Source organism: Temnothorax nylanderi, unplaced genomic scaffold (genome assembly GCF_030848795.1).
Source record: "Temnothorax nylanderi isolate EJ_2023f unplaced genomic scaffold, tnyl_v1.0 TNYL_tig0085_pilon, whole genome shotgun sequence".
NCBI classification, from domain to species: Eukaryota; Metazoa; Arthropoda; class Insecta; order Hymenoptera; family Formicidae; genus Temnothorax; species Temnothorax nylanderi.
In genome coordinates this window covers 664286-724791 of record NW_027249147.1, presented here as the reverse complement: position 1 = coordinate 724791, position 60506 = coordinate 664286, and the positions used below count along the sequence as shown (strand labels likewise).

The 60506-nt window shown below is 39.1% G+C and overlaps 3 protein-coding genes, 2 long non-coding RNA genes and 3 pseudogenes across 6 annotated transcripts; 4 read left to right on the top strand and 4 right to left on the bottom strand.

Moving 5' to 3' along the window:
* Nucleotides 1-6026: 6026 nt before the first annotated feature.
* Nucleotides 6027-6780, bottom strand: LOC139774708 (uncharacterized). The gene is made up of 3 exons (XR_011718653.1): nt 6567-6780; nt 6235-6397; nt 6027-6148 (listed from the first exon to the last, which is right to left on the bottom strand). It is a non-coding gene; the product is annotated as an uncharacterized lncRNA (long non-coding RNA).
* A 5978-nt stretch (nt 6781-12758) lies between these two features.
* Nucleotides 12759-15994, top strand: LOC139774714 (uncharacterized). The gene is made up of 2 exons (XM_071710144.1): nt 12759-15330; nt 15494-15994. The coding sequence occupies exons 1-2, from the start codon at nt 15134-15136 to the stop codon at nt 15777-15779; spliced, it is 483 nt and encodes a 160-aa protein (XP_071566245.1). The 5' UTR covers nt 12759-15133; the 3' UTR covers nt 15780-15994.
* On the bottom strand, nt 12893-14524 carry LOC139774723 (stromelysin-1-like). Its single transcript, XM_071710151.1, has one exon. It carries the CDS (start codon nt 14522-14524, stop codon nt 12893-12895), a length of 1632 nt encoding a protein of 543 aa, XP_071566252.1.
* Nucleotides 15995-17309: 1315 nt separating the features above from the next.
* LOC139774722 (uncharacterized) lies at nt 17310-18575 on the bottom strand. The gene has a single exon (XM_071710150.1). The coding sequence runs from the start codon at nt 18573-18575 to the stop codon at nt 17310-17312; it is 1266 nt and encodes a 421-aa protein (XP_071566251.1).
* A 9243-nt stretch (nt 18576-27818) lies between these two features.
* Nucleotides 27819-31653, top strand: LOC139774720 (uncharacterized; annotated as a pseudogene).
* A 354-nt stretch (nt 31654-32007) lies between these two features.
* Nucleotides 32008-33091, top strand: LOC139774711 (uncharacterized). 2 transcript variants are annotated; one of them, XR_011718656.1, is made up of 4 exons: nt 32008-32194; nt 32390-32490; nt 32577-32887; nt 32952-33091. It is a non-coding gene; the product is annotated as an uncharacterized lncRNA (long non-coding RNA). The 2 variants fall into 2 exon arrangements; XR_011718655.1 differs by having other exon boundaries at nt 32577-33091.
* Nucleotides 33092-33564: 473 nt separating this feature from the next.
* LOC139774706 (putative nuclease HARBI1) lies at nt 33565-34667 on the bottom strand (annotated as a pseudogene).
* Nucleotides 34668-35182: 515 nt separating this feature from the next.
* Nucleotides 35183-54780, top strand: LOC139774719 (uncharacterized; annotated as a pseudogene).
* Nucleotides 54781-60506: the final 5726 nt, after the last annotated feature.

Sequence of the window (60506 nt, the reverse complement as noted above, 5' to 3'; positions counted from 1 at the left end):
ATATTGAAGGAAAGTCTGATGCTACAGTTGAAAATGATGATATCGCAGGCGAAAATGTAAATGTTTCTCTCTCTGGTATGTAACATTAATTATATTATAATTCACATGTCGCCGAGTAGAATACTGTCAACTCAAATTTCGATTTTGAGTTAAGCTTATAAAAAATCTCTACTCATTTCCACCACTAAAAAGAAGTTTGGGACTGTGGCATAATTAAGTATGGCATAATTATTAATTTGGTGCTCATTTATTGCTCTAGTTTCGAATTTTGTGCTCCTACCAATTCGCAGAAAATAAGTAGCAAAAGTGGAGGTGTTGGTTTTACATTAAGCTAGCACTTCCACTCCTGGAAAACAAGTTTAGAGTACTGTAAACAAAGAAATTGATATGCCAGAATTTTATGTTAATTTTGTGCTTTTAAAATATCCAAACCCGGAGAATTTGGTTCTCGTTGTTTAACATAAGAAAATCCATAAAGAATATGGTCACGACAGAAGTAAAGTGTATGAAACAAATTAGTTGCCGGGTCGAATTTGGTCTTAAAATAACACTAAAGCTATGTGCTTTTAAAATATGCAATTCCGAAATTTGGTGCTTGTTGTTTAAACTAAATGACGCTAGCACGGTCACAATCTTTATGGATTTGTTTAAATGAAACAATGAGCACCAATTTTCAGATTTATATATTTTAAAAGCACATAATTTTAGTGTTATTTTAAGACCAAATTTGACCCGGCAACTAATTTGTTTAATATGCTTTATTTCTGTCGTGACCATATTCTTTATAGATTTTCTTGTTAAACAACAAGCACCAAATAACGGGTTGGGATATTTTGAAAGTACAAAATTAGCATAAAATTCTAGTATATCAATTTTTTTGTTCACGGTACTCTATACTTATTTTTAAGAAGTAGGGATGTTAGCTTAACGTGAAGCCAGCACTCTCACTTTTGCTATTTATTCCTGCAAATTGGTAGAAGCTCAAAATTCGGGACTAGAGCAACAAATTAGCACAAAATTAGCACTTAATAATGCCATAGATTTAAACTTTTTCTAGTGGTAGGGGTGCTCGGTTTACAGAGGTTTATAAAAAGTATATTTAAAGTATTACCTATAATGCTACAATAACCTTACAAGTCTACATGAAGATTCCGTCGCACAGGAGCAGAAATATCGTTATTCTTTTAAACCGATTATGTTGCGATTGCTAGATGAATAGTGTCATAAGTTAATTGACAAGTGACTAGATCTCTTCAAAAAACAGTATAAGTTTTATCATAACAAAATATCGTAATTATAATTGTGTTAGTTATTTCACACTTCAAAAATTGATTTAAATTTGTTTTTCTTTGGAAATTGTTGTAATTTTTGAATTGTAACAGTATATGTATTCTACTTGGTGTGCTATATATAGTTTCATATTGTGTATGTACACTATAAGTATGTAGGTAGGTACACTATAAGTGTACTTTATTGTTTGTTTTAATTTTATTTCAATCTTATCCGCAGATTTACTTAGTGGATCTTTTTTTACGGATGTAGAGGATTGTGTTAGGAGATTAAGTTTTAACGGTATGTGAAGATTGAATTATTTTTAATAATATTTTAATAATATTTGAGGGATATTTAAAGTAAGAGTTGCTTATTTGTAAAGATAGAATAAAATGTTGCAAGAGTGATTTATTGTTGTCAGAATATATAATCATAATTTAAATTTTATATTGTGCTTTAAATTACATTTTAATGTAATTATTCAAATGGATACTTGTTATAATATGTATTAACTTTTGTATACTCTTGTAAAATAAGATGCTATTGATAGCTGATTATTTAATCATTTTCATGTTGTTTTCATACTTAAATTGCTGAGATAATAAAGTTCAGGTGTAAAAATATATAAATGCTATTAGGAGCATGATGCAAAATATAAACTGAATAATGAAAACCATTTTAAATAATTTAATTAGTTGCAATGAATGAATATTGGACGTTTTAGAAAATACAAACGTTTATTTGTTATAGCAAATATTTTACTTTTGATGATAATAATTATATTGACAACCTGGAGGTTGATTTGAGTGTATCTCAAAACTTAGTGAAAATCACAAAAGTTAGCGAATGCACTAGGTGTTGATCAATGAAATTATAAATATTCTAGTTAATTTGCACATTTTTATCATTTTCATCAAGTTATGTGATACATAATCGACCCCCTGAAATTGATTGACTTGAATTATATTATAATATTTTGATGATAATAAAATGTTACAGTATAATTTTTTATGATAAAATATTTTTGTAATATTAGATTGGTTGTTTTTGTAACAAAACGGGTTTTCTAAGATATTTCTTACATTTTATAATTAGCTTATACAGTTTTGGTTTTAATGTCATAATTATATCTATGTTTAGAAGAATCAACGATTTCAACAGACGTTTCCTTCCCTAATGAAAGTACCCAAGTGTTCAACAAAGAAGAATTAGATGATCCAGTACCATCTGAAATACCAATACCATCAGTACTTGGTATGTAGATAAAAACAATTTTTTATTTTGTAAATGTTTTTATCATAATTTTGATCCCATGTCACAGATCTTATGTTTTTGACTTGATGACCAAAATAAAAAGATATATTTACAAAATAACAATTGCGATTGAGCAGCTTTGTAAAATATGTCAAAAACTTTTATTTTGCTTGAATAAGTAATCAATAATTATAACATTAAGTTAATATGTTTTTTCATAGAAAGTTTTTTCAAGTTTACATTAAATGTTACGGCTAGTCATTATATTTATTAAAGTAAACAGGAAGTTTTTAAAGCATTTGCTCAATCAATTATAGGTGTTATTTTACAAAGATATCTTTTTATTTTAACATACTTTACAGAAATGCTTAGCATGTTTTCTCAATTAGGATGTCATAAACCTAAGATCTGCAGCGAAAAGTCAGAAGCCTTAATAAAGTTTTATTGTGTAATATGTATAGTAAATACAATAACATACACATACACAGATCCTATGATATTAATTTAATATTAATCTTATTAATGCATATTGTAGAAATAACAATTTTTATTTAATATTTGCTTATATTTTAATTTAAGTAGTTTATTGTTTTGTGACATACTGATATATATATACCGCGCATATCTTAATTTCTTGAACGGCCAATTATCTCAAAAAGTATTAGTTTGTTGAAAAAATGTTTCAGATAAAAGTTAAAGAATTCAAATAGGGTCAATAGATGATCTTATTAGATTTTGGATTAGGAGTCTGTATTAGGCCCAGTAAGGTCCAAGTTAGATTTTTCTAATGAAAACTCCTTTTTTTTATTGTATCATTCTTTTCTCCTAATTAATTTGAACAACTTTGGCTGACATTTTTTTATTTGCCTAATGCTTTTTGAGATATTCAAGGAAAACTTGGTAACTTTTTCAATATTTACCTTATGATGTCTCAATAACTGTTTGTCGGAGAGAAAAGTAATACAGAACTTTTTGAATTGATTTGGTCTCAAGAATATTCTGTTGCAATAGTACTCTAACTTTTTTAAATACTTGTGTAGACAGCTTCTTAAAGCTTTTATGTATACATAAGTATTTAAAAAAGTTAAGGTACGATATTGCAACAAAATATTCTCGAGACCATATTAATTCAAAAAGTCCTGTATCACTTTTCTCTCCGACAAATAGTTATTGAGACATTGTAAGCTAAATATTGAAAAAGTTATCAAGTTTTCCTTGAATATCTCAAAAAGTATTGGCAAATAAAAAAATTTTTCAGACAAAAGTTGTTCAAATTTATTAGGAAAAAAAGATGATACAAAAAAATAGGAGTTTCCATTTCAAAAATTTTACTTGGGCCTTACTGGGGCCCCTGATCCAAAATCTAATAAGATCGTCTATTGGCCTTCTTTGGACCCTCCAACTTTTATCTAAAACATTTTTCCAATAAATCAACACTTTCTGAGATAATTGACCGTTCCAAAACTTTTGATACGTACGGTATATAATACATTCTACAAGTACACGTAAAAGATTATAGACAAAATAATAGGAGTACAGATATGTAATTTTCAATATTACACAATATCTTAAAAATCATACAAGGCAGCTGATGAAACATAAATATATTAGTATTTTTATATTTATAACACGTATCAAGGCAAACCTTTCTGGACTCGTCCTGTTTTCTATATAGACTCATCCATGGTCTGTAAGACTGATTTTTATAAATAAAAATAGAATATTAAAAATTTAATCTTGAACATGAACTTTGGATTTTTATTAAAGTTGGGGATATCTTTTAATGAAAGAACAAAAAATTAAGATTAGAAAACTACCCCAAACGCTTGGGCGCTATAACGTGTATATAAAGAAAACATCAATTTTGTGTTTTGTCAGTCTGAGAGACTATAGGATGAGTCCAAAAAGATTAAGGCCATTGGTGTTGTATTCCTGTAATTTTATATTCTACCGTCTTTTTAGACGTTGACAACGCTAAAGACAGTAGCGATTCAGAATATCTTCCTTCAGAAGATGAACAGAGTATATCAGATAATGAATTGCCACAAGAAGAAAGTGGATCAAAAGATGAACAAAATGTATTGAATAATAAATTGCGAATAAAACACAAATCAGCGTTAAATATAACTGCATCGTCAGCATCAAGTTTAGATGCCTCGCAAATTAACAACAATGTACCAGTATGCAACGACGAAGTTATGTATGTTGAATCATCTAATCTAAAAAGTGTGAAACGAAACTATTGCATTTTCTGTAGCAAATTGCAAACTCAATTAGTACGACATTTTGAAATGGTACATAAAAATGAACCGGAGGTTAAAAAATTTGCTATCTTACCTAAGAAGAATCAAGAAAGAAGGAAAATTATCAATATTTTGCGGAAAAATGGCAATTTTAAATTTAATACAAACTCTGAAATAAATAACGGACAACTTATTGTGTGTAGACGTCCTAATGAAAAATATAACAAGATTGCTACAGATTATACCCCGAGCAGCACATAAACATTGGTCTGATATTGGATCTATGTTGATTGCCCAACTTATATTATGTCGGCCCGACGTTCCAAATTATCAATGGACCGATGTTGGTGGCGTCACGCTGGTTTACCGACGGCCAATGATTGGTGAAATATTGGATGTTACATTTAGCCAACATTGTACCAACGATTTAAAAATGATTCAATTGCACAAAAACATTGGCCCAATATTGAACATATGTCGACTATTTAAATTCTAGATATTGGCCCAACGTTCCTAAATGATAATGGACCAACATTGGGTGCATCCGGTGCATTAAAATAAGTATACGGTGTTTAACTAATATTATTTTTAATAATATTAGTAAATCTAAAAAATAAAATGGACGTCAATACATTTTATACTTATATCTGTTGTATTTACTAATTACATGTTATTTATACAGTTCTAGGTATTCTTGTAGGAATGAGTTAAAATTTATGTAATTATATATATATATATATAATTAATTATATAATTTATAATTTAATAAAATTATAATGTATAAATAACATGTAATTAGTAAATACAACAGATATAAGTATAAAATATATATGTATTGACGTTCATTTTATTTTTTAGATTTACTAATATTATTAAAAATAATATTAGTTAAACATCGTATATTTATTAATTAAAAATTGTCGATATTAATTAAACCTCAAAAATGTAAAGATTATAAGCAGCGAATGTATAAAAGTAAATAAATTTCTATAATAAAATTAACATGTCTAAAATTCGGATATAGAATTATCTTTATTATATAATATATAGTACACGCAATAAAATAAACAGTTACACAATTAAATATTTTAATTCTAAGACTGAATAGTACACAATTTAAAATAAATATGAACAAAATAATATAATTTGTATTGAAAAACAAATAAAAAAAAGTAATTTTTTTATAGAAAGAGAATAAAACATTAAAATATTTAATTCTTAACTCGAATAATTTTGTGCTTCATCAGTCTGGTTATTATTTATAGTTTCCTTATTCCTTCTGTTTCGACCACCATCTCGATCCATTGCATAACGTAACCAAGATTTAATTGTTTCTTCGGATATCTTATAAGATGTTTCTTGATTAGTGCTTGCTGATCCTATAAAGTATAAGAAAACTCAATTTTACAATATGAAAATTGCATTACAATTTATTTTCAAGAATCACTTGCAATTGTAGACTTACTAAGGATGAGTTTGCATATGGCATCAAAAGATTGAAGACTTGTTTTGGCTCCTCTTCCTGCCCAGTTTAATTTTTGTGCTAATTCATTATGGATAATCCGTCTGAGAATCCTCCGCGTGTGATCCGCTTGCGAAGTTCCTCCAAGGCGGCGAAAATGATTAACCTGAGAACAAAAATAAAATAACCTTAATTTTTTGGATAATTTTTTTTGAAGACATATTCCATGAATAACAAGAATTTCTTTATAACAAAATACGAACAGTTTTGGAAAAACAAAACAAAGTTTTTACAATTTTAAAAGAAAACATAAATCAACATATATAATTGCTTACGTAAAGTTCAAAAATAGATTTTTGTTTCAAAAATTCATTGAAAATTGACAGATTCCTCAATGACAAGGCAGGTATAAGAGTCTCTGTTTCCTCAGGTAACTTTTCCTCTGCAATGTTGTCACTGAACAGTTTATTTTTTATACATTTGATGTCCTTTTTTATGCTGCTTATGTCAAATTTAATATCTTCAAATGTAGTAACTAAGTTCTTGAATTGACCTGAAAGCATGTTTAATTATCAGCAATTTAATGTTTGTAATAGTCAGTATTGATTTTTTCATGATAGTATAAAAGCTTATTTTACCTTCAGATGAACTTGTACTTGCTCGCGATTGTACTCTTGCCGGGGTCTTACAATTAGTAAGTACAGAAGAATAATGCGAACTCATTTCTTTATCTATAAACATAAGTCAAAAAAAGCTATCAAAAAATTCTATAATTTACTAAAAACATAAAAATATTTTAACTTACTTTGGATATTTTTATTAGCCGGTAACCGAATAGGTTCCGGTTCTGGTAAAAGTTTGCCTTTCTTTTTGTTCTTTGAAATAGTCATATCAGTTTCACTAGATGAAGATGCTGAAGATGCTTCATTAGATGACCTTTCAGATGCAGATACATCAGCATAACGCTGATTTGGAAAGCGTTTTCTTTTCTTTAATTGGTTCTCGGCGATTACCTCATCAGGCACCTGATCCGTGCCTGTTTGAATTTCATCAGTATCTAAATACTGATATCCATCTCTTTTTGATTTAGCTTTTGTTAACAGATCTGCAAATTATACTAATTAATTTCGTATCAAACAGAATTTTCAGTTTTTGTGAGAAAAGAGATAATAAAATAAAAATCAAATTTTAATTTTGAAAATTATGTTAACAGTCAATATTATAAATCTATTCAAAAATATATTTACCTGTTTGATACAAAACTCGACATGAATGTGTCTTCCAATATGATTTTGGTGTTTCGAAAGTTGTAACTGCTTTCCAAAATCGAGTTCCTTTATATTGAGGATAAAAAGTTTTATGATTTCCATCAGTCAACCAGGAAGTTGGTATCACTTCACAAGTTTCTTCTTCAGGAAAATCCACTACAGAAAACATTCTTATCTATAAATAAAAAGAAAACATAAAATATTACATAATTGTAGATATTATAATAAAAACAATCTCTAATCTTAGTATATACCTTTCTTCTATCACGGTGTATGCAGAAGAGGAAGACATACCGAAAAAAGAGACTGTTTCAAAAGAACATTTTTACAGAAAACAGAACTGATATTCCAAGCTTTATAGTTTTTGGATAGAGATGAAACTTTAAATATTTTCAAAAGTGACGAAGGACACGGATAACTGTACATATCTTCTATTTGCAGATATTTTAATCCAATAATATATATATCCTTATTCAATGTCACAAAATTGTAAATTACTACAATGTTATTGTCTTTCATGGTGACACAGTTATTCCCGGAAAACGTTGATAAAATGAAGGCAGTGCTTTTTACCTTCTTGAATTGTTGTACATGACAAGGAAAATTAATTAGAGGTCCATCGGAATGACTTGAATTTAATACAACATGATAGCGAAATTTTTTATCTGTTGTATAATCATTTAATAGTTTTTTGTTTTCTGTAGCTAATACATGTGAACTTTCTGACAGCCTTTTCACTATTTGCTGTAATGGTTGAGTAGAAGTTCTCAAAAGTCTTTTTAACTTAAAAAGAAAAGACTCAAAAGGGAAAGCACTAAATGTGTCAAGAATGCCATATTTCTTTGCATCAGCTGTTAAATGAGTTAAACAATGAATATTATAAACAACTGTGTCAGCACCATATAATTTAGACCAGTGATTAACAAAGGATCTTATTAAATCAGAAGCAAAATCAAGATAATTTACAATTAGACTTGTACTACATAAAATAGTAGAAGCTACATGTAGTAACAAGAAATGTTTATAAATTGCGGAAGGAACATTGTTATTTAAAACAACTATCCCGGAATACAAGAGGAACTGCCGAAATTCTGAAGCTTTCCAATGTGCAATTTCCTTTAAGCTACGTGGTTTCCTTTGAAACTCAATTGGAAAATGTTTTCTCTGAGCTATTAATTCATTGGAAATGCACTCAATAGAATAAGCTGATAATCTAACACGTAGATCTTCTTTTAATAACATCATTAGAATCTTACGCATGCATCCAAGTGGTAGCAAATGCATGTAATCCAAAGGAATTTGGGAAATTAACCCCATATTTAATTCTGACAGAGGAGATATTGACTTATGGTGATCTGGATCTGACATTGAAGCAAAACTTTCATCAGTACGTAATGGTGCATCTTGTAATGGAAATGTCATTCTATGATTTATATATACACCTTCTTGTTCACATCGGTCACATCCTGAATATGCATTAAATAACTTGCAACATTTGATCATACAACGTGCTGGAGTGTCACAGATAAAAGCTCTGATTACAACTTTAAATTGCATTTGACTTCTGTCATGGAAAAATCCATTTTCGCATAGTTCTTTGAGTTCTGGTACAAAATCTTCAAAATAACCAGTAATTGGTTCTGGTTTACTTTCACCAAGAAACAAAGAAACTAAAAATGGCTCATACTGATATCGTTTATCAATAACATAGCAAAGTATTGGCCAAAATTGCTTTGAGGAACTTTTATATATAGGTATTCCATCAACATTGAAAGTCAATTGAATAGTGTCGCCATAATATTTATGCTTCATTTGTAAATTGGGAGTGATGCCGATATAATGCAAAAGACCACTACTACCTAATTTTTTTACAAGTGCTTGTCTACTTGTTTTTAATAGAGTACGTGCATCTCTGGGAAGGTTTTCAATATTTGTGTACCCTTTCAGAATTTTTAATAACTTATTTATCGATGAATGCTTAATATTTTCTTCTATACACCATTTTTGTATTTTACTATTTACAGGTGTATCACTGCTACTTTGTGACATATTGTCATCTGAAGATGATACAGACTCATTATCAAAATTACTATTACTTTGTGACATATTGTCATCTGAAGATGATACAGACTCATTATTAAAATTACTATTACAATCTTCACAATAGTCATTAATATCATCACAATCACTACTTTTTGAATCATTCAAACTATCTTCATATAAATGACAATTATTGTCATTTATATTTTCATTATTATTATCAGTCAATTCCTTCAAAAATTCTTTCATATGGGCTTTTACCCTTTTCCTAACTTCTCTATACTTCCGGGCTCTCTGTGCCATTTTTATCTACAATAAAAATACGTAATTATTTAAAAATTACGTGATATTAATTATGAATATGCATCATATTCACATAATGATACATAGGATATAATACATAGGACTATAACAATGACACATATATTAGAAATTGTCAAAGAAAAGATTAGAACATAGAAAAGAACATAGAAATAATATTAATAAATATTCACATGATGATACATAGGATAATACATAGGACAATGACACATATATCAGAAATTGCCAAAAAAAAGATTAGAACATAGAAAAAAACATAGAAATAATATTAATAAAAAATGTGAAGCCAATGTATATCAGTCTGGAGAAAAGAGGTACTATATGAAAGTGTTTCCAATTTTATCCTTTTTTATAATTTAATTACCAGAATTTGATTACATTAACCATGCAATGATATAGGCAATATATATTTATCGCGTGAACTGTGCAAATATATCATGTCTTGCCTTACAATTAAGGATTATCATAATTTTGCCGTATAAAGTACTTCAGAAAAGTCAAAGAAATTATTGAACGATTTTATACTGGCTATATGCTTTTGACGCTACGTTTAACTTTTTAATATAATTTATTCTGCCAAGCAAATACGATTATTTTAGGTTAAGAATGACTTATTTCCGTTGTTAACTGTCAGTAAATATCATAAATATCTTTATATAAACAAATAAAAAAGTTACTCACCTGCAATCCAATTAAGCAAGAACACGACTCTTCTTTTTCTTATTTTAATTATTAAACGTCTGTGTCCAATGATCTAAATGATCTAAAACGCTTCTTCTTCTTCTTCAGTTGGCTCTTATATACCTCTTGACACAGTGCAATACGGCACGTTTATCTAAAACGCAATACAACGCACTGACACGATCGAGCACGAGCACCAATAAAACATAAAACACGCGATCTTCGTTTCTTGACTGCGCGCCCGGCGCGCCCGCCCTGCGGTCCGCTCACAGCGCCGCTGTAAGCATATCACTCTGTCTTCGTTACACATCAGTAGACCAATAACAGTACTCAGCGCACTCAGGTACAACCGAGGGGAAGCGGGGGGGGGACGCGCGCCCGCGGGGGGAACGCCATAAGAGATGGGCGAGGGGGGCGAGGGGGGAGCATGGGGTGGGGATGGGCGAGGGGGGGTGAAGGGTGGACAGGTGCAAGGGGTAACAGGGGGGGTGAGGGGGACAGGTGTGCGGGGGGAATTTCCCCTGTAACTGGACAAACATTCCCCTGGAACTGGACAAAGGTGTATCGCCGTCCAATCAGATCCAGGGGGGGGTGAGGGGGACAGGTGTACGGGGGAATTTCCCCTGTAACCGGACAAACATTCCCCTGGAACTGGACAAAGGTGTATCGCCGACCAATCAGATCGCGGTACGAAGACTCGAGGCTGTCCAATCAGAAGCGAGTATTTTGTGGGAACACCTGTCCCTAGGCAGGGTGATGGGGAAGTTCGCGCCGCAGTGTTGCCACCATGCGGAAACCTCAAAGACCGAAATTCCCTAGGCGGGTGACGGGGAAATTCGCGCCGCAGGGATGCCACCGGGGGTGGGGAGGATCGTCGTTCCCGGACGCTCCGAGAGGGCGCTCGGATCGGCGTTATCGACCGCGTTATCGACCGCGAGCGGAAATCCGCCCCGATTCGCGCGTCATCGCGAATAATGTTATCATCGCGCGCGTTCGAACACGTCCAAACTCGTTGCAACTTGTTCAAGGTCGCTCTTCTCGACCTCCCCGCGCGGTGGGATTGGTGAGCGCGCGAAAACACGTTTGAACGTGTTCAAGGCCGTTCTTTTCGCGGGTCCTGATAACCGTTCTTTGTTCTTGTTCGTCTCGGGTCGAAAGTAGTTTCGATCCTTCCCTACGCATCGTAGATGACGCAATCGCGGCGATCGTGGAGTAAGCGGAGTCGGGGGACCTAGGGAGCGCGGGATCGTATCGAGATAGATACGGAAAAGAAAGAGAGAGAACACATATATGAGATATCCGCGTACGAGCGGTAGTTTTTTATTTTGAAAAATAAAATATGTATTTACATACGTCGATACTCGTTTACATTGTTTCTGTGTGTATATATAAATATGTAAACGTGTGTCGTGACGTTCAGGATTTGAAACAAAGCGCGGTAATCTCACAGTCGACGATCTTGTTAGGATCGAAAAACTCGCTTTTCAGTATCGCAGTCTTGGCCGAAGTTCCCGTCTTAATCGCGTTGGCGGCTATCTCCTGATAGCGCGAATACTTCGCGTCGACTTCCTCGATGACCGCGCTCAGCGCCGAGACGATGCGATCGACGCAAAATTGGAAATCGTACAGCGAGAGCAGGGTGGGGAGCGACATTGCCAGACGAGCCGCGTTGGGTAGTTCCATACGCAAGATCGACAGGTTGTTGATCAATCCGAATCGCAGCGTCAGATCTCCGATCGATATCGGCGAGGGGGGGCGGGTTCCATCGACGAGGTTGGATCGCAGACACGCCAATATGTCGTGTTTGCGCTCGAGTAGTCCTTTCCACATATCGAGCGTCAGAGAGATCTCCTTGCCTTGCTTATCTCCCAGGGCGATATCCACGTACGAAGGTGCGGGTATACCGTACCACGGTGACTTAACCGTGACACCGATGGCCAAGTATTTGTAGCCAGTCGTCGTCAGCGGATAACGGGTCGCCAGGATGCGCACCGCAGGCGCGACGACGGGGTTGCGAACGTCGTTGGAGGGGTGAGAGCTGGAACGCGACTCCCGATGATGATGCTGATGATGATCATCCGTCGAGTCGATCCTTCGTCTTTTGCCGTTGTCGTTCACCTCCGAATCCGTCTCGCGAGGGGAAAGATCCCTCAGCGCGGGTCGATCGGCCAACGTCGAGAACATTTCGCACGCGCGTTGCAGTATCGTTCGTTTCTGATTTCTGTTTCGACGCGTCGTATTCAGCTGACGAGGCGATACTGATGCTTTGGCGGGAACACATCGGTATAAGTAGAAAAGTTCTCACTTATATCGCGCGATGTGCGGTGTGGTGCGGGGATTTGCGCAGTCCTCTACTTCCTTCGGCGGACACGGCGATCGTAAAGCTGAACGCCGCCGCCGCCGTCGTCGTCGTCGTCCGAATCGCTCGCCGGTGACGTTAAATCGCCGACGCGTACGATTCGATCGAGAAGATCGCGCAACTGCTGCAACAGTTCGGTCTTAGGGCAGACGATATTCAGCATCCGTAGATCGAATTTACCGGCGGCCGTGACGGTTTTCGTAAATTCGTTGAATCTGTAGAACTGCGTCCGAGTGGTGAAGTACAGATTGCCGTCGACGTATCGGAAGATCGACGTCACGCCGGTCGGTATTCCGGGAAACGTCGCCTCGAGAGGCGTACGTCTGACGACTTTCTTCGTACATTCGTCTATCTCGCCCACCGAGTTACCGTTGTACATCACGAAGGAACGGCCTCTATGGGTGTTTACCGCTCCGTTGAGTTTCGCATCTGCGGGAAATCCGAGTTCTCGCAAGGTCTTCGGCCAATTCGGCCTCAGAGAAAATTCCGGATATTGAACCATGTATACCAAATTATCTACGAACACCATGAGATCACCGGATGGAGACTGATAGGCGGCAGCTATGCGCGTGTAATTGTCGTGAAGAAAGCTCATGTGATTCGACAGGGCTAACGGTCCATTGTACGTCCTGCCGTCCAGATCGATCGACCAAACGTAACGCCCGTACGAAATGTACATTCGATTTTCCAAAATCAATATCGCGTTTACGCGACCAAGGGCGCACAGGTCCGGCGATGGTTGCGGCGGCCGTGACCGCGGTGGCGGCGGTGGCGGCGGCGGCGGCGGCGGCGTCTGTGAGGGCGCGTTCGTCCGTTTTTCACCGTACAAACGTTGAATGTCGAGAATGTCGAATCTGTCGAGCTTAACCGGATACTGCTTGTCGGGCGAGTACGCGAACATCACCGAGGTCTTGCGCTCATTGTGCCCCAATCCGAGAGAGTGACCGATCTCGTGCGTCAGCGTGAAATGCAGGGAAAACGTATTCGGGGAATTTTTACCGACGTGAATATGCCACGGCTCGTCACCGTCGACGTGCACCTCGGAGACGAATCCCGCTTCGTTCGTCGGGAGATACGCGTGGGCCAGCACGTTACCGGGACCGTCGAATTTGGCCGAGCAATTTGGGCCGTTTACGTTGATATTCGTGTTACCGTGACGTCGGGTTCGCCAAGATATTATAATGTCAGGATTCGTTTCGGAGCGTTCGAACGTCAACGCCGAATGTTGCGACCACAGGTCGAACGCGGCCCGCGCGGTATTCAGCTCCTCTTTGGCGGCTACGTAAAAATCCCACGTCAGGTGAGTCCTCGGCCATTTCGATAGACTCGCCGCCGTTCCGTGCTTCAAGATATCTTGGAAACCACATCGCGGTTTACGCATAAATTGCAGCGTTTCGTCGTCGAGCGTTCCATCGCCGGGCAGACCGTAGTATCGTTGAAATTCCTCGATGGCGTTACGAAGAACGTCGTTTCGTCTCTGAGCCGGAAACGCGTCCACATCTTCGGTCAGATATCCGTATTTCCGCAGGTAATCGATCGTATGTGCGTAATTCTCATCCGTGGGATTGACGCACCTCGCGGCGATAAAACACGCGGTTAACGCGATTACGCGCGAGAGCCACATCGTCGAGGGCGAGAGAGAGCGAGAGAAACGGCGGAACTGCGATAACGGCGTTTCGCGATATGAGCGCGATCGCGACGCGCGGCTCACGCGGTGACGCTCGTTGCCGATAGCGCGGACAGGTGGCGGCGGGGTCTCGCGGTGGAAAAAATGCGTCGATTCCGGCGGATGAGTCCGTTTTGATAAAAAAAATTGCATTTTTTCCTCTGTGCAAAGTTTCTAAAAATAGTTTTTTTTATTGCACAATATCCTGCTTTTTTATGGACGATGACGATGCGTCGCGATACGAGCGACTTACATGGGCATGCTCGCTACCGATAGCGCGGACAGGTGGTGGCGGGGGTCTCGGGGTGGAAGAAATGCGTCGACGATTCCGGCGGATGAGTCGGTTTGATTAGAAAAATGCATCTCTTCCTGTGTGCAAAAGGTCAATTTTTTACATAGTTTTAATTACATACGCAATATCCTTTATGATTGCACATCCCTTCTTTGATTCCGCATCCTTCTTCGATAGCGTATCCTCGATGTATATAAGGACTCGAGGCTAGACTCGGGTGTAGTTCGTTCACAGTTTTTCGAGCTAGTGACGTGAAATATTCCTAAGAACACGTAATGGACAAAATATCCAAACTGAAAGGAGTGTGCGAATTGGCGCAAATCCAGGCAACGTCCGTAGCTAGGGCTACGGACGACTTACACGAGGCGGTGCTGCAGCTGCAGCATCGCCTTAGAAATATCGTCGATGGAGCGCCGCCCTGTCTGCAAGTCACGATCCGCGTCGACGAGGACGCACGGATGTTCGATCGAATGTGAGTATGCAAATGTAAAATTATAATGTCATCATATATTCATTTATATATTTATTTGTTTATTTATAAATTCACTTATATATTCAGTTATATATTTATTTATAAATTCACTTATATATATTCATTTATATATAATTATTAATAATATGTATTTTTTGTGAAGAGGACTCATCGGAGCGGTGTTAAAAAAATCCAGGAACCACATGCGTTTGTACGCTGCGAGGATTCGCAGCATGTATCGGGACGCGGCGCGACTCGATTCATCGACGAAGCGTCCCGATACGTGCTGCGACGGCAACGCTGACAACGACAACGAAGACAACAACGACGACGACGACGACGACGAGGAGGATGAGAGCGGTCGCGGCAATATTGATATCAACTTGATTGACGTCGACTTCGAGGACGACGTCGTCGAGGGCTGGCCCTCCGTTTCTAACAAGATATAATATGTAAAAAAATAAAAAATAGTAAATAAGTAGTATATAATATAACATAATATAATATAATATAATATAACATAATATACTATAATATAACATAATATAATATAACATAATATACTATAATATAATAATATAACATAATATAATATAATATAAAGGGGTTAGCTCTCTTCATAATAAATTGGATAAAATTATATTGTTATGTATATAATTATATCAAACAATAAAGATTTTAATGTCATTTATATTATTATAGATAGAAAAAGATTATGTTACAACACCATATGTCAAATATCCTTTCTTTGGTTTCTTCTACTCCTATTTTATATTTCTTTTTAATTCGGTTGAATAAAGCAAACTTTATACGCAATCAAAGATTCATATACGAATTTAGAAATAAGTAGTATATAATATACAAGAATAAATATAATATTGGATGAATATAATATTAAATAAAGATAAATACGTGTGAACAGCAACGAGATTAGACGCTCCCGCCGCCGATATCGCGCTTCCGCTCGACGCTCCCGACTCCGCGCTCATTGACAGTTTCGCGCGCTCGGCGTTATCGTTGCCGTTCTTCTTCTTCGGAGTTCGACGCTCTCGATCGCTTACGCATCACGCTCGTCGCTCGCGCGCTCGACGCTATCGCGCTCGGCGTTATCGAGTACGATTATACGTATGGTGTATGTATGCGAATAATGAATAACTTTCCTCGTTGATTTTACATCAGTTTTTTATTGAATAAAATACAGATAGATAGATTTTTTTATTGAATAAAATATAGATAGATCTTTTTGTTAATGATTACAATATATACATATATAGACGGATGGATACACATTTATATTTGATCCGTGGAGTCGATGCTGGAGAGACACTCGCGTCGCTCGTTCCACCAGTCGCGCAACTTCATCACGTTCTCCATCGCGCAGCACCGTTGATGGCGTCCGCAGCGAAACGTGCGATCGGCGCGAAGAAACTCCAGCCGATCGATGTCTTCGTACTCGGCGTCGATGGTCTCGATCGTCGCGTCGGCGTCGCCGAGAATCTCCTCCAGCCACCTCTTCTTCTCGAGGCCTTTCACGTATATTCGCGCGCCGGGCGTCTCTTCTTCCTCGCCCAGGTCGTCGCACACCGCGCGTCGAATAATCGACCTGGCTAGACGATAGTCCACGTCCCCGTCTTTCCAACGGAGACCGTGATGGTTCGCCATCAGCCAGTTGGCCCTTGCTTTTTCGGCGTTCGTGAGCAGGTCCCACTTCATCGGCGCGCGAAACACGTGATGCGCGAGTTCGCGCGTCTCGCTTCGGAGCACGGCTACCTCCTTCGCGACGAATCTGTCGCTCACCACGAATCCCTGCAGGTCGACGAAGATCGTCGTCGCCGCTGCGGCCATCGAGTCGGTGCGCGTCGAACAATTCACGCTCAAACTGCTCGTTCTTAACGGGATCTGAGGAACGATCGAAGGATCCCCGTCTTTATATATATCTCCCGTTTCCGGGGTGTGGTATCCTACAATCGCCATTTCCGCTAGATGATTTTGCGCACCACATTGGTCAGCGGACCGTACTCGATGACGCGATCGTGAACGATGAGACAAAAGGCGGTGGTCTTCGGCGGAACGTTTTCCTTGCATTCGAATTCGATGCGCACGTCCACGGTGGCGCTCTTCACCGCTTCGTTCTGGCGGGAACAATCGATCACCACGAGCGGCGCTACTCGCGCGAAGTCGCGCGGGGAAAAGAGCGCGTCGTCGCGACTGTCCCCGTAGTACGCTCCTCGAAATTTCGCGTACATCTCGTACAGCACGGCGAACTTGTCGCTTTCGAAATCCGCGTTCACGTCGTCGTAGGGATAGAATTCCGAGTTGAGATACAATTTCACGTTGGCGAGCGCGCAATGATCGAACCTCGAGGAGTCCTCCGTGAATTCGTTTCGCCGTCCGGTCTGCAGCGCGAATATGACGTATCGCGGCTTCTCCAACTGCGGCGCGGCTTTCACGGCCCACGAATGCTTGGTCGTGCTCTGCAGCAGAGGAAATTCGTACAGGTCCCAAGAGCGAAAGCCCACGCTCAGAAATCGTCCGCTCTCCAACGTTCGCAAAAGCGACAATTTAGTGACGTCGTTTAACGCCACGTGCGGCATACGCCATTGCACCTTCAGTAGCGTAATTTTAGGATCCTTGGTGGGATCTCTCGGCACGGTTTTTTTCGGATCTACGACGCAGTTGACGTCGTTCCGAGCGCGTATCAGGATAAGTTCGTGTCGCGCGTTTATCACCACGCGTCTGTAGTCCTCGCAGAAACCCAAAAGAATATTCAAAGGTACGCAAAAGTTGAATTGATGGGACGCGTCGTTCAGATTCGATTCGTTCGTCGGATAACTCCATCCGGCGTTCTGCAGTCTCCTGGCTCGTTCGGCGGTCAGCGACGCGTAGTTCTTTATCGTGCTGGTTATGCCGACGTTTCTACACCGGTCGATCTCCACGCCGTCGAGTTCGTATCGAATCTCGTCGAACATAAACGCCACGCAGTTGTTGACCAATTTCGCGTATTGCCTTTGAGCATCCGTCGCTTCCGACGTCGTCGCGCTCGCGCCGTCGTCATAGAGTCGTCCCTCGACGTACAGAAAACTGTCGCACGGCAGCGTATACAGATCCTGTTGCTGTATGGGTATTCGTATCTCGTCGTTGTGCCCGAAAGTCGTGTTCACGTACGGGTTATACGTGTGAGTCTCGATTCCGACGATGCGCTCGTCGAAGATCGGCTCACCGCCGATACTCAGGATGTCGGCCATGGTCTTTCCTTTCGAAGTAGAAACGACGCGTTTCTCACGGCGAGACCCAGCGATCGTAGGAACCTAACGTTGGCGTTGCTGAGAACGGCTCTCTTTCCTCCTCGACCGCCACCACCGCCACCTCTTCTCTTCCTTACGCTTTCGATTACGTCGTAGAACGGACTAGCTCGCTCGTTCGTACAATCCGCGCTCGATCCGTTCAGAACGAGCATCCCTCTCGCTCTCTCTCTTCACGTCGCGGAGATACGCGCGCACACACACACACTAACTGCGGCGACGACGTACGTGCAGTCTAATCGTTATCTCCTCGCCGCGAAAGTCGATCAATCGATCGTTCTGATCCACGATTCGCACCGTGATATCGGTGACGTTTCGCGCGACGATCGGGAGGTAAATGATCTGCGTCGGAGTCTCCGACAGTTTATATCCCGGTGGAACTTTCGGCGCGAATTCGTGTATCGCGTGCACCGAGCGTCCGTTGCTGTACGCTCCCGTGGTGATGCTGCATTCGATGCGAATTATGTTCACGCTCATGACGTCAACGGGGCCGTCGGAAACGTACCATTTGTTCGGTTTTAGGATACGATCGCGCGAGAAACCCAAAAGAGAACCGATGTTGTTCGGTTTTGTAAAATTCACTCTGTAGACGCACTTTATCTCGCTCCTCATGGTATTCTCGTTGGCGCGAAGAGCGAGTACCGTTCTATCGCCGCCGTCATCGTCGTCGTTCTTGCCGTCGTTGTCCCGTATATGCCATAACCGTCGTCGTCGTCGTCTTCGTCCCCGTATATGCGATAAGCGTCGTCGTTATCGTCGTCGTCGTCCTTCTCCGTTCGTTTATTTTCTTTTACCCGTCCAGCGCCATCGGCCTGCAGTTGTTCTCTCTTCTCTTTCTCTTTCTCTCTCTCGCGGGCGCGACGTTCGCGATGAAGAAGAGCGGCGCGCAAATATCTGCTCACAGCTCGCAGCTCGTACGACCCTTCCGGAACGACGATCTTCCGGTCGTCCTCGCCGAAGTAGAATCGATTGTTCGCCGGCGTAACGTTCGGTATCGAATTGTACGTCTCAAAAGTCGCCAAACCCAGCTCGTACTCGCCGTCGCTCAGATCCAAAGCGGGAAAGTGACTCGCCGTGAGAACGCTGCTGGTTCCGGTTAACGTGAGCGTCAGCGACATCGCGAGAGAACGTCGATCGTTCGCCACCGCTCCCCCAATCGATCTCGCGAAGAAATCGCAGGCACAGCTGTCCGCAGATTCTCTGCTCGAACGTCTGGAACGCGCGACGATTGTACGTCACGATCGCGCTCTCGCCGCCACCGCCGAGATATCGCGCGAGATCCCTCGGCGGACGGAGATTTCCGAACGCGTCGAAGTAGATCGCCGCGTTCCCTTTCTTCGCGTAAGCGACCCAATGCGTGCCCGGACCCGCCGCGTCGTCGAGATTCACGATGCCGCACTCCGCGTGTCGCACCCTCGTCGGCAGAGCGTCGCGCATGAACACCCCACGGAAGAACGGTATGCGTAGGCGACGCGCCGATCGATCGAGCTGCTCGTTCGTCGTGACGCCGTACGGCGGCAGATCCGACGTCGCCGCTAGCGTCGCCTTCTTCCGCGAAATTTTTTTTTTTTCGGCGATTCTCCTCGCGCCACCTCCGCGCTTCTTATACGGCGTGAGGTACAGCCCGCGACCCTCCATCGCGCGATTGTGTCGCTGCAGTTCCTCGAGTTCCCGTCGCGCCGCTTTGCCGGCGCTCACCGCCTTGGCCACGCCGGCCGCGCCACCGATCAAGGAACCGAGCGCACCCAACATCGGTAGAAAAGGCAAGAAGCCGCCGCGTTTCGCCGTCGGAAGTATCCTCCGCCTCTTCCTCCTCGTCTTCGCGTTTCTCCCCGTTCCTTTCCTCTTTCTTCCTTTTTTCCTTTCCATACCCATGTCCAGTTTCGTCTTCGCTTTCATAGCCGCCCATACGGCCGCCGCGGCGAGTCTCTCACTGACCGCCGAGTCCTTCGCGGTGACGCGCTCGCGCGCCCTCTCGGCGAGCAGTCGATCGGCGACGTGTCGTTCGGCGAGCTCGCCGCTTCGCGAGTACGCTATGTCGTGCTCGCGACACGCCGCGTCCAATGGATTGATGCCTTTGTCGCCGCGCGCTAGTCTCTTCGCTAGACGCGTACCGGGTCAGCAAAACTGATAGCCGGGTATATGCAGCTCGAAGGGAAGAGCGTTTATCGCGCGATCGAGTAGACCGGCGCCGCGCATTCGGTCGCGGTTGCGGGAGGGTTTTTTCTTCTTCTCAATTCGAACGGAACGGTTTCGACGACTCACCGTTCAGAGCGAGCGCGCGGTTGCACTCGTAGCAGTCCTTGACGAGCGGCGGTGGACCGTCTATGTGCGTTCGCTGCCACGGACGATTGTAATGTTCCATACACGAGCGATATCTCTGCACCTCGGGATCCGCTTTTATATGTTCGGGCAAACGGTCCCACAGCAGTTGCACGTATTTCTCAAATTTACGCAACAGAACGATCTTCGGAACGAATTCCAGCTCCTCGGCCGTTAGATCGAGAATATCGCGCTTGTCCGTCAGTAGGATGGGAAACATCTCGATCACCGACGCGCGCGCGAACGATTCGTTGCTTTTGAGATCGAATTTCTACGGATACGACGACGCGCTCGCGCTACTTATACTTGCGCGCGAAGCGTCTGCGCAGGCGCGACGAAACGAAACGACGTCCGTGCTGCCCTCCCCGCCCCGTCGCTCGGGCGCGTTCGTCGCGCGAACGAGCGCGCGCTTGCGGAAAAGACCGAGAGAGAGAGCGAAAGAGAGAGGGCGCAATGCGATTCGTGCGACAGTCGGTGACGATAGGAGTCTCGAATGTGGATCGCAAAACGCAGGCAGGCTCGGGCGCGACCGAGGGAGGAAACGGAGAATCGCGCAGACACGGTCCTCTCTTGCCGAACGTCGTACGCTGCATCATCTGCGGTCCCTCTAACTGCGGTAAGACGAACGTTCTGGTGAGTCTGCTGGAACAAGCGCACGGTCTTCGTTTCGAGAACGTATACGTGTACTCGAAATCTCTGCAACAACCGAAGTATCGATATCTCGAACGATTGTTCGAGCCTATGGAGGAGATCAGCTATCGCGCGTTCTCCGACAATCGCGACGTCGTTCCACCCGACGAGGCGCTTCCCGACTCGGTCTTCGTCTTCGACGACGTGGCCTGCGACAAGCAGGACAGAATGAGGGAGTACTTTTCTATGGGTCGACATTCGAATATCGATTGCTTCTATCTCTGTCAGACGTACGCCAAAATACCGAAACATCTCGTGCGCGATAACGCAAATCTGTTGATCCTGTTCAGGCAGGACGGCACCAATCTGCGGCACGTGTACGACGATCACGTGAACATCGACATGTCGTACGACGAGTTTCGCGCCTTCTGTCGCGAGTGTTGGCGACGCACCTACGGTTTCGCCGTGATAGACAAGGACAGCGCGTTGCGAGGCGGACGGTACAGACGGGGGTTCCACGACTTCGCCGTGCTGTAGAGCCGATCAGTGCGCTTCGCCGAACGACGCGAGTATGAGCGCGATCGCGGAAGAGAGGACCGCGCGAGAGATAGCCAAAACGCGCGCCTCGATTCGCAGGAAGTACGCCGCTCTCAGGGTCGGAAAAATGGAGAGCGAGATCGCTCTGGAAAAGAGGTACGAGCCCATCGTCAAACCTCTGAAACGGCTCGCCGATGACGCGGACCGCAGGGGTAAAGGACCGGGGAGGATTGACGACGACGACGACGACGGCAGCTTTACGCTCGCGAGAAAGATGAAAACGACGAAGAGAGCGAAGAAGGATAGTGACTACGGCGGCGACGACGACGACGACGATGCAGGCGCCGACCTGGAGCGCGATTACGGGGAGGACGACGACGTATTCACGCCAATAAGGACAACGACGACCGCGGGAAAAAAAGGAGAGTCGCGTCCAGCACGGTTGAGTTCGGCTCCCGCGACGACTATCGCGAGCTCCACGCCGATCCACGCCGATTCGGTCCGGTTTTTACCCAGAGAACACGAGATCGTCTCGGAGACTACGACTCCACCCCCCGCGCTAGAGACGTCCGTCAGGGAGTCTTTGAGCACGGTGGAAGGTCGCGACACTCTGAATAGCCAACTAGGACCGTTAGGGCGGGAGTACGTGGGCGCTCTTCTGAGCGGCGACAGTAAAAAGGAGATCGACCACGTCTACGGAGTGTATCTCGGCGAGCACGGCACGATGCTGGGTAACAAGCGATTTGACGTGGCCCCGGATGACTCCGTGATCATCGACGGTGTACGGTACAAGGGCACGCGCGGTCTGTACGAGTTGATCTTCATGCGAATTCCCAACGCTCGCGTCTACACGGAGAAGGACAAACGAACGTACAGGAGTATACTTTTCGCCACCAGCGCTCACAAACGCGGTCGCAGCGCCGGCATGCCCGTCAAGGGTAACAGGGGACACAAGTACACAAAAATAATAGCGCCGCTCGTACACCCGTCTCACACAGTTGGGACTACGAAGGGCGCCGGACTACCGTCGGCCATGCGACTGACCGACAACGCGATCGATTACGTTCACTGGGACGATCCCAACGAGCTGGTCGATCGACTTCGACTGCTAGACGCTTCTCGTCGGGCCGGCAACAACGCTCACGACAACGAAATTCTGTCGATAATCGAGGAACTTCGCGAGGCCGGTTTCGTCGTAAATTGATCGGTCGCGTCGATCGCGACGGCAGTACGTATCGCGCGCTCTCCAGCGCCTCCCCCGCGCGCGCGCGATGTCCGTGAACAAATTCGGTATGTCTCTGACAAATCGGAGCAACGGGGACGGAATCGACGGTGCGTCCACGGTGCGATTACGCTCCTCGATCGAATCCCTGCGTAACTACACGCGCAACAACGCGCTCTTTATGAGCGAGGGTTCCTACGACGCGAGGGAGCGCAAGATACGGCGGGTAGCCGCGCCGGAGATCGACACCGACGCGACGAACAAGAGCTACGTCGAGGACGCGATCGGACGATCGAAGAGAGGCGCGACCGAAGAATTGACAGGCGAAATAGCGGCGGTGAGGAACGACGCGCTTCTCTCGAATCGAAACTCTTACGACGCGCGGGATCGCAAGATACGGCGGGTAGCCGCGCCGGAGGTCGGCACCGACGCGACGAACAAGAGCTACGTAGAGGGCGCGATCGGGCGGCTCAAGAGCGTCGTGATCGAAGAGATCAAGAAGAACGACGCGACGCTGAGGAACGACGCGCTCCGCTTGAGTCAGGGCTCTTACCACGCGAGGGAGCGCAAGATACGAGGGGTAGCCGCGCCGGAGGTCGACACCGACGCGACGAACAAGAGCTACGTAGAGGGCGCGATCGGGCGACTCAAGAGCGTCGTGATCGAAGAGATCAAGAAGAACGACGCGACGGAAGAATTGAGAGGCGGAATCGCGACGCTGAAGAACGACGCGCTCCGTTTGAACGAGGATTCCTACGACGCGTCGGAGCGCAAGATACGACGCGTGGCCGCGCCGGAGTTCGACACCGACGCGACGAACAGGAGTTACGTGGAGGACGCGATCGAACGGTTCAAGAGCGCCGTGATCGAAGAGATCGAGAAGAAGAAAACCGTCGATCGAGAGTTCACGGGCGTCATCGTGACAAACGCGAACCAGGGTTTGAGAGACGAAATCGCGAGGTTTCGAAACGACGCGCTTCTCTTGCGCGAAGATTCGTACGACGCGTCGGAGCGCAAGATACGACGCATGGCCGCGCCGGAGGTCGGCACCGACGCGACAAACATGGGCTACGTCGAGGGAGCGATCGCGGATCTCAGAAAAAACTTCAGAGATCTGATAAGAGAATTTAGAAGCCAGTTCGTAACTGTGAGGAATACCGTGGATAAGCACGAAATCCAGATCGCCAAAATTCTGAGTATATTGAACCTTCTTGAGCAATGAGCGTGGAAAAACGGAGACTCGTGGAGGAATTGCACGCGCCGGCGCGAAAAAACTTTCCTCGCCGCCGCGTCGTGGTGCGCGGTTACGACGACCTGTGGCAGGCCGACGTGGTCGAGATGCGTCCCTATTCGCGCGAAAACGCGGGTCACAATTACATTCTGACGGTCATCGATGTGCTGAGCAAGTACGCCTGGGCGATCCCGCTCAAGACTAAGAGCGGAAAGGAGGTCGCGACGGCTCTCGGAAAGATCTTTCGCGAGGACGCGCGTCACCCTAGGAATCTGCAAACGGACAAAGGAAAGGAATTCTACAACGCCGACGCGCGCAAAATCTTCGACGCGCGCAAGGTGAATCACTACTCCACGTATTCGGTGATGAAAGCGTCGGTGGTGGAGAGATTCAATCGCACGTTGAAAAACGACATGTGGAAGCTCTTCACGCTCCAGGGATCGTACAGATGGATAGACTCGCTGCCGCGCCTCTTGTCGAATTACAATCGTCGCAGACACAGAACGATCGGAATGCGTCCGGCGGACGTGACGCCCACCGTCGCCGAAAAACTGTTGCGCACGGTGTACAGTCGCGCGAAGATCGCCGCGCCGGCGAGATTTCGAGTCGACGATCCGGTGCGCGTGAGCAAATTCAAAACGATCTTCGAAAAGGGCTACACTCCCAATTGGACCACCGAGATATTTCGCGTAGCCAAAGTACAAAGGACCAATCCCGTTACGTATCTGCTGAAAGACGTTCGCGGAGAAGCGATAGCCGGAGGATTCTACGAATACGAGTTGCTGCGCGTCTCCAATCCCGACGTCTATCTCGTGGAAAAAGTCCTGCGTAAGCGCGGCAATCGAGCGTACGTGAAGTGGCTGGGGATGGACAGTTCGCACAATTCCTGGATAGATAAGGCGTCTGTATTGTAACAGAAATAATTAGACATTTGTAAATACGCGCAACGTGTATTTTATTGTTAATAAAAAATTTACACATTCATTGGTTTGTTTCTTACGTACTATTAATTTTTCTACGATAAAACAGTTTTAGAAAGCGCATGATATTGTTTCTTTTTTACAACCGTATTCCGTAATGTCCCCACGGAAGCGTTTCCTCGCTGTCCAACGTCACGTATCGCTTATCGTCGTGCGGACTGAGAGCTAGTTTTTGCTCCGACACGGTGTAAACCTCGTGCAACGTCGAGCGTATGCACGACTGGCGCGTCCTCAGCTCGCGCGCGTCCCGCAGGCACGCCACGTAATCCTCGAACGTGATCCTCTTAGCGACTACGTTTCTTTTAACACCCTTTATTCTCTTGGTGTCGTCGTGTCCGAGTACCCTGTAGGTGTACATCTTCGCCCTGAGGCCCACGAACTCCGTCATGATCGCGCCGTTGTTCTCGTCCTTCATCAGACCGGGCACCTTCTTGTTGACGCGCGGCATACCGTGCGCGTTATTCTCCGCGTAATCGCTCGTGTCGAACCTGTCTATGTCGCGTCTCATACGCTCGTACGCGTCTTCGCACTCCAGCGAATAGATCAGACTATCGGTATCCGTGTAAAGAATTCGACACCGGTCGCGATAGAGCGGCGCCATGTAGTCGTAGTGAAACTCGTAGAGACGCGTCTTGGATATCTCGAGAATACACATACCCACGTAGACCGGCTTGTTGAATTTTACCTCGAGCTTCCGCAGCTCGATCGCGACCAGATTCTCCGAGAAGACGCTTCTACTGTGAAAGTTCGGCTTAGCGATCAACGCCTCCGCGCCGTATCTCCCGTCCCATCGCGTCACGAGACGCACGTCCACGACCGATTGGACGGCGATACACCTTTGTCCAGTTCCAGGGGAATGTTTGTCCAGTTACAGGGGAAATTCCCCCCGCACACCTGTCCCCCTCACCCCCCCTGTTACCCCTTGCACCTGACCACCCTTCACCCCCCCTCGCCCATCCCCACCCCATGCTCCCCCCTCGCCCCCCTCGCCCATCTCTTATGGCGTTCCCCCCGCGGGCGCGCGTCCCCCCCCGCTTCCCCTCGGTTGTACCTGAGTGCGCTGAGTACTGTTATTGGTCTACTCACATCGATTATCAAACGATGGTCCAATGTCGGCTAAATATCGTTCAACAAACGGTTGGTATTGCGTTGTCAATCGATTAATAATATACACTAAAAATAGTTAAAAATACTGTAGGCTATTTCAAAACAGTTAAAATTTACAAAAAAAACACAACAATGCCTTTTAATTCGTATCAAAAAAATAAAAAAGAAATTGTCTAACGATTCATCGGATTGTAGCATTTTAACAATGTCGGTCCAACATTGTTTCCCCAACGCCGATGTTTCCGATTAAAAGCCAACCGTTGGTCAACCAATATGTGCTGCTCGGGACTGCTTGTGCAAAATGTAAAGCTCACTTTGCAAAATCAACTATACGTCACCACTCTCGACATTGTTTTGACAAAAAATTTACAAAGAATCGGTGCGTTATGATTATGGGTAGACGAGTTACGTGTCGATTACACCCATCGGCAAGTGATGTATTAAGAACAGTAGTATTTCCTGTTATGAGGGAAGACGATGTTACACGTGCTATCAGATTTGACGAACTACTCATCTTGTATGCAAATAAACTGTGCCTGAAATACAAATCTCAACACCAACACGACATGATTCGTGCAAAATTACGTATCCTTGGTCGCTTTCTCTTGGCATTAAGAGAAATAAACAAAAATGTGGAAAACTTTACATCAGTCTATTATCCAAGAGTGTATGACGATTGTATCACAGCAATCAATAAAGTCGCAAGATATAACAATGAAGAAAAAATATATGAAGCTCCTGCAGTTGCGGCAAATTTATCAACTTTAATTAAATATATCGGAAATCTACTTATAACTGAGTGTATAAAGAAGGAAGACATGGAAAAAAAGAAACAAGTTAAAGATTTCTTGAAATTATTAACTGTTGATATAACAACAAGTGTTAATAGAACCGTCATTGAAACGCAATCGATTCAAAAGAGACACAAAAAAGTCAATTTGCCATCAGTGGAAGACATCAAAAAATTATATAGTTATTTACAGGAAAAACGGGTTGAAGCTTTTAATGCATTACAAAAATCTTTTTCGTATTACACTTGGCTTTCTTTGGCAGAAGTCACACTGATCTCTATACAAGTGTTTAACAGACGACGGGCAGGAGAAATTGAACGCATTCTTATCGAAGATTTTAAAAATTATGAAAGAGTTAATAAAAACATGTACAGCGATCTTTACAAGTCATTATCAAAAGAACACAAAAAGATTGCTAACAAATATATCAGATTCTGTATAAGAGGAAAATTAGGCCGTACGGTGCCCGTTTTGCTATCAAACGATTTATTTGAATCCATTAATTTGATTTTAAAATATCGAAAGGAATCTAACGTACCCGAAAAAAACCCTTACGTTTTCGGATTGCCTGGGTATAACAAACAAAGGTACAAATATCTCAGAGCTTGCATTTTAATGCGTAAATTCTCAAGCGAATGTAATGCAATGCAGTCTAATACTTTACGTGGTACAGTGTTGCGAAAGCATGTTGCAACATACTGTATACAACTAAATCTTAATGATATGGAAGTATCGGATCTTGCCACATTTATGGGGCATTCCGAAAAGATTCACAAGGATCATTATCGACAGCCGTTAGCAACCAGAGATATATTGCAAATTTCCCAATACCTGGAAGCTGTTCAAGGAAATGACCAACATGCAAATAGCGAATCTTCAACGGAAAGTAATATAGACGACGAATTATATGACCAAGCAAAAGACTTTAATAGAGATGAAAAGGAAAATGCATGTTCAGGTAATGATATCTATATTTTTATGTATATATAAATACATAGTTATTTGAATAGTTACTTGTGTATATACATACTGGATGATTCTGAAATTATGTATTGTATATATGTACACAGGATGTTTTATTTTAACTTTCGCACTGTGTGTAATATCTCTGATGATTTTATTGAAAAATATTTTAGATAAAAGTTGTAGGATTTGAAATGGGCCATCAGATAAGTTAACTAATTTTTGGATTTGACGTTTACTTTGGACCTAATAAGATCCAACTTGATTTTTTAAATAAAAACTAAATTTTTATTATACCATCTTTTTTTACTAATTAATTTGAACAACTTTTGTCTAAAACATTTTTCTATTTGCTTAATACTTTTTGAGATATTCAAGAAAAACTTGGTAATTTTTTTAATATTCAGCTTATGATATCTCTTATTCAACTTATGATAATTGTTTGTCCAGAGGAAAAAGTGGTACAGGACTTTTTGACTTGATTTTGGCTACGGTCAACGTGACGCTACAAATGCTTCGAAGCATTCCTCTTCTCTTTTCTTTCAATGAAGAAAGAAAGAGAAGAAGAACGCTCCAAAGCATTTGTAGCGTCACGTTGACTATAGCCTTTGTCTTAAGAATATGCTATTGCAATAGTACTCGAATTTTTTTTGAATATTTGTACATGCATTAAAGTTCCAAGGAGATACGCACACAAATATTTAAAAAAATTAAAACATTGCAATGGCATATTCTTGAGACAAAATCAAATTGAAAAGTTTTGTACCACTTTTTCCTCCGACAAACAATTATTGAGATATCGTAAGCTAAATATTGAAAAAGTTACTAATGTACAAAAGTTTAAAAGCTAAAAATTAAAAATTTATAAGGAGATACAATTTAAAAAATTATTATAAAGTTTTAATTATCATAAAATTACAATTTACCATAAATTAAACTTTTAATCTGATTTAAATTTATTGTAACTTCATTATAATTAAAGCTTTATAATGGTTTTTAAAAATGTTTTTCTTTATCCAACTGCTTCCAAACTTTTGAACGACAGTAATATAATATAGACAGGGTGAGTGGTGTATATACATATACATATATGTATAGTTATTTGCATTTAAAATATTTAAATACAACTCGATCACCTATAGTTTTTAACATGTAAATATTTTTACTATTGTGAAGAATTGTATTTATCACAGTGTATTGTATCACTTCTAAATGCGCAAACTTTCAATTTTTTTTACTTGATATGTTTACTTGATGTTTCGTATTTTAAAACTATAATATAGCTCTGACATTGTATGTTTGGATTTTTATCTCTATTAAAGCTTAGGAACCTTTTATTTTAATAAAAACTTCGAAAACTGCATATACTACAATGTTTGAAAATTTATAGCATAAAGCTCGTGTGCATATAAGATGGATCAAACTAAACAAGGAATTTGTATATCATTTTTTGCAAACAAACATTATGTCTTCAATTATTAAATGCTCTGTATTTTAATATTGTAATTTTAATATAGTATGTGCAATTTTCGCAGCTTTTATTGAAATAAAAAGTTCTTAAGCTCCAATAGAGATAAAAATCCAAACATACAATGTCAGAGCTATATTATAGAGCTATATATATAATATATTTTAATATTTAATATTATTGAGTAATATTATTGAAATATTTTTTAATTTTATATTTTAATTTTATATTCTCTTTTCCTCTTACATTTTATATTCTGTATGTGTACAGTTTATGTTTGTTATATACAGGGTGTACTAGACTTACCGTATCACCCGTTAATGGCAGATTTCTGAGATCACTTGGAGACAAAAATCCTAATGTCAACATGTCGACCCTATTCTGTATATATTTACACTTACTTTTTTTAAATGTTAATATAAATTATTTATTTCAGGTATAAATATACAATATACATTAGATGAGACACAAGATACATTACATCATACGGTTGAACATACAGATTCCAATAAAAAACGGAAACGATCCAGTAAATATTTTACTTCAATTTATTAAGCCTTGTGTACACGATACTAGAAATCGGTCCGAGTTTCGGTTTAAGCCAATGAAACTGCTGCTTTTCTGTAAGAGCTGCAAGTTGATTGGCTTAAACCGAAACTCGGACCGATTTCTAGTATCGTGTACACAAGGCTTTAGATATGTGAAAACTTATGTATGCCAGCCAGAAATAATTAGTCAAATCGACATTAACTCAATGTTGATGCGTTGATAAATGGTTGATGTCGAATATTGATTGATATTTTTGTCACGTTTATATTTATCATTTTTTTATATTAATCGAGCATAATTAATATTTCTGTAAGATTTTTATGTTTTTTGGTCAATTCTATATTGATACATATATATGTATACACAGAATATTTTATGCTTTTTTACTTTGTATTGATTCGATATAGTTAATCAAAAGAAAAATAGAAAAATTAAAATTTATAGAAATATTTGTAATTGTTTAATTAACATTATATATCATAATTGTATAAAAACAATTATGATGAGAAACAGAGATTTAGACGTCGAATTGATGTCGACTTGACTAATCATTTCTGATTGGGATACTTTAAACCTCCATATTAATAACACATTGCTTTCTTTGTAGCATCTCCTTTCGGAAAAACAAAGAGAATCCGCTGGACTGAGGAAGAGCAAGAAGCAGCACTTGAGGGATTTGCCAAATATATGGAAAAAAAACATTACCATCACTGAAAGATATACAAGAAATAAGAAAAAAATATAAATGTTTAAGTAAACGTTCATCGCCACAACTTAAGACATGGCTCCATAACAAACAAAACCCAAAACCCAAAAAACGAAAAGCTGCAGAACAAAAAGCTGCAAAACAAAAAGCTGCAAAACGAATATTATGTAGGTATTTATTTCTGTTAATCTTACAAATATATTTTATATATACATATATGTTAATAGTTACAAAACTTTTAAAATTAATTTTTTCTTTAATATATTCGCTTTGGATGATTATCACTCAAAAAATAATAAAATTTGGACATTTTTCAATTAAAATAAAAAGTCTGACAGAACTTATATACAAATATATACAAATACAAATAAGAAGATATAGACAAATATATCTCGTCTCCCAAAACAAATGTGTTAAGGTTACAATATTTAAAGGATACATAAAATGTTTTGTCTTTTGATAGTTTGTGTCTTTAAATCTTTTAATTTTTTTCAGCATTACACAATTCTGATTAATCCAGTAACTGAGGAAAACGCCGCGGACGGTGAAGTTTGGTTTATCACGAGCCGCGCAAAGTCATTCCCGCGATGCTGCTCGAGTCGCTGAAGAAGTACGATCTGGTTGATCGACTCAAACAGACGGTCAAGGGATTCACGAACGGACTTGAAAGACATTTACTATAGAAAGTGTTAGCAATGATCCAACATTGCATTGGCAAAGTGATACTACAGTTAGAATTATATCGCATGCATAGAATTATTTTTTTTTATGAATTACGTTATTGGAAGTACAAACATATACAGTACAAGTTAATTTTTTGAATTATACAATAAGGAATTAGTACATAGTATTTTCACATAGTGGGTGTTTACGATAACTAATCGGATCTCTGATCGGACTGAGCAGTGGCACTCAACCGCTAGACTTTCTAAATTTCCCTAGACTAATCCGGATCAATGATCCCTGTCTCACAGCACTGATCCACTGATCCCATGGTGGAAGAAAGCTTGACGGAGAAAGAAGACATTATAATTTTATTGAAAGGTAATCTCTCAGGTAATCCTCTTTATTTGTCATAAATAATTGTACGAAATATAAAATAAAGTTAGTAATAGTAATTTTAAATGTATTTATTTTAATATTTTTTGTCTAAACATTGGATTCCTTTTCATAAAATTAATCTATTCCAAAGTTTGAGGTTATATTGGAAAAGCGTAAAATTAACAAAAAAAACATTTTATTAATTATTAGATAGATAAAAACTGATGATTGATGATTGATGACTGATGATTGATCGATGGCTGGACATCGCCTATAACGCATGAAGGTAGTTCGGAAGACACTATACTGTAGTAAGTTATAAATGTAGATAAAAATATGCAATCTGTAATTATTCATGTTACAATATGAAAATAAGAATTTATTTATATCTTTGCAGAAAATATTGAATATATCCGTCGTGCGCAGACACTCGGCGACGGTGTACAAACGAGTGCGGAGCTGATCTGCGCAGTTTGCGACAAGACTGACAAGCTGTCGAGGTGCTCGCGTTGCTAAGTCGTCTTCTACTGCACCAAGGAGCACCAGAAACGCGACGGGAAACGCGTCTAATTCTAAAGAAATATGTGATTATATTAAGTAAATAAGCCATTGGTACTATCTGAATAAATATTGTCTTGGATCTAATTTTTTTTTCCAGTGTATACTTCAATGATAAAATCATCAATAATATAAGTCTCAATGAATTAGGTATGTAAAAGTGAAAAATATACTATTATAAATGTTTATGTTTATTAAATATTATTTATTGCAGACTGGTGCAATTTGTTTTACGTTGTGATTAAACCAAAGATATGTTAATTTACATACATTTTCAATTGCTATATTGTATTTCATACATTATACATAAATATGTATCTTTTTGTTTAATATAATAAAAATTATGAATACATACATTGTTTGATTTGTATTTATGTATTTTCTAACAAACTGATAGAATTGCTAGCAACATATTCTACCGGATTCGAGTTAGCGGATTTAGTTTCTAAATTATAAAAATCGATATTTGCTGATTTTTTCTTACTAGTTAAAATTTAAAAAATTTTAAGTCTGTATAAAAAAATTACATATTTTAACACTGTGGAAATATTATAATTATATAAACAATGATCTTTTTACAGTAAATAACGGAGATTATAACAATATATTAATACTATTATAATTCAAGATTTATAGTTGAATATCAAAACACATTAGTAATGACGTAAACCATACAAAGTATAGTAATTTGAAAAATTGATTGGACATTAATAATAAAGTACATGTTATTTAATCAATAGATAAACATATATTTAAAGAGTAGTAATATATTATTACACGTATATGTAAACAGTTTTCTTTTATATACATCTTATATAAAAACACAATAGGTTTTAAACATTTTTATTTACATATACATATAATGCATTTTATTACATTTTTTTATAATTCATAGAGAATAAATGTTATGAAAATCTATAAAAATGATTTTTTATAGTAGACAATTCATATCTTACACTTTTAATTTTATAATAAACAAGAAAGTAGTTCTGAATAAAAGATATATCGTGATCTGTTATACAATATAAAATAATTTCAAAAATAATCGTTAGTTTTTATATATAAAAAAGATTTGTTTTTTGTATGTGTGTGTATGAAATAATAATTATAATTAAAATAATAACTGTGCAATAATGTCTCTTTTTTCATCAGCATTTACTGCATAAATCTGATTATTGTTATTATTTCTATTTTCTATTTCTAACATATCAAATGGTTCATCCTCATTATCGATGCAAATATTGTGCAAGATGCAACATGCAAGTATAACTAGTGGTATCATTTCTGTGTTGTACATATATACATATTTTAGTTTTCTAAATCGTCCTTTCAGCATTCCAAATGCTCTTTCAATTATAACACGAGTTTTCGATAATTTTGTATTATAATTATGTTGCATATTGTTTAAGTGACCATTATCACGGTATGGAGTGAGCATATAATATGATAATGGGTACGCAGAATCAGCTAAAAGATGACTATGTTGTGGAAAATATCTATCTCTATCATGATCTATCGGTATTTTTAATATCACTTAGCCGCCAAACTCGGGCATCGTGAACACTGCCACAAATTCCCGTAAAAACGTCAGTAAATTTCATTTTATGATTACAAATACCTTGCAGTAATATAGAATGGAATCCTTTCCTATTTATGTAACTGTTTGGATATTCAGTAGGAGCACTAATAGGAATGTGGCAGCCATCAATGACGCCTACCACACATGCAAATTACTAATAGCAGCAAATTCTTGTTGTATGTTCATTAATTCATGAACTTCTGGCCATTTAATATAATTTTGAACATATTGCTCTAGCGTGTAAGCCACATTAAAAACACATCTCCATATAGTATCTTTAGACACTCCAAATTTAGACTTAGCAACGCGAGCACCTCGACAGCTTGTCAGTCTTGTCGCAAACCACGCAGATCAGCTCCGCACTCGGTTGTACACCGTCGCCGAGTGTCTGCGCACGACGGATATATTCAATATTTTCTGCAAAGATATAAATAAATTCTTATTTTCATATTGTAACATGAATAATTACAGATTGCATATTTTTATCTACATTTATAACTTACTACAGTATAGTGTCTTCCGAACTACCTTCATGCGTTATAGGCGATGTCCAGCCATCGATCAATCATCAGTCATCAATCATCAATCATCAGTTTTTATCTATCTAATAATTAATAAAATGTTTTTTTTTTATTAATTTTACGCTTTTCCAATATAACCTCCAATAACTTTGGAATAGATTAATTTTATGAAAAGGAATCCAATGTTTAGACAAAAAATATTAAAATAAATACATTTAAAATTACTATTACTAACTTTATTTTATATTTCGTACAATTATTTATGACAAATAAAGAGGATTACCTGAGAGATTACCTTTCAATAAAATTATAATGTCTTCTTTCTCCGTCAAGCTTTCTTCCACCATGGGATCAGTGGATCAGTGCTGTGAGACAGGGATCATTGATCCGGATTAGTCTAGGGAAATTTAGAAAGTCTAGCGGTTGAGTGCCACTGCTCAGTCCGATCAGAGATCCGATTAGTTATCGTAAACACCCAGTATTTTCAATTACTGGTCATATAAATTTAATTCAATTACATTGTATTAAATATTATATTGTGTTTTATTATATAAATTTTATTGTACGGATAGATATTTCGTTCTCGTATTGTATGATATAATCAGTCTACTTAACACATGTCAAACAACCTTAACTTTTCAAATTATATTTATATAATAAAATGTTAGCACACACACGCGCACACACAGAGCCAGTTGTCCAACTTGTTGGTAAACTAACTAATAGTTAAATCATATATATGTCTTTGTTTATCTTTCACATTAGACAAAGATATACATATGATTTAACTATTAGTTAGCTTATCAATAGGTTGGAACAACTGGCCCACACACACACGCACACACACACATACGTACATAATACGTACATACATACACACGCACACACACACACACACACACACACACACACACACACACACACACACACACACACACACACACATACACGCAGCGAATGGAATATTTTTTGTATTAGATTATTTTGAATAAAATTTGTATTAGATTATTTTGAATAAAATTATTTGGAATAAGTTTTTGACTTTATATCTTTAATACTTTGTATGAGAAGAAATGTTTAAAAAGTGTGATTTCTTTAATTTAAAAAATCCATCATACCTATCTGCGGTATATGTCTATATTTGCGGTCTGTACTATTTTTATAGTTACTCTTTCTCATTTAATCGTTTTCTTTATTTATCTCTTGCAAGAAGTGTTAAAACACATGTACTTTAAATACAAACAGTATTTGTACCTTTTTTATTTCTAAATTTTACCTTTTCCTACTTTTTCTTTTTCATCTTTCAAATATATAAAAATTTTTAAGTACTTTAAGTGTAACATAGTGCATTCAATAGTAAACTGACAAATTCCAATATAAAATACCAGAATAATATCAATATTATATTTATATAATATTAAAATTTCATAGTATTGATGTTAAGGACTAGAGGTACATAATAATCAGTACATATAATTGGTGTAAAACTACAACTACTAAAATTAATTTTAATATTTAATATTTTATATCGTACAATGCATCTTATTGAAAATGTAAAAAAACTAGAAGTATTAAAATATTTATGAAGCTTGATGTATGCGCGCGTATGTGTGAGATTGATTAATTACTTAAGATTCTCACAAGGTGAAGAAAAGGATTGTTAAAATATTACGAAAATGGATAAAGTAAAGCAGCACTAAAGGAAAGAAGTGTATGTACAAATTATATGACTTTAAATCACTATTACACACTACATGATTGTATCTATAATTAATAATTATTTAATATTTTGCAAATATAAATGGTACAAATTCCGGTGTTTTATTGTTATTTAAAGATCGTCTCTCAATTTGGTAGGAATGCTATGTATGTAAATGTATTTATTGTTCCCACAGATATTTGTATCATTTATATTTTATCTTTTCCATTTATTTACAAAACTATAATTATTTTCTAAAAAGGTAGAACAAGTCAATTTTTTAATTAAAAAAAAAACATTTTATATGGATTGTTATAACGAACTTAAAGCTTGTAATTCCCAACACGTGTGTGCACACGTGTATATACAATCTTCTATTTTTAGAATCTAACTTAAAAAATTCGATATTCCAAATCTGATAATTTTCATCACGATAACGCGACCGCTGCATACAGTTTTTACATAAGACATTCAGAAAAACAGTATACACTCATTGAATATCGCGCGTCACATTATTGCATATGTTAAGCCTTGTGTACACGATACTAGAAATCGGTCCGAGTTTCGGTTTAAGCCAATCAACTTGCAGCTCTTACAGAAAAGCAGCAGTTTCATTGGCTTAAACCAAAACTCGGACCGATTTCTAGTATCGTGTACACAAGGCTTAAAGGCCATTGCACGTAACAAAGTTTTAGTCATCAATCAACGTGTTGTTTTTCCGTAAGAACCAAAAGTTGATTGGCTACCGCGTCGCTTCTTACCGCGCGGCAAGCGTTTCCGCGTCCTGTGTGCAGAAGCCATTAAGCCTTGTGTACACGATACTAGAAATCGGTCCAAGTTTCGGTTTAAGCCAATCAACTTGCAGCTCTTACAGAAAAGCAGCAGTTTTATTGGCTTAAACCGAAACTCGGACCGATTTCTAGTATCGTGTACACAAGGCTTTAAGGCCATTGCACGTAACAAAGTTTTAGTCATAATCGTAAGGCCGTAAGAAAATAGACCAATCACAGTCGATTATTCTCCTTGAGCTCGAAGAATAATCGAGTGTAATCAATACTATGAAATTTTAATATTATATAAATATAATATTGATATTATTCTGGTATTTTATATTGGAATTTGTCAGTTTACTATTGAATGCACTATGTTACACTTAAAGTACTTAAAAATTTTTATATATTTGAAAGATGAAAAAGAAAAAGTAGGAAAAGGTAAAATTCAGAAATAAAAAAGGTACAAATACTGTTTGTATTTAAAGTACATGTGTTTTAACACTTCTTGCAAGAGATAAATAAAGAAAACGATTAAATGAGAAAGAGTAACTATAAAAATAGTACAGACCGCAAATATAGACATATACCGCAGATAGGTATGATGGATTTTTTAAATTAAAGAAATCACACTTCTTAAACATTTCTTCTCATACAAAGTATTAAAGATATAAAGTCAAAAACTTATTCAAAATAATTTTATTCAAAATAATCTAATACAAATTTTATTCAAAATAATCTAATACAAAAAATATTCCATTCGTCTGCGTGTATGTGTGTGTGTGTGTGTGTGTGTGTGTGTGTGTGTGTGTGTGTGTGTGTGTGTGTGTGTGTGTGTGTGTGCGTGTGTATGTATGTACGTATGTGTGTGTGTGCGTGTGTGTGTGGGCCAGTTGTTCCAACCTATTGATAAGCTAACTAATAGTTAAATCATATGTATATCTTTGTCTAATGTGAAAGATAAACAAAGACATATATATGATTTAACTATTAGTTAGTTTACCAACAAGTTGGACACCTGGCTCTGTGTGTGCGCGCGTGTGTGCTAACATTTTATTATATAAATATAATTTGAAAAGTTAAGGTTGTTTGACATGTGTTAAGTAGACTGATTATATCATACAATACGAGAACGAAATATCTATCCGTACAATAAAATTTATATAATAAAACACAATATAATATTTAATACAATGTAATTGAATTAAATTTATATGACCAGTAATTGAAAATACTATGTGGAAATACTATGTACTAATTCCTTATTGTATAATTCAAAAAATTAACTTGTACTGTATATGTTTGTACTTCCAATAACGTAATTCATAAAAAAAAATAATTCTATGCATGCGATATAATTCTAACTGTAGTATCACTTTGCCAATGCAATGTTGGATCATTGCTAACACTTTCTATAGTAAATGTCTTTCAAGTCCGTTCGTGAATCCCTTGACCGTCTGTTTGAGTCGATCAACCAGATCGTACTTCTTCAGCGACTCGAGCAGCATCGCGGGAATGACTTTGCGCGGCTCGTGATAAACCAAACTTCACCGTCCGCGGCGTTTTCCTCAGTTACTGGATTAATCAGAATTGTGTAATGCTGAAAAAAATTAAAAGATTTAAAGACACAAACTATCAAAAGGCAAAACATTTTATGTATCCTTTAAATATTGTAACCTTAACACATTTGTTTTGGGAGACGAGATATATTTGTCTATATCTTCTTATTTGTATTTGTATATATTTGTATATAAGTTCTGTCAGACTTTTTATTTTAATTGAAAAATGTTCAAATTTTAGTTTTTTTTGAGCGATAATCATCCAAAGCGAATATATTAAAGAAAAAATTAATTTTAAAAGTTTTGTAACTATTAACATATATGTATATCTAAAATATATTTGTAATATTAACAGAAATAAATACCTACTTAATTTTCGTACAGCTTTTTGTTTGTTATGGAGCCATGTCTTAATTTGTGGCAATGAACGTTCACTTAAACATTTATATTTTTCTCTTATTTCTTCTATATCTCTCAGTGATGGTAATTTTCCTTCTTCCATATATTCGGCAAATCCCTGAAGTACTGCTTCTTGCTCTTCCTTAGTCCAGCGGATTGGCGGATCTACAAAGAAAGCAATGTGTTATTAATATGGAGGTTTAAGGTGATCCTAAAGCCGTGATCCTAACCGGTTTTTTTCTTAGCACTAATCTTTTAATTGGCTTTATAGAAATGCAAAATTCTTGTCTAGAATTAAAGTACGCATCAAAATCTAGGTCATGGTGATCGAATTTATATCGAAAACGCAAAAAAATTAATATTTTTTGTCGAGCAAAATCCTTTTCTTCAACCAAACTGGCAGTCTTTATTTAAAAAGCATGTGCTTTTTAAATAAAGACTGCCAGTTTGGTTGAAGAAAAGGATTTTGCTCGATTTATTACTCACTGGCGAAGAAAAAGTATCCTATCTGTTTTAATATTTTTTGTTATACGTGACGACAATATTTGCTTTGTACAAAAATTTCACAATAAATATCCACAAAATTAGACCGGCATGATCTAGGGACAACATGTAAGAACAATATCGTGCAATTGGAACTAAGAATATAAGCTTACAAAAAAAGATTAATTGTAATGAATGCAATATAACCTATAACCATGTCTATCCTTGTCTATCATCATTGTCTATACAAGGACAGATATAGAATTCGGTCAGACGGCTTTAGGATCCCCTTAAAGTATCTCAATCAGAAATGATTAGTCGAGTACTCATGCTTATGGCGGACAAAGACTGCAGTCTGCAGCTAATGGTCAGGCTTCTTCTTCTTCTTCTTAAGAGTATGACCTTAATTCGAGCAGTACCGCTCCCCAAATATGGCCAGGACGATCCTTTTGTCGTAAGTAAATGAACAGGCGCGAGCTGCGTGAACGTTACAATAGGAACCCTAACGTTACATGGACTGCGTGAAGAAAGAAGAAAGGGAAGCGGTTTCACTATTGTTTCTTGACATTTGCGCGAAATTCTCGCCGCGCAGCAAGAAGCGACGTGGTAGCCAATCAGTATGACACTTTTCGTAAGACGAAGAGTTTATTGGCTACCGCGTCGCTTCTTGCTGCGCGGCAAGCATTTGCTTGGGAGAAAAACATTTTAATAAAGGTCAACGGTGTTTATTTGCTATGAAATTAATCATTTACTTTGATAGAAGCAGGAGTTTAATTTCAGGATAGATAATTATCAGTTTCTGTTACCAATCAATTCGAACTCATATTTTATAATACATTAAGGCTGCGTTCACTTTGAACACTTTCGTATTAAAAATATTATTCTATTTTTCTTCAACATATAATGAGCAATAAAGATAAATTAATGCTTTCAGCACGAAAGCGTCCAAAGTGAACGCAACCTAAAAAATGAAAAATAAATTTATAGAAAAACTTCTTAAACAATAAATTAAGTTATAAGCCTACATCAAACTTCATAAATATTTTAATACTTATCAATTTTTTATTAACATTTTCAATAAGATGCATCTTATATTCGTATCGAACATTAAATATTAGTTGCTTTCCATTTCCATCAAAACTCAGATAATTATTCTCACTTATGTGATGTCATTCTGTCTTTATTATTCATTAATTGCCAAAAAGGATAGAACGACGTCACAAGTGAGAATTATTTGAGTTTTGATGTAAATGGAAAGTACCTATTATCGTCAAGAATTTATTTAAAATAACTAATTCTAAATTTTTCCTCTATATTTATTATGTAACACTTTTCAGTATATAAAAATATTACTTGAAAAGTTGAGAAGGTCGTCCAGCATATTGAAAAGCGTGATTATATATAGACTACGTTTTTACACAGCTGCTTATAACCCGGTTGAATAATTACTGTTAAAATACTATTTGATCCAAAATTTGTCTTCTTTTGATTATAACGATCATTTAAATATGAACCTATTTTGATATTCTAAACATTTGAATAAATTTTTGATTAAATTTATATACTATACTAAAAATTAAAGTTGTAGTTTAAGTATCAAAAAAGGCTCACATCTAAATGATCATTATGATCAAAAAAGAAAAATTTTGGATCGGATATGATATACGATAGTTATTAAACTGGGCTATAAGCCACCGTGTAAACGTAGTCATATTATAAACTTTACAAGGTAGAAATCAGTCAAGCTCTGCTTTGCAAGAATATCAGGATGTATCATTTATATATAATATGTAATCACTCTTTATGTAACATAATGTTAGACGACCCATCTCAACTTTTTAAATCATATTTCTGACCTGAAAAATGTCACATAATTATATAAAAAATGTTTAGAATTAGTTATTTTAAATAAGCTTTTGATGACACTTTATGCTCATCTTTTACACTTTGATATGAGAAATCTTTTTAAATTATCAATTTTTAATATAAATTTTATTTTTACAGGAGCTCAGAGCAAACTATCTTGTGCATCCATGGTAATTGACAAAGGATTTTAGATATCTTTATCTTTCGTCAAGTATCCAGAGAAAATCCATTTACGAAGCATGAGATTCGTTAAGCGAGAGTTTACTATTATTGTCTCCGCTTTTAAAATCTTGTGAAATGTTATGGTATCATCATCAGTGCTGTGACTAATCTAGTTGCTTTGTGTATTGAAAAATCAATGTACGTCTAAGTCTCAATACATGTTTGCAGAATGCATAAAACATTTATATTTCTAGCTAGCTAATTTGTGTATGTATTTTAAAATAATCTTTGTAAATTTACTACAGAATGCATCGTAATATATTATTTACATCGCGTTATGTAAATAATGTATGTGTAATTTAAACCAAAAATCCATAGTCTGCTTTATATACAAATTAATATATTTGTAAAGATGATACAGATGATAGGAATTTTATACATATATTATTAAACTGAATAGCAACATATAGATTTAATCAATTTTCTAACATACACGTTGACAGTACACAATCATTGTTTTTTCAATAAAAACAAAAATTTATTAAATAAACGTTGATAATTATATCACATCATAGATTTCAATAACGGAGAACATTATAGATTTCAATAACGTTGAACATTATGTGATGGATCTATCAACGCTTATTTATTAAATTTTTGTTTAATGAGGAAACAACAATACTATACTGTCAACGTATATGTTAGAAAATTGAATAAATATTTACGTTACTATTCAGTTAATGTATGTATAGAAAATAATACGTTAACATTAATAAGACAAAAAAAAGTGGGTAAAGGAAAAATTTACATTGAGATAAAAAAAGTAACATTGTTTGTATTTAAAGTATATATGTATTTTAACACTTGACACAAGAAAATTGAGAAAAAATTTGATAAGAAACATAGCAAATAATAAAGAAGGTGCAGTTAGAAAGAATACACAGATATACGGCAAGTACGATAGATTTTCAAAACCAAAGTCACACTAATCTCTATACAATCAAATAAATACCGACTATTGTATGCAGACGTCCTAATAAAAATATAAGTTATGTATGTTGAATCATCTAATCTAAAAAGTGTGAAACAAAACTATTGCATTTTTTGTAGCAAATTGCAAACTCAATTAGTACAACATTTGAAAATGGTACATAAAAATGAACCGGAGGTAAAAAAAATTTGCTATCTTATCCAAGAAAAATCAAGAAAGAAGGAAAATTATCGATATTTTGCGGAAAAATGGCAATTTCAAATTTAATACAAACTCTGAAGTAAAAAACGGACAACTTATTGTGTGCAGACGTCTTAATGAAAAATATAACAGGTTTGCTACAGATTATACTGCTTGTGCAAAATGCAAAGCTCACTTTGCAAAATCAACAATACAATTTAGATTAGATGATTCAAATTCATTTTGTATTAATATCCGTATTAATATCTGACATAAGTAAAAAGTATATATTATTATTTCATACATACGATAAAATAACTATTAGGGTTTGTTTATAATAGCCGTAACCGTTGATTTAAGCCGTAATCTATAAGAAATTGACCAATCACAGTCGATTATTCTTCTCACATTCGACTGTGATTGGTCAATTTCTTAAAGATTACGGCTTAAATCAACGGTTACGGCCTCTATGAATCAGCCTTAAAGGTGAAATTTCATGGGTAGTGAAAAGTAACAGCAGATCGTACTGATTGGCTATAAAATAGAGAGAAGTTCTAGAAACTCGAGATTGGCTATAAAATAGAGAGAAGTTCTAGAAACTCGAGAACTTCTCTATTTTATAGCCAATCGGTACGATCTGCTGCTGCTTTTCACTGCCCATGAAATTTCATCTTGAGGAACAAACTTATGGCTTCTGCACACAGGACGCGGAAACGCTTGGCGCGCGGCAAGAAGCGACGCGGTAGCCAATCAACGTGTTGTTTTTCCGTAAGAACCAAAAGTTGATTGGCTACCGCGTCGCTTTTTGCCGCGCGACAAGCGTTTCCGCGTCCTGTGTGCAGAAGCCATTATCGACGGCCAATCACACACTTCGTTCGAGACGTCGAGTCAACATGGCGAAGCCAATCAGGTTCATCGCTTCGTTCTTTCCGCTTCAGCTACATCGTGCCTTTTTCCTCGTCACCCCGCAACCGGGTCCAACGTGTCCGAGGTGTTTGGTTTGAGAGGAAGCGCGGAAGCGACATCGAGAGTCGAGACCACCGACAGGCGGTGGGAAGAAATCTCGCCGAGAAAGAAATGGAGTTTTAAAAACAGCCTGAAATCCGTCTTGGAAACCGCTCCCGCCGGTACGCAGCCGACGGGTGCCGATACGGTGAGTGGAAACCGATAAATATTTCATGTTTTCACGCGCCGGAAGAAGGTTACTACTCTATGTTTTGGACGAACGTCGTGAGCGCCTTCGCTGCTAATTATCCGATAAAGCTTCCTGGCCGACGGACTTAATTACAGGTAGCTCACGCTGCCGTTTCTCTTACAATAATTTGTAACACAGGTGGAGAGACTAGTGGACAGACTGCAGTCTTCTACTCTGCTGTACGACGGAAGAGATGCCTGCCGTGCGCTCAAGGCGTTATCATGCACGTATCGCGTGGAGTTGGGTGCTCAGGAAATAGACGCGCTCAGGCAGGTGCTGGAGATAAACAGGACAGATTGCGAGATAATCGGCCTGGCTTTGGATACTCTGTGCAATATAACGAATCCTGAAACATTCGACGAAGAAGGTATAAGACTGCGTTATTTCTTTGGCGCAATCAATTTTATGTCTGATCACCTCGCGTTATTTCAGTCGATAAACACGGCTCCAAGAACCAAATAGGAGAACAGTTTACAGAAATATTCATTAAGCACTCGGACAGTGTTGGTTTGTTGCTGACATTTCTCGAGGAGTTTGACTTCCGTGTCAGGTGGCTAGTTCTGAAGCTACTGACGCATTTGCTGGCGAATAGATCTAAGGATATTCAGGAAATAATTATGGTCAGCCCTATGGGTGTCTCTAAACTGATGGATTTGCTGAGTGACAGCAGAGAAGTTACACGCAATGATGTATGTTAAATTTATTATTTTTGAACAAACGCTCCTGGAATAGTAAGAGCTTTGCTTGTAATATGTTATTTATATTTGCTATATAGGTCTTGTTGCTGCTCATTCCATTGACAAAAGGCAATGCTAACATACAAAAGATAGTGGCGTTTGAAAGTGCGTTTGATCGCATATTTGATGTTACTGAGCAAGAGGGCAACGCGGATGGTGGTATTGTTGAGGAAGTTGCCTGCTGATATTAAATCTTCTCAGGGGAAACGTCAGTGACCAAGACTTTTTTAAGGAAGGTAATATACTTGTCATTGGATTTCTCTACCAACTTGTATAATTTTCGCCGTTCTGTAATAATTTTTATATTTCAACGGTACAGGTAGCTATATTCAGAAATTGACGTCGATATTCCAAATTCTCAATGAAACGGAGGATAACAATCTTGGTGGATGGAGCCCACAGAAGGTGTCCAATGTTCACTGCATGGTGCGAGTTGTACGAGCGCTAGTAGCACCGAGTCCTGCTCAGGTAGCTCGAAAATATTAGCGCTGTATGGAATTTACATTATTTGTCTGTTGTTACTTTTAGTTAATAACAATTGTTTCGTGTGAAGGTAGTCGCAGCTTGTCAACGAACTATGAGAACGTGCGGATTATTGCAAGCACTGTGCGATATATTGATGGCTAGCGGAGTTGTAAACTGCCAACTCCCGATTTTACCCCCTCCATGGCAAAAACATGAAGAATACTTGGTCTATTTATATATGTCGTTGCTATTTCCGATATAATTTATAACGTTAGCTAAACTTACCACAAGATGTATTTAATGTCGTTAGTCGTCTTCTCATTATTACAGTCTTTGGTTTGCATCACGGATTCTGTGTCGTTCTCATTGTTGTTCGTATCTATAGTTTAGCGTATTAATATTTGGTATAAGGAAAGATTCTTGGATGATTGGATGAGACTGATTGGATGAAAATCTTCGATAAGAATGCGTTCAATTTCTCCTGCCCGTCGTCTGTTAAACATTTGTATAGAGATCAGTGTTACTTTTGCCAAAGAAAGCCAAGTGCAATACGAAAAAGATTGTTGTAATGCATTAAAAGCTTTAACCCGTTTTCTTTAAATAACTATATAATTTTTTTATGTCTTCCACTGAATTGACTTTTTTGTGTCTCCTTTGAATTGATTGCGTTTCAATGACGGTTCTATTAACACTTGTTGTTATATCAACAGTTAATAATTTTAAGAAATCTTTACCTTGTTTCTTTTTTTCCATGTCTTCCTTCTTTATACACTTGTCACTTAAACACAAGTGTTTAACAGACGACGGGCAGGAGAAATTGAACGCATTCTTATCGACAATTTTCATCCAATCATCCAAGAGTTTTTCCTTATACCAGATATTAATACGCTAAACTATAGATACGAACAACAACGAGAAGTAATAAGCAGATTTCCGATATATTTAATTAAAATTGATAAGTTTGCCGCAACTGCATTGGATGATAGATCGATGTAAAGTTTTTTACATTTTTGTTTATTTCTCTTAATGCCAAGAAAGGATACGTAATTTGGCACAAATCATGTCGTGTTGGTGTTGCGATTTGTATTTCATGCACAGTTTATTTGCATACAAAATGAGTAGTTCGTCAAATCTGATAGCACGTGTAACATCGTCTTCCCTCATAACAGGAAATACTACTGTTCTTAATACATCATTTGCCTCATTATTAGAGTCTTTGGTTAGCATCACAGATTCACTGTTCTCGTTGTTCTTATCTATATACCTTATCGTATTAATATCTGTCATAAGTAAAAAGTATATTATTACCTTTGCATTTTGCACAAGCAGTATAATCTGTACCGATCCTGTTATATTTTTATTAGGACGTCCGCCGATGGGTGTAATCGACACGTAACTCGTCTATCCATAATCATAACGCAACAATTCTTTGTAAATTTTTTTTTTCAAAACGTCGAGAGTGGTGACGTTGATTTTCAAAACTTAAGAAGTCACACTAATCTCTATACAATCAAATAAAATACCGACTATTGTATGCGGACGTCCTAATAAAAATATAACAGGATCGCCACAGATTATACTGCTTGTGCAAAATGCAAAGCTAATAATATACTTTTTACTTATGACAGATATTAATACGATAAACTATATAGATAAGAACAACGAGAACAACAGTAAATCTGTGATGCTAACCAAAGACTCTAATAATGAGGAGACGACTGATGACGCATTAAATACATGTTATGATAAGTTTAGCTAATATTATGAACCATATCTGTAATAGTTATTTTATCGTATGTATGAAATAATAATATACTTTTTACTTACGTCAGATATTAATACGGATATTATACAAAATGAATTTGAATCATCTAATCTAAATTTATTGTTGATTTTGCAAAGTGAGCTTTGATAATCTGTAGCGAATCTGTTATATTTTTCATTAAGACGTCTGCACACAATAAGTTGTCCGTTATTTACTTCAGAGTTCGTATTAAATTTGAAATTGCCATTTTTCTGCAAAATATCGATAATTTTCCTTCTTTCTTGATTCTTCTTGGGTAAGATAGCAAATTTTTTTACATCCGGTTCATTTTTATGTACCATTTCCAAATGTCGTACTAATTGAGTTTGCAATTTGCTACAGAAAATGCAATAGTTTCGTTTCACACTTTTTAGATTAGATAATTCAATATACATAACTTCGTCGTTGCATACTGGTACATTGTTGTTAATTTGCGAGGCATCTAAACTTGATGCTGACGATGCAGTTATATTTAACGCTGATTTGTGTTTTATTCGCAATTTATTATTCAATACATTTTGTTCATCTTTTGATCCACTTTCTTCATGTGGCAATTCATTATCTGATATACTCTGTTCATCTTCTGAAGGAAGATATTCTGAATCGCTACTGTCTTTAGCGTTGTCAACGTCTAAAAAGACGGTAGAATATAAAATTACAGGAATTAGGACGTCTGCATAGTCGGTATTTATTTGATTGTATAGAGATTAGTGTGACTTCTTAAGTTTTGAAAATCTATCGTACTGGCCGTATATCTGTGTATTCTTTCTAACTGCACCTTCTTTATTATTTGCTATGTTTCTTATCAAATTTTTTCTCAACTTTTCTTGTGTCAAGTGTTAAAATACATATATACTTTAAATCCTTTAAACGCAAACAATGTTACTTTCTTTATCTCAATGTAAATTTTTCCTTTACCCACTTTTTCTTTTTGTCTTATTAATGTTAAAGTATTATTTTCTATACATACATTAACTGAATAGCAACGTAAATATTTATTCAATTTTCTAACATACACGTTGACAGTATAGTATTGTTGTTTAATCGTTAAACAAAAATTTAATAAATGAGCGTTGATAGATCCATCACATAATGTTCAACGTTATTGAAATCTATAATGTTCTCCGTTATTGAAATCTATGATGTGATATAATTATCAACGTTTATTTAATAAATTTTCGTTTTTATTGAAAAAACAATGATTGTGTACTGTCAACGTGTATGTTAGAAGATTGATTAAATCTGTAACGTTACCGTGCTCAAGCATTCTCACTTGCGAATCCGTTGTATAAGAAACGCAGACTCAATTGAGATTTGCTGTCATTTTTTCCTCGACATTTCTGCGTTGTAGATTGTAGAGTACATCTCGAGTGCATCTCTACAGCCTCCGGCGGCGGCGGCGGTTCGGCTGGAATTCTACATGTATGCTACAAATCTTCCCGAGTTGACAAAATGTTTTCGAGGATGTTGCGAAAGTCGAAACGTGTACAAATGTTATCGCAGTCACCTTTTTTTAATCGTTACGATTAAGAAAAGGTGACTGCGATAATTTGTATAACTTTCATCTTATTTTTTCTAAAGGAGGAGAAAGGAAAGGAATTTAATACATTTTACACGTCGTTGTTTTTTTAATCTTTCAGTTCCCGCTTGCAATGTTTCAATACCTGGAAAAAGTGTAACCTTCCAGAGGATACCCCCTGTTTTGAAGGAGAATCAGAAGAAGACCGTTACATCATTTCCACCGCTGTCAGAACCCATTCCGAATTTGCTGAAAGTTGTTTATTCGACTGCGAAAGAGGAGCATGAAACGACGCAGATCACAGTCTTACCAAATGGCTTGAAAGTCGCGTCTGAAAATAGCTTACGCAGACACTGGTTTATTTTGTATTCACGCCTCATGCACACCATCCCATGTTAAGGAAATGGTAGAAGTAATTGTGCACGAGATGGTCGCCATGACGAGCGGATTTACGGATAACGAATTAGCGGTATGATTTTTACCTTTCTGAACCAGTTATTACAGAGTGTTTATATATATATATATACAATTATTATATACAATTTAAAATCTGATTTTTACTAAATCATTGTCTTAATTGATGATTACATCTTGGAAAATCTTATTTTTTGTATAGAGAGCAAAGAAGCAATTGCTGTCGATGCTGCTTATGAATCTGGAACAACGACTCGTTGTATTCGAAGACATTGGTAGACAGGTCCTGGCGACTGGCACCAGAAAACGGCCTGAATACTTCATGCAAGCTATTAGTAAGCTGCAAAGCTCTTTGCAATTTAATAACACAAAAATTCGGTTCTTCCGTAACATTCATAAAAAAACACAATGCTTGCAGATGGAATATCTAAAGATGACATTAACCAAGTAGCGCAACGTTTATTAAAATCACCACCTTGCTTGGCAGCACGTGGCGAAGTAACACCGAACGTTCGATCTCAAATTCAGTTGAACCTCGAAAATATGATACGAGATGCATCGTGTTTCCGCTGTCGAACAAAAATTCTGATCACTAAAATAACTGAATTTTCTAACATAATGGGGCTATTAAAAATTGTAATATTAGAAGGAATAGTATTAATGTCGAAGATTTGAGACTATAACATACAATATGCAAAATGCTCTTTATGTATGTATTATCTAGATTTTGATAATGTACATTAATTTGAATTATATTATTTTGGTTACTATACAGGCAGCGTTCCAATATTCACTGCCAGTTTTGAAAATCTATAGTGTACGTGGCATAAACTATAGATTTTCAGTACTGATAGTGAATATCGGAACGCAGCCTGTATAGTAAACAAAATAACACAATACAGATATATTACTACGTTACAATCTAAAATTAACGGACAATCTTTTTGCAGGTTGAGAGTGTTCGATATTGGATCCCCGATGTTAACCAAAGAGTAATATTATTATAAGGCTTCTGATCTTTCACCACGTCTTTGGTTTATAACGTCATAAGCGACAAAACGTCAAGATCCGACACCTCGATAAAATGTAGTTGTGTACAATATGTTGCAACATGCTAATAATCGAAGTATAGGCTTCATCGGAAATGCACGAATATAAGAAAAACAGGCTAATTAAGAGCCAGGCGCGGTAAATGTTTCGCGAATGTTATTTTTAAATTTTTACACATTTTCAACCTTAGTAAACTGCGCTCCGACTAAATTGTCAGACTTGCAACACAGCTCCGGTTAGAGTAATAAGGAGGGAGGGGATTTTACTGCTTCAACTGGAGCTGTGTTGCAAGTCTGATAATTTAGTCGGCGTACAGTTTACTAAGGTAGGAAATATGTAAAGAGTTAAAAATAACATTTACCGCGTCTGGCTCTTAATTAGCCTATTTTTTTATATTTGAGAATCTAATATATTTGTCAGCAATCTCTTTGTGCTCTTTTGATAATGACTTGTAAAGATCGTTGTATGTGTGTACATGTTTTTATTAACTCTTATAATTTTAAAAATCTTTGATAAGAATGCGTTCAATTTCTCCTGCCCGTCGTTTGTTAAACACTTGTACAGAGATCAGTGCTCCTGCCAAAGAAAGCACAGCGTAATACAAAAAAGATTGTTGTAGTGTATTAAAAGTGTTAATATTATTATATTTAATATTGCAATATATCTCTGGTTGCTAACGGCCGTCGATAATGATCCTTGTGAGTCTTTTCGGAATGCCCCATGAGTGTGGCAAGATCCGATACTTCCATATCATTAAGATTTAGTTGTATACAGTATATTGCAATATGTTTTCGCAACACTGTACCACGTAAAGTATTAGACTGAATTGCATTACATTCGCTTGAGAATTTACGCATTAAAATGCAACCTCTGAGATATTTGTACCTTTGTTTGTTATACCCAGGCAATCCGAAAACATAAGGATTTTTTTCGGGTACGTTAGATTCCTTTCGATATTTTAAAATCAAATTAATGGATTCAAATAAATCGTTTGATAACAAAACGGGCACCGTACGTCCTAATTTACCTCTTATACAGAATCTGATATATTTGTTAGCAATCTTTTGTGTTCTTTTGATAATGACTTGTAAAGATCGTGTACATGTTTTTATTAACTCTTTTATAATTTTTTAAATTTGATAAGAATGCGTTCAATATCTCCTGCCCGTCGTCTGTTAAACAGTTGTACAGAGATCAGTGCTCCTGCCAAAGAAAGCACAGCGTAATACGAAAAAGATTGTTGTAGTGCATTAAAAGTTTCAACCCGCTTTTCTTCTAAGGCACAATTTCACCAACGTCGATTAACTGTAACCTTCGATTAAACTCACTCTTTGTCTCTTTCTAAGAGGGACAATTATAAAGAGACGAAGAGTAAGTTTAATCGACGTTTGTGAAACTGCGCCATAGCGTACATATTTATAATATGAATGATAACTACGTGAATGCTTGTTCTCATGAGTGTTCTATATAGTTGCGCTTTTTCTGTTCTATTGTTTTATCTCTTTCGTTTCTTTTTTTTACCAAATTTTAGAATACATATGTAACTTTAAATACAAACAGTGTCACTTTTCACCTCCATGAAATCTTTTCCTTTTCCCATTTTTTCTCTTTGCCTTGTTAATGTTAAAATATTATTTCCTTCTACATACATTAACTGAATAGCAACGTGAATATTAAATCTTCTAACATGCATGTTAATAGTACAGTATTATTGTTTCCTTAATAGACAAATTTAATAAATGGGCGTTGATGATTCCATCACATAATCTTCAATGTTATTGTGTCCGCTATTAAAATCTATGCTGTGACAAAATCATCAATGTTCATTTATTGTAGATTGATTAAATCTTTATGTTGCTATTCAGTTAACGTAAATAATATTTTTACATTAATACTCAAAATGCTGCATTACCTAAATTGCAAATCATTTACTTAAAAAGTCTAATAATGTATAATTAAATTCGTATTTGCTGTATTATTTTTATTTATACATTTGTATGTAAAGCAGACTATGGGTTTTGGTTTAAGTTACACATATTTAAGTAACGTGATGTAAATAATATATTACAATACGTTCCGTGGTTGCTTTACAAAAATTATTTTAAAATAAACAGATATGTATATATATATATACACACACACACACACACACACACTAGCAGGGTAGGAATATAAATGTTTAATGTATTCTGCAAATATGTGTTAAGACTAGAAGCACATTAATTTTCTAATACACAAAGTAACTAAACTAATCACAGCAATGATGATGATTCCATAACATTTCACAAGATTCTGAAAGCGGAGACACTAATATTGAACTCTCGCTCAACAGAATATCATGTTTTGTAAATGGATTTTTTCTTGATATATGATAACAGCTAAAGAAATTTAATATCTTTGCTATCATGGATGAACAGGATATTTCGCTCTCAGCTCTTGTAAAAGTAAAAGTGACATTTAATAATCTAAATTAAAAGCATTATAAATTAGAATTTCACACACAGGAAAATTATAGTAGAAATGTTATCAGCACTACGTACCACTAATAAGCATGCTTCATTAAAGTTTAGTAAACAACAAATAACGTTGAAATTAAAATTTAGAGTCTTACTGTATAATTTCATGTCTTTTACTGTATTGATGTGTATTGCGTAGACTCAGTGATATACCATTTGTCAGAGTATTATAATAATCGTTATACTACTAAAAGCAAAAAAGGATAACTATATAATTATTGGAACATTGTTAAGAACATTACTATCTGCAATATTAGATTATTAATAATATTAAATGCAGTAAGCACACTTGCAAATAAAAACAGTGTAACGATGCACCCCCGAAAACTGCATCGTTCCGGCGTAACACCCTGCCGAGGCCGCCCGGCCGACCATCCGCCGGGCGAGGAACGGGCACGGTGTGCCCACCTTATTTTAAACGCTAGCATATAACGATAGGAAGCCCGCGAACGGGCTTGCCGCGGCAACCGCCTCGACGCGCCGAATGGGGCCGACCGCGGCCGAAGACCGCCGAACGCGATCGCGGCGTCGGGACGCCGTATTTTCCGACCGTTCCGCCGCGCCATCCCGGCGCTCGCGGTCGCCGTCGCTACCCCCGCCACTGCGGAACGCCGCCGCGCCGGGTATAAAAGACGAGCGTTTTTAACGCTAAATGCGATTTTCCGATCAACGCTCCGACCGACCGCACCGATCCTGAATTCCCGCATCTCTCTAGCAAGTCAGAACGAGGGTAGAGCGCCTCCGGCATTCTCTGTCTTCGCCGAGCGATTCTCGAAAGACGACAAGCTTTCTTCCACACCGCGCCCGCAAGTCAGAACGAGGGTAGAGCGCCTCCGGCATTCTCTGTCTTCGCCGAGTGATTCTCGATCGACGACCGGCTTTCTTCCACCGCGCGCCCGCAGGTCCGAACGAAGGTAGAGCGCCTCCGGCCCTCTCTGTCTTCGCCGAGTGATTCTCGTTAGACGACCGGCGTCCCTACATCACGCCCCGCTAGTCAGGACGAAGGTAGAGAGCCTTCGGCCTACTCTATCTCCACCGAGCGCTTCTCGATACCCGACCGGCTTCCCTGCACACGGAGTTACCCGAACGGGGGCAGAACGCGTCTCTGCCTCCACCGAGCGCTTCTCACCGGGTACTCCTACCACCTAACGCGCCGAATTGCAGCGATCTCGCCGCCGTATCCGCGCCCGCGCGCCCCGCGCCTTACTTCGCGCCACCCGTCACACCCCGATCGCCCGACTCGATCGCCATCCGCGTGCATTCCCGCGCGCACCGCGTGCGCCCCGGCTCTGCGTCCTGCGCTCGCCGCACCATTGTACGTACCGCGACTGTTACACTGTGTTCTCAATCCATTGTAAACCTCGCGACCGTGCATCATAGAATAAACTCTGCCACGTTATTGTTAACCACGATACACTTCATTTTGCCGAACCTCACCGCGCGTCCGTTCCTCCGCACCTCCTTCGAACCCAGCCCAGCCGCGAGCTAGATCCGCGTTTCGAACACAGGTTGTTTTATGGCGCCCGAACAGGGACCTGACCGTAAGGAGCAGACCCAGGAAACCGGCAAAATGAAGGAGTATTTCTATAGGCTAAGCAAACCCGACTTGATAACCGAACTAAACTCACTCGGACTCGACACCGAGGGCAATCTCGACGATCTACGCCGCCGATTGAATCGATTTATCGACGCCCATCCCGAGCAGTTCCAGGCGAACGCGTCCGACGCTCCCCCGCTAACTCTGACCGTGCCCACCGGAATACCGCCGAACGCATCCGACGCCCCTCCAAGAACGCTGACCGTACCCACCGGAGTACCGGCATCCCCCGTAACGATAATTCCAGCCGACCGCCCGACGGACCCCGCCCCCCCCACCACCCAGATAATGAACCAAATGCGAAAATGGGGCCTCCACTTCGACGGGAAGGACCCATGGGCATTCTTGGAACGGATCGACGAGCTCCGCGCCGCGTACGGATTCTACGATGACCACTGGCTCCGCGGGCTGCCCGAACTCCTAAAAGGGGACGCCCTCCTGTGGTACCGTAACAACCGCGACGGATGGTTGACCTGGGGGATTTCATCGCCGATTTTAGAGAGACATTCCTGCCGCGACGATACCGACTGCAACTAGTAAATGAAATCCGCGACCGCGTACAGAAAGACGGGGAGCCATATGTGAAATACGCGACACAAATGCTGACCCTCATGCGTAGGGCAGGGGGCTACTCGACCGAAGAGCAGGTCGAGCAGCTCTACGAGAACATGCACCCCGATTATCAAAACCGTATCTGGCGGAGCGACGTCCGCAGCCCCCGGGAACTGCAGCAACGAGCAGGCGAGTTCGAACGATTGCAGCAGAATCGCAAAAAACGCACCGTCGCGAAAAGCACCGCCACCGACCCCCCGGTCACCGCCGCCGTGTACAGTCGAAGCGAGTGCTGCTGGCGTTGCAAGCAACGCGGCCACACGCGCTTCGACTGCCGACGCCCCGCCCGGAAGTTTTGCTCACAATGCGGCAAGGACGGCGTACTGACAAAAGACTGTCACCCGCCGCCGGGAAACGAAACCGGGACCGCGGAAACGCCGGCCGCCCCCCGGTCCTCCCCGTAAGATTCACGCCCCGGCCGCACCTAAAAACGCGCATCCGCGACCGCCCGTTAGAGGCCCTACTAGACACTGGCTCAGACATATCGTTCGTCAACGAGCACACCGCCCGGCTCGCGCAAACCCTCGGTTTCCCCGTAACGCCGGACGAAGGGCAAGTCCAGTTGGCCAACGGGCACGTAATAACGCTGCCCGGCCGCGTCCGATTGCCGATTCAGACCGCCGGCAAGACCGTCTGGCACTCGTTCACAATTATGCCGAACCTGAAAAACGCGATGTTACTCGGGGTAGATTTTTGGGCCAAACTCGGCCACGCCATTTCCCGCGCCGGACAACGCGAGTCACCGCAGCCAGACACCCGCCACCGCGATGACCGAGGGCATCGCCCCGCGAACCCCGACCGAGGAGGAGAGGCTCCGAGCGTTCCTCGCAGAAGAACTTCCCCTCTTCGACCAGATAACCGGGCCGACCGACAAAACGGCCCACCATATCCGCGTCAAAACGAACATCGAACCGATTAAGCAGCGGTACCGACCGCGCAACCCGGCCATGCAGGCCATCATTAACACCGAAGTCGAAAAAATGGAACGGGAGGGGGTGATCGAGCGCTCGAAAAGCGCATGGAGTTCCCCGGTCGTCGTAGTACGAAAAAAGGACGGGAGCCACCGATTTTGCATCGATTTTCGCCGGGTTAACGACGCAACCGAGACCGACGCCTACCCCCTCCCCCAAATCACCGCGACGCTCGACAAATTACGAGGAGCGAAATACCTGACCACGCTCGACCTTAAGAGCGGGTACTGGCAGGTCCCCCTCACCCCGGCAAGCCGACCGATCACCGCATTCACCGTACCCGGGAAGGGGCTCTTCCACTTCAAAGTCATGCCCTTCGGTTTACATTCCGCCCCCGCGACGTTCCAACGGCTACTGGATACCGTGCTCGGGCCGGAACTCGAGCCACACGTGTTCGTGTATCTCGACGATATCATTGTAATCACGAAGACGTTCGAGGAACACCTCCGCATACTGCGCGAAGTTTTCCGCCGCCTCCGCGCCGCGAACTTACGGCTCAACCCGGCCAAATGCAAATTCTGCGTGGACAGCCTACAATATCTCGGGCACATCGTCGACCGCGAAGGGATCCGTACCGACCCAGAGAAGGTCCGGGCAGTCGCCCAGTGGCCTCGGCCGCAGACAGTTAAGCAAGTACGGCAATTCCTGGGAGTAGCGTCGTGGTACAGGCGCTTCATCCAAGACTTCGCGACAGTCGCCGCGCCGCTCACCGCGCTCACGAGAAAACACGCTCGCTGGAACTGGGGGGAAGAGGAAGATACCGCGTTCGAGAAGCTAAAAGACACGCTGACATCCGCGCCGGTCCTCGCCTGCCCCGATTTTTCACGGCGATTTGTCCTGCAAACCGACGCCAGCACAACCGGCCTCGGGGCCGTGCTCACGCAGAATTTCCCAGAGGGAGAAAGAGTAATCGCGTACGCGAGTCGCACGTTAAACCCGGCCGAACGGAACTATAGCGCAACCGAGCTCGAATGCCTAGCGGTAATCTGGGGGATTCGCCGGATGCGCGAATACCTCGAGGGCTACCCCTTTACCGTCCTCACCGATCACCAGTCCCTGCGGTGGCTACAAAAATTAGACACCCCGACCGGCAGGCTGGGCCGATGGGCATTCGAGCTCCAACAGCACGACCTGGAGATTAAATACCGAAAAGGAGCCCTCAACCGGGTCGCGGACGCCTTGTCTCGGCAACCCACCACCGCCGCCGTCACGACACCGCCCCGCTGTTCGTGGTACCGCCGCATGCTACGGGCCGCGCAAGAAAACCCCCGGGACCACCCTGATTACGACATCCGAGACGGGAAACTATACCGACACGTACTGCATGACCTAAACTTTAACGAAACCCCGCCCGAAAATCAGTGGAAGGCATGCGTGCCAAGAAAGGATACGTAATTTGGCACAAATCATGTCGTGTTGGTGTTGCGATTTGTATTTCATGCACAGTTTATTTGCATACAAAATGAGTAGTTCGTCAAATCTGATAGCACGTGTAACATCGTCTTCCCTCATAACAGGAAATACTACTGTTCTTAATACATCATTTGCCTCATTATTAGAGTCTTTGGTTAGCATCACAGATTCACTGTTCTCGTTGTTCTTATCTATATACCTTATCGTATTAATATCTGTCATAAGTAAAAAGTATATTATTACCTTTGCATTTTGCACAAGCAGTATAATCTGTACCGATCCTGTTATATTTTTATTAGGACGTCCGCCGATGGGTGTAATCGACACGTAACTCGTCTATCCATAATCATAACGCAACGATTCTTTGTAAATTTTTTTTTTCAAAACGTCGAGAGTGGTGACGTTGATTTTCAAAACTTAAGAAGTCACACTAATCTCTATACAATCAAATAAAATACCGACTATTGTATGCGGACGTCCTAATAAAAATATAACAGGATCGCTACAGATTATACTGCTTGTGCAAAATGCAAAGCTAATAATATACTTTTTACTTATGACAGATATTAATACGATAAACTATATAGATAAGAACAACGAGAACAACAGTAAATCTGTGATGCTAACCAAAGACTCTAATAATGAGGAGACGACTGATGACGCATTAAATACATGTTATGATAAGTTTAGCTAATATTATGAACCATATCTGTAATAGTTATTTTATCGTATGTATGAAATAATAATATACTTTTTACTTACGTCAGATATTAATACGGATATTATACAAAATGAATTTGAATCATCTAATCTAAATTTATTGTTGATTTTGCAAAGTGAGCTTTGATAATCTGTAGCGAATCTGTTATATTTTTCATTAAGACGTCTGCACACAATAAGTTGTCCGTTATTTACTTCAGAGTTCGTATTAAATTTGAAATTGCCATTTTTCTGCAAAATATCGATAATTTTCCTTCTTTCTTGATTCTTCTTGGGTAAGATAGCAAATTTTTTTACATCCGGTTCATTTTTATGTACCATTTCCAAATGTCGTACTAATTGAGTTTGCAATTTGCTACAGAAAATGCAATAGTTTCGTTTCACACTTTTTAGATTAGATAATTCAATATACATAACTTCGTCGTTGCATACTGGTACATTGTTGTTAATTTGCGAGGCATCTAAACTTGATGCTGACGATGCAGTTATATTTAACGCTGATTTGTGTTTTATTCGCAATTTATTATTCAATACATTTTGTTCATCTTTTGATCCACTTTCTTCATGTGGCAATTCATTATCTGATATACTCTGTTCATCTTCTGAAGGAAGATATTCTGAATCGCTACTGTCTTTAGCGTTGTCAACGTCTAAAAAGACGGTAGAATATAAAATTACAGGAATTAGGACGTCTGCATAGTCGGTATTTATTTGATTGTATAGAGATTAGTGTGACTTCTTAAGTTTTGAAAATCTATCGTACTGGCCGTATATCTGTGTATTCTTTCTAACTGCACCTTCTTTATTATTTGCTATGTTTCTTATCAAATTTTTTCTCAACTTTTCTTGTGTCAAGTGTTAAAATACATATATACTTTAAATCCTTTAAACGCAAACAATGTTACTTTCTTTATCTCAATGTAAATTTTTCCTTTACCCACTTTTTCTTTTTGTCTTATTAATGTTAAAGTATTATTTTCTATACATACATTAACTGAATAGCAACGTAAATATTTATTCAATTTTCTAACATACACGTTGACAGTATAGTATTGTTGTTTAATCGTTAAACAAAAATTTAATAAATGAGCGTTGATAGATCCATCACATAATGTTCAACGTTATTGAAATCTATAATGTTCTCCGTTATTGAAATCTATGATGTGATATAATTATCAACGTTTATTTAATAAATTTTCGTTTTTATTGAAAAAACAATGATTGTGTACTGTCAACGTGTATGTTAGAAGATTGATTAAATCTGTAACGTTACCGTGCTCAAGCATTCTCACTTGCGAATCCGTTGTATAAGAAACGCAGACTCAATTGAGATTTGCTGTCATTTTTTCCTCGACATTTCTGCGTTGTAGATTGTAGAGTACATCTCGAGTGCATCTCTACAGCCTCCGGCGGCGGCGGCGGTTCGGCTGGAATTCTACATGTATGCTACAAATCTTCCCGAGTTGACAAAATGTTTTCGAGGATGTTGCGAAAGTCGAAACGTGTACAAATGTTATCGCAGTCACCTTTTTTTAATCGTTACGATTAAGAAAAGGTGACTGCGATAATTTGTATAACTTTCATCTTATTTTTTCTAAAGGAGGAGAAAGGAAAGGAATTTAATACATTTTACACGTCGTTGTTTTTTTAATCTTTCAGTTCCCGCTTGCAATGTTTCAATACCTGGAAAAAGTGTAACCTTCCAGAGGATACCCCCTGTTTTGAAGGAGAATCAGAAGAAGACCGTTACATCATTTCCACCGCTGTCAGAACCCATTCCGAATTTGCTGAAAGTTGTTTATTCGACTGCGAAAGAGGAGCATGAAACGACGCAGATCACAGTCTTACCAAATGGCTTGAAAGTCGCGTCTGAAAATAGCTTACGCAGACACTGGTTTATTTTGTATTCACGCCTCATGCACACCATCCCATGTTAAGGAAATGGTAGAAGTAATTGTGCACGAGATGGTCGCCATGACGAGCGGATTTACGGATAACGAATTAGCGGTATGATTTTTACCTTTCTGAACCAGTTATTACAGAGTGTTTATATATATATATATACAATTATTATATACAATTTAAAATCTGATTTTTACTAAATCATTGTCTTAATTGATGATTACATCTTGGAAAATCTTATTTTTTGTATAGAGAGCAAAGAAGCAATTGCTGTCGATGCTGCTTATGAATCTGGAACAACGACTCGTTGTATTCGAAGACATTGGTAGACAGGTCCTGGCGACTGGCACCAGAAAACGGCCTGAATACTTCATGCAAGCTATTAGTAAGCTGCAAAGCTCTTTGCAATTTAATAACACAAAAATTCGGTTCTTCCGTAACATTCATAAAAAAACACAATGCTTGCAGATGGAATATCTAAAGATGACATTAACCAAGTAGCGCAACGTTTATTAAAATCACCACCTTGCTTGGCAGCACGTGGCGAAGTAACACCGAACGTTCGATCTCAAATTCAGTTGAACCTCGAAAATATGATACGAGATGCATCGTGTTTCCGCTGTCGAACAAAAATTCTGATCACTA

Excerpts from the sequence above, each read along its gene's own strand:
- LOC139774714 (XM_071710144.1), top strand. The coding sequence starts at position 15,134 with ATGGACAAAATATCCAAACTGAAAGGAGTGTGCGAATTGGCGCAAATC. Across the intron at positions 15,331-15,493 it reads GCACGGATGTTCGATCGAAT|AGGACTCATCGGAGCGGTGT; the intron begins GTGAGTATGCAA and ends TTTTTTGTGAAG.
- LOC139774723 (XM_071710151.1), bottom strand. The coding sequence starts at position 14,524 with ATGTGGCTCTCGCGCGTAATCGCGTTAACCGCGTGTTTTATCGCCGCG.
- LOC139774722 (XM_071710150.1), bottom strand. The coding sequence starts at position 18,575 with ATGGCCGACATCCTGAGTATCGGCGGTGAGCCGATCTTCGACGAGCGC.